This window comes from Mytilus trossulus, chromosome 11, assembly GCF_036588685.1.
Source record: "Mytilus trossulus isolate FHL-02 chromosome 11, PNRI_Mtr1.1.1.hap1, whole genome shotgun sequence".
Taxonomy (NCBI): domain Eukaryota; kingdom Metazoa; phylum Mollusca; class Bivalvia; order Mytilida; family Mytilidae; genus Mytilus; species Mytilus trossulus.
Window position 1 is genome coordinate 45,420,909 of NC_086383.1, and position 54,910 is coordinate 45,475,818.

General features: G+C 31.5%; 2 protein-coding genes across 4 annotated transcripts; both read right to left on the bottom strand.

The window, feature by feature from the left end:
• Window positions 1-16,351: 16,351 nt before the first annotated feature.
• LOC134690417 (cerebellin-1-like) lies at window positions 16,352-20,116 on the bottom strand. The gene is made up of 2 exons (XM_063550388.1): window positions 19,811-20,116; window positions 16,352-16,877 (listed from the first exon to the last, which is right to left on the bottom strand). Exons 1-2 carry the CDS (start codon window positions 19,980-19,982, stop codon window positions 16,453-16,455), a joined length of 597 nt encoding a protein of 198 aa, XP_063406458.1. The 5' UTR covers window positions 19,983-20,116; the 3' UTR covers window positions 16,352-16,452.
• An 8,887-nt stretch (window positions 20,117-29,003) lies between these two features.
• Window positions 29,004-54,488, bottom strand: LOC134691180 (dolichyl-diphosphooligosaccharide--protein glycosyltransferase subunit 2-like). Of its 3 annotated transcripts, none has more exons than XM_063551501.1 (21): window positions 54,406-54,488; window positions 52,403-52,596; window positions 51,703-51,798; window positions 51,239-51,347; window positions 49,940-50,003; window positions 48,312-48,426; window positions 47,713-47,802; window positions 46,840-46,947; window positions 46,430-46,498; window positions 44,064-44,185; window positions 43,272-43,389; window positions 41,768-41,859; window positions 40,712-40,826; window positions 40,312-40,401; window positions 37,385-37,489; window positions 36,503-36,583; window positions 36,061-36,156; window positions 32,865-32,940; window positions 32,231-32,360; window positions 31,556-31,600; window positions 29,004-29,170 (listed from the first exon to the last, which is right to left on the bottom strand). In XM_063551501.1, the coding sequence occupies exons 1-21, from the start codon at window positions 54,413-54,415 to the stop codon at window positions 29,152-29,154; spliced, it is 1,944 nt and encodes a 647-aa protein (XP_063407571.1). In that variant the 5' UTR covers window positions 54,416-54,488; the 3' UTR covers window positions 29,004-29,151. The 3 variants fall into 3 exon arrangements, with proteins under 3 accessions (XP_063407571.1, XP_063407570.1, XP_063407573.1); XM_063551500.1 differs by lacking the exon at window positions 31,556-31,600 and adding an exon at window positions 31,773-31,832; XM_063551503.1 differs by lacking the exon at window positions 31,556-31,600.
• Between the last annotated feature and the right edge of the window lie 422 nt (window positions 54,489-54,910).

The following is a 54,910-nucleotide window of genomic DNA, read 5'->3' on the forward strand; positions in this document are numbered from 1 at the left end:
TTAAACTACTGGGCCAAATTAAAACAAACTTGGCCACAATCATCATTGATGTATCTAGATTAAAAATTGTGTTTTTTGACCCGGCCAACCAACCAACTAAAAATAGAACATAGGGGTTAAATGCAGTTTTTGGCTTATAACTCAAAAACCAAAGCATTTAGAGCAAGGGGTAAAATTGTTTTTCAGGTCAAGATCTATCTGCCCTGAAATTTTCAGATGATTCAGACAATCCATTGTTGGGTTGCTGCCCCTAAACTGTAATTTTAAGGAAATTTTACTGTTTTTGGTTATTATCTTGAATATTATTATAGATAGAGATAAACTGTAAACAGCAATAATGTTCAATAAAGTAAGATTTACAAATAAGTCAACATGACCAAAATGGTCAGTTGACCCCTTTAGGAGTTATTGCCCTTTTTAGTCAATTTTTAACCATTTTAAGTAAATATCCATAATCTTCCTCAAAAATCTTCTCCTCTGAAACTACTGGGCCAAATTAATCCAAACTTGGCCACAATCATCTTTGGGGTATTAAGTTTAAACTAGAGGCTCTAAAGAGCCTGTGTCGCTCACCTTGGTATATGTGAATTAAACAAAGGAAGCAGACAGTACATGACAAAATTGTGTTTAGGTGTTTGTACATCTTACTTTACTGAACATTCATGCTGCTTACAATTATCTCTATCTATATAATGAACTTGTCCGTGTAGTTTCAGTGGAAAATGTTAGTAAAAATTGACCAGACAAGCAATTTCACCCCTTGTCAGATTTGCTCTAAATGCTTTGGTTTTTGAGTTATAAGCCAAAAACTGCATTTTACCCCTATGTTCTATTTTTAGCCGTAGCAGTCATCTTGGTTGGTTTGCCCGGTCACAAAACACAATTTTTAAACTAGATAGCCTAATAATGATTCTGGCTATGCTTGGTAAAATTTGGCCCAGTAGTTTCAGAGAAGAAGATTTTTGTAAAAGTTAACTAAGATTTACGAAAAATGGTAAAAAATTGAATATAAAAGGCAATAACTTCTAAAGGGGTCAACTGACCATTTTGGTTCTGTTGACTTATTTGTAAATCTAACTTTGCTGTAATTTTTGCTTTTTACAGTTTATCTCTATCCATAATAATATTCAAGAATATATCTAAAAACAGCAAAATTTCCTTAAAATTACCAATTCAGGGGCAGCAACCCAACAACGGGTTGTCCCATTCATCTTAAAATTTCAGAGCAGATAGATCTTGACCAGATAAACAATTTTCCCCCTTGTCAGATTTGCTCTAAATGCTTTGGTTTTTGAGTAATAACCAAAAACTGCATTTAACCTCCATGTTCTGTTTTTAGCTGTGGCAGCCATCTTGGTTTGATGCTGGGTCACTGGACACATTTTTATGCCCCACCAACGATAGTAGAGGGGCATTATGTTTTCTGGTCTGTAGCTCCGTTCGTTCGTTCGTTCATTCGTCTGTCTGTGTTTCCGTTCATGTTTAAGTATTTGGTCAAGGTAGTTTTTGATAAAGCTGAAGTCCAATCAATTTGAAACTTAGTACACTTGTTGATTATGATATGATCTTTCTAATTTTAAAGCCAAATTAGACTTTTAACTTCAATTTCACGGTCCACTAAACATAGAAAATGAAAGTGGCAGTTTCAGGTTAAAGTTTTTGGTCGAGGTAGTTTTTGATGAAATTGAAGTCCTGGCAATCAACTTGAAACTTAGTACATATGTTCCCTATAGTATAACATTCTTATTGTAATGCCAATTAGATTATTACCCAATTTCACGGTCCATGGAACATGCAAAAGGATTATGCGAGTGGGGCATCCGTGTACTTTGGACACATTCTTGTTTAAACAAGATACCCCAAAGATGATTGTGGCCCAGTATGGATTAATTTGGCCCGGTGTCATATGGTATTTTGAACCCCCTAAAAATTGAACCCGGGGTCAAAATACCATGCGGTAAAATGACCCCGGGGTCATTATACCGCATGGTATTTTGACCCCGGGGTCATTTTTCACATATGGTATTTTGAACCCCCCTGCGGTATATTGAACCCCCCTGTTTTTTAAGAAATAGTATTGCAGATAATCTAATTTACAATTTATTGGCTATTATTTTTTTTATTGATGGTTATGAGTAGGGGGTTCAATATACCGCAGGGGGGTCAAAATACCATGGCTATATAAAATTTTGCAAAATATCTTTTCCAGTATGCCAAATACATATAAACTACTTATTGGAGTATTATAACTATGTGAAGGAGTTAGAATAGCTTGGATTTTTGAAATTCAAGGTCTATAGTAGGGGGTTCAATATACCGCAGGGGGGTCAAATTACCATGGCTAATTAAAATTTTCAAAATATCTTTTCCAGCATGTTGAATACATACAAATTACAATTTGGAGTGTTATTACTATGTTAAGGAGTTAGAATAGCTTGAATTTTTGAAATTAAGGTCTATGGTAGGGGGTTCAATATACCGCAGGGGGGTCAAAATACCATGGCAAAGTAAAATTTTAAAAATATCTTTTCCAGCATGTTAAATACATACAAACTACTTGTAGGAATATTATAACTTTGTTAAGGAGTTTGAATAGCTAGAATTTTTGAAATTTAAGGTCTATAGTAGGGGGTTCAATATACCGCAGGGGGGTCAATATACCATGGAAATTATTTTTTTTCAAAACATTTTTTCCAGGATGTTAAATGCATACAAACTACTTATTGAAGTATTATTACTAAGTTAAGGAGTTAGAATAGCTAGAATTTTTGAATATTAAGGTGTATGGAAGGGGGTTCAATATACCGCAGGGGGGTCAAAATACCATGGAAATTAATTTTTTTTCTAACATCTTTTCCAGCATTTTAAATACATACAAACTACTTATTGGAGTATTATTACTATGTTAAGGAGTAAGAATTGCAAGAATTTTTGAAATTGAAGGTCTATGGTAGGGGGTTCAATATACCGCAGGGGGGGGGGGGGGTCAAAATACCATGGCAAAGTAAAATTTTCAAAATATCTTTTCCAGTATGTTAAATACATACAAACTACTTGTAGGAGTATTATAACTATGTTAAGGAGTTTGAATAGCTAGAATTTTTGAAATTTAAGGTCTATAGTAGGGGTTCAATATACCGCAGGGGGGTCAAAATACCATGGAAATTATTATTTTTCAAAACATTTTTTCAGGAATGTTAAATGCATACGAACTACTTATTGATGTATTATTACTATGTAAAGGAGTTAGAATAGCTAGAATTTTTTTAAGGTCTATAGAAGGGGGTTCAATATACCGCAGGGGGGGTCAAAATACCATAGCAGAGTAAAATTTTCAAACTTTCTTTTCCAGCATCTTAAATACATACAAAGAACTTATTGGAATATTATAACTATGTTAAGGAGTTATATAAGCTAGAATTTTTGAAATTGAAGGTCTAGGGTAGGGGGTTCAATATACCGCAGGGGGGGTCAAAATACCATGGCTGAGTAAATTTTTCAAAATAACTTTTCCATCATGTTAAATGCATACAAAGAACATATTGCAATATTATAACTATGTTAAGGAGTTATAATAGCTAGAATTTTTGAAATTGAAGGTCTATGGTAGGGGGTTCAATATACCGCAGGGGGGTTAAAATACCTTGGTCAAGTAAAATTTTAAAAATATTTTTTCCAGCATGTTAAATACAAACAAAGTACTTATTGGAATATTATAACTATGTTAAGGAGTTATATAAGCTAGAATTTTTGAAATTGAAAGTCTATGGTAGGGGGTTCAATATACCGCAGGGGGGTCAAAATACCAAGGCTAAATAAAATTTTCAAAATATCTTTTTCAGCATATTTAATACATACAAACAACTAATTGGAATTTTATAACTAGGTTAACGAGTTTAAATAGCTTGAATATTTGAAATTTAAGGTCTATGGTAGGGGGTTCAATATACCGCAGGGGGGTCAAAATACCATGGCAAAGTAAAATTTTAAAAATATCTTTTCCAGCATGTTAAATACATACAAACTACTTGTAGGAATATTATAACTTTGTTAAGGAGTTTGAATAGCTAGAATTTTTGAAATTTAAGGTCTATAGTAGGGGGTTCAATATACCGCAGGGGGGTCAATATACCATGGAAATTATTTTTTTTCAAAACATTTTTTCCAGGATGTTAAATGCATACAAACTACTTATTGAAGTATTATTACTAAGTTAAGGAGTTAGAATAGCTAGAATTTTTGAATATTAAGGTGTATGGAAGGGGGTTCAATATACCGCAGGGGGGTCAAAATACCATGGAAATTAATTTTTTTTCTAACATCTTTTCCAGCATTTTAAATACATACAAACTACTTATTGGAGTATTATTACTATGAATTTTTGAAATTGAAGGTCTATGGTAGGGGGTTCAATATACCGCAAGAGTGGGTCAAAATACCATGGCAAAGTAAAATTTTCAAAATATCTTTTCCAGTATGTCAAATACATACAAACTACTTGTAGGAGTATTATAACTATGTTAAGGAGTTTGAATAGCTAGAATTTTTGAAATTTAAGGTCTATAGTAGGGGTTCAATATACCACAGGGGGGGTCAAAATACCATGGAAATTATTTTTTTTCAAAACATTTTTTCTAGCATTTTAAATACATACAAACTACTTATTGAAGTATTATAACTATGTTAAGGAGTTAGAATTCCAAGAACTTTTGAAATTTAAAGTCTATGGTAGGGGGTTCAATATACAGCAGGGGGGTCAAAATACCATGGCTAAGTAAAATTTTCAAAATATCTTTTCCAGTATGTTAAATACATACAAACTACTTGTAGGAATATTATAACTATGTTAAGGAGTTTGAATAGCTAGAATTTTTGAAATTTAAGGTCTATAGTAGGGGGTTCAATATACCGCAGGGGGGTCAATATACCATGGTAATTATTTTTTTTCAAAACATTTTTTCCAGGATGTTAAATGCATACAAACTACTTATTGGAGTATTATTACTAAGTTAAGGAGTTAGAATAGCTAGAATTTTTGAATATTAAGGTCTATGGTAGGGGGTTCAATATACCGCAAAAGGGGGGGGGGTCAAAATACCATGGAAATTTATTTTTTTTCAAAACATTTTTTCTAGCATTTTAAATACATTCCAAACTACTTATTGAAGTATTATAAATATGTTAAGGAGTTAGAATAGCAAGAATTTTTGAAATTTAAGGTCTATGGTAGGGGGTTCAATATACCGCAGGGGGGTCAAAATACCATAGCAGAGTAAAATTTTCAAAATATCTTTTCCAGCATGTTAAATACATACAAAGTACTTATTGGAATATTATAACTATGTTTAGGAGTTATATAAGGTAGAATTTTTGAAATTTAAGGTATATGGTAGGGGGTTCAATATACCGCAGAGGGGTCAAAATACCATGGTCAAGTAAAATTTTAAAAATATCTTTTCCAGCATGTTAAATACATACAAAGTACTTATTGGAATATTATTACTATGTTAAGGAGTTTGAATAGCAAGAATTTTTGAAATTTAAGGTCTATGGTAGGGGGTTCATAATACTGCAGGGGGGTCAAAATACCAAGGAAAGTATTTTTTTTCCTAATATCTTTTCCAGCATTTTAATACATATAAACTACTTGTTAGAGTATTATTACTATGTTAAGGAGTTTGAATAGCAAGAATTTTTGAAATTTAAGGTATATGGTAGGGGGTTCAGTATACTGCAGGAGGGTCAAAATACCATGGAAATTATTTTTTTTTCCTAATATCTTTTCCAGCATTTTAAATACATATAAACTACTTGTTAGAGTATTATTACAATGTTAAGGAGTTTGAATAGCAAGAATTTTTGAAATTTAAGGTATATGGTAGGGGGTTCAGTATACCGCAGGAGGGTCAAAATACCATGGAAATTATTTTTTTTCAAAATATTTTTTCCAGGATGTTAAATGCATACAAACTACTTATTTGAGTATTATTACTATGTTAAGGAGTTTGAATAGCAAGAATTTTTGAAATTTAAGGTCTATGGTAGGGGGTTCATAATACCGCAGGGGGTCAAAATACCATGGAAAGTTGTTTTTTTCCTAATATCTTTTCCAGCATTTTAAATACATATTAACTACTTGTTGGAGTATTATTACTATGTTAAGGAGTTAGAATAGCTAGAAATTTTGAAATTTAAGGTCTATAGTAGGGGTTCAATATACCACAGGGGGGTCAAAATACCATGGAAATTATTTTTTTTCCTAATATCTTTTTCAGCATTTTATAACTGCAGTATATTGAACCCCCTTCCATAGACCTTAAATTTCAAAAATTCTAGCTATTCTAACACCTTAACATAGTAATAATACTCCAACAAGTAGTTTATATGTATTTAAAATGCTGGAAAAGATATTAGGAAAAATAATAATTTCCATGGTATTTTGACCCCCCTGTGGTATATTGAACCATCTTCTATAGATCTTGATTTTCAAGAATTCAAGCTATTCTAACTCCTTAACATAGTAAAAATACTTCAATAAGTAGTTTGTATGCATTTAACATCCTGGAAAAAATATTTTGAAAAAAATTAATTTCCATGGTATTTTGACCCCCTGCGGTATATTGAACCCCTTACCATAGACCTTAAATTTCAAAAATTCTTGCTATTCTAACACCTTAATATAGTAATAATACTTCAATAAGTAGTTTGTATGCATTTAACATCCTGGAAAAAATATTTTGAAAAAAAATAATTTCCATGGTATTTTGACCCCCCTGCGGTATATTGAACCCCTACTATAGACCTTATATTTAAAAAAAATCTAGCTATTCTAACTCCTTAACATAGTAATAATACTCCAACAAGTAGTTTATATGAATTTAAAATGCTGGAAAAGATATTCGAAAAAAAAAAATTCCATGGTATTTTGACCCCACTGCGGTATATTGAACCCCCTACCATATACCTTAAATTTCAAAAATTCTTGCTATTCTGACTCCTTAACATAGTAATAATACTCCAATAAGTAGTTTATATGTATTTAAAATGCTGGAAAAGATATTAGGAAAAAAAATAATTTCCATGGTATTTTGACCCCCCTGCGGTATATTGAACCCCCTACCATAGACCTTAAATTGCAAAAAATCTAGCTATTCTAACTCCTTAACATAGTAATAATACTTCAATAAGTAGTATGTATGCATTTAACATCCTGGAAAAAATATTTTGAAGAAAAAAATATTTTTATGGTATTTTGACCCCCCTGCAGTATATTGAACCCCCTTCTATAGACCTTGATTTTCAAAAATTCAAGCTATTCTAACTCCTTAACATAGTAAAAATACTTCAATAAGTAGTTTGTATGCATTTAACATGCTGGAAGATATTTTATAGAAAAAATATTTTTGTGGTATTTTGACCTCACCCCTCCCCCTTACCATGGTATATTGAACCCCCTACTATAGACCTTGAATTTCAAAAACCCAAGCTATTCTAACTCCTTATTATAGTTTTAATACCCCAATAAGTAGTTTGTATGTATTTAACATGCTGGAAAAGATATTTTGAAAATTTTACTTAGCCATGTTATTGTACCATGGTATATTGAACCCCCTACTATACATCTAAAGGCCTTTCATGTTAAAATATCTTGCTACTGTAACTCCTTTAGATATTTATTATACTCCAATAAGTAGTATGTATTTATTTTATCAGCTTGAAAAGATGTTTTGAAAATTTTACTTTTTAGATTAACTGAGCCATGGTAATTTGACCCCCTCCCCCTTTTTTACCATGGAGAATTAAAATTTAAAAGTCTACCATTCTATATAAATATTTTTAATTTCAAAGAATTAAAGTGTCCAAGCTACATTGTTTGGTTTTAATGCTTTAAGAAGTTTTTTGAATGAAATTTTGTTGGTTAAGACTTCAGAGCGATTATACCAAGCAAATATTTTTCTTTTAACCAATCATTGAAAATTGACCTCCCCTTTTTGTATTAATGATTTTTAATATTTGATTAGCTTTTATATAATGTTAAATGTTTTATTAATCATCTAGAATGAAAAAAACAGGGGGGTTCAATTTACCATGGGGGTTCAATTTTCCATACAGGGGGGGTTCAATTTACCATGGGGGGGTTCAATTTACCATAGCGGTATTTTGACCCCGGGGTCATTTTACCATGGGGTTCAAAATACCATATGACACCGGTAGTTTAAGAGGAGAAGATTTTTGTAAAAGATCATGGAGATTTACGAAAAATGGTTAAAAATGGACTATAAAGGGCAATAACTCCTAAAGGGGTCAACTGACCAACTTATTTGTAAATCTTACTTTGCTGAATATTATTGATGTTCACAATTATCTCCATCTATAATAATATTCAAGATAATAACCAAAAACAGTAAAATTTCCTCAAAATTACCAATTAAGGGGCAGCAACCCAACAATGGGTTGTCTGATTCATCTGAAAATTTCAGTAGAGATGGGGGCATTAAGTTTAACCTTTGTCTGTTTATAATTGTGTCCATCCATCAGTACATCCCAAGTTTGGTTTCCTTTCTCTAATTTTAGTTAGCCTTAACCAAATTTTATGAAACTTATTCACAATACTTATAACCACAAAACCCAGATCAAGTATGAATATTGGTAGGGTCACTTTTACCATTCTAGAGGTATGCTCCTTTACAAATTGAAAAATTGCTGAATTTTTCATTTACATTCCTGGGACTCTTATATATATAAAAAAGAAGATATGGTACGATTGCCAATGAGACAACTATCCTCAACAGACCGAAATGACACAAACATTAACAACTATAGGTCACCGTACGGCCTTCAACAATGAACAAAGCCCATACCGCATAGTCAGCTATAATAGGCCCCGATAAGACAATGATAAACAATTCAAACGAGAAAAAACTAACAGCCTCATTTATGTAAAAAATGAACTTTTATTTTAGTTTTAGTTTAGTTTGCCATAACCAAATGTTATGAAACTTATACACAATTTTAATTATCACATAACACAGATCCAGTTTGAATTTTGGTGGTGTTACTTTTACCGTTCTGCGGTTTTTAGATATAGGAAGGTGTGGTATGAGTGCCAATGAGACAATTCTCCATCCAAATAACTATTTATAAAAGAAAAACATTATAGGTCAAGGTTCAGCCTTTAGTGAAAGAATTGCTGAATTATTCCTTTCCGTTCTCTTAAGTTTACATGGCACAAATGTTATGAAACTTGTACACAATGCTTATTCCCACAAAACTCAAATCAGGTTCAAAGTTGGGTAGCGTCACTTTTTGTGTTCTCGATTTATGTTCCTTTATAATGTTTAATGTAAGTGGGGGCATTGTCTGTGTCAGATTGACACATTCCTCATTTTTTCTTGTATGATATTTGCAGCACCTTCGGATATTGTGGTACATACCATGGAAGATTACCTTGAACTTTGAGCTTGCTGGTTAATTAATTCAAATTTTGCCTATACACCTTAATACTATATATTTTTGCATGCCACTGCAATATAAAAAAGAATATGTTGTATGATTGCCAAGGAGACAACTATCCACAAAAGACCAAAATGACACAATTATAAAAAACTATAGGTCACTGTACAGCCTTCAAAAATGAGCAAAGCCTTTACCGCATAGTCACCTATAAAAGGCCCTGATAAGAAAATGTAAAACAATTCAAACGAGAAAACTAACGGCCTCATTTATGTAAAAAAAATGAACGAAAAACAAACATGTAACACTTAAAACTAACGACAAACACTGAATTACAGGCTCCTGACTTTGGACAGGCACATACATAAATAATGTGGCGGGGTTAAACATGTTAGCGGGATCCCAACCCTCCCCCTAACTAGGACAGTGGTTAAACAGTACAACATAAGAACGAACTATAAAAATCAGTTGAAAAAGGCTTAACTCATCAGATGGACAAAAATACAAGTGGACGTGGCCGGGTACTTATACATCCCCACACAAAAAGACACAATGAACAGATCTGAGAGTACTACCAGTTATATGACAGCTAGTTCAAAGCCACTAACAACTAATAAAAAAATCATGCATCTAAGACTAAACAATCAATCTGTACACATCCAATATCCAATGGATTTAGTGTAAAGACGTCATAAACAGCCAGAGAAAAACATGACCTTGTAAGACCATTTTAATGCATCTATTTTTTTGGCCAATGCAATAGGTAATGATAATAAAGATAATTGGAAGACATTTGCTTTCAGTCCTTTTTTATACGACCACATATAATATATTGGTAGCACATTGTCTTTGTCGTCGTCCAAAGACAGTTGTTTTCATGTTTTCCATGAAATTTAATTTATACCCAAGATTTGTAACCTCAAATTTTGTGGGTTATGGTCCCAACAGTTAAGGAATGAGGGACCCAAACAAGCATTCTAGTAGTTACCAGACAATAACTTGTGTTTAAGTGTATGAAACTCTCTGAAATTAGAAATTATAACACAAATTTCCATTACCACAAAGGGATAGTTAGGATTGACTTGGGGGGGGGGGGGGGGGTATGGCTCTAACATTTTAGGATTTTGGGACAAAAAAGGTGGAAAAGAAGGGTTTCCTGATTAATGGACAACTAATTTTAAAGCAGTCTAAGGAATGTTTCCAATCACATTTAAAGTACAATGTAATTAAATGGTTAATTATGGTTGCAAACTTCATTTCCAATTTGAATTGAGATTATGACACTATATTGAGGCAAGGATTATAGCTAACTATACAAATCCTTGATTGAGGGAAAAAAAATTGGAAAAAGGGAAAGGGGGAGGGAAAAAAATGAATTGAGGGAGGGGGTAAATAAGAATTTGTAAAGGGGACATTTTTTTCTCATTTCAGATTTCAGAAATTAAAAAGAATCAATTCCCAACAGCATAGTGTATAGTACAAAAGCAAAAATTTAAATATAAATTTAAATCACATAACCAATTTTAAGTTTTTTTGCTACAGTTATTCTGTGTCAGAAAACTATTATGTTTCAAATATGTTTTATACAGACAGTGAAGAAACACTTGTTCCCTATGATCATTGGAGTTTTAATCCCACTTGCACGATCCACTGCACATAGAAGATCAAAGAAAAGTTATAATGCGACGGGGGCATCTGTGTTCTATGGACACATTCTTGTTTGAAATGTTAATTTCTCTCTTATTATGAGTAATATGATAACTATATGCCTCATGCCTGTCACACATTTTCACTTGACCTTGACCTCATTTCATGGATCAGTGAACAAGGTTGAGTTTTAGTGGTCAAGTCCATATCTCAGATACTACAAGCAATAGGTCCAGTATATTTGGTGTATAGAAGGATTGTACGGTGTACATGTCCAACTTCCTGGTTCAGTGATTAAAGTTATTTTTTTGTGTTTTGGTCTGCTTTTCTTATACTGTATACAATAGGTATAATATTTACGGTGTGCACTCTTGTAATTTCATATTTAAAAAACTACCATATGAATTCTTTTCGTTAGATCAAATCACCTTCAAAACTTCAAAAATCAAATATGATGATCAGTTAGACATGATCTGTGTATACGACATATCGCGGAAAGTGATTTTAATGTACATGAAAGTTAATTTGCAGGGATTAAACTGTACATTATGTTTTACTTGTATTTTCAATTAAGAATTAACCAACCTTTACATACTAGTAGTAAAGTTGATGTATAGAAGATAAAGAAATTAAACAAGAAGGGGTCTTATAGAAGTTAAATTACGATTTGTTTGCCTTTTACTTTAAGAATTGTAATAGATATATAGTAACTTTAAAAAAAGAAACATCACCAGCAGGAAAAGATCGACAGAAATGGCAGCTAACATGAAGATGATTTTTTCAGTTGTCATCTCATATGAGTATACTATTGCTTTTACACGATAATTTCAACACTTGTTTTGTGGGCAAAAACTAAAGACGGTTGATAGAAATTGTTAGCTAAAACAAACTGATTAGTAGTACAGCGTAAAACAAAACGAGATTTGTCATAGATAGTATTCAAGTCAAACATTTTGTACATTGAATGATGAAGATTCACATTCATAGACATAACTGCGCGGCTCTGTCTCTTTAGAGCATCTTTTAGTTTTAATAAAATTGAGAATGAAAATGGGGAATGTGTCAAAGCGACAACTATCCCACAATAGAGCAGACAACAGCCGAAAGCCACCAATGGGTCTTCAATGTATACTAGTTCACTGATAGTGGACTTGATACTAAACTCCAAATTATACACAAGAAACTATAATTAAAAATCATACAAGACTAACTAAGGCCAGAGGCACCTGACTTGGGACAGGCACAAAATTGCGGTGGGGTTAAACATGTTTTTAAGATCTCAACACTCCTATACTTCTAGCCAATGTAGAAAAACAATACGCATAGTTAAACTCAGTTTAAGAGAAGTTCGAGTCCGTTATCAGAATATGAAACACAAGAAAATAAAGAAAACGACAATAATACATAAATAGCAGACTACTGGCAGTTACTGACATGCCAGCTCCAGACATCAATTAAACTGATTGAAAGATTATGTTTTCGCCATATGAATATCAGGCATAATCCCATATATGAGAAGAACATAAACCGTGTCATGCCAACAACCCGACCATAGAGCAGACAACAGCAGAAGATCACCAACAGGTCTTCAATGAAACGAGAAATTCCCGTACCCGGAGTTTTTAATAACTGTTTTTAGAATAAATGTGTTTAATTGCCATGCAAAGATTCTATAAGTGAATCAAAATTAAAGCCAAAATATGCAATCTTTAATGACCTGACAACAGAATCGTAAATATATCCCTTCTTAATAAATCTGGTTAACAGTTTTGATAGCTTTTGAGGTGAATACTGACATTTTTTACCATTAAAGATCTACTGCTTAATATCAGAACACAATCTCGCAATTTTGCAGCAACATTAAGACCTTTATTTTTTCTACGCTTTTTACTACTATTCCTCATGCTCAATTGAAAGATCGACCTCACCATGTCAACAAACAGCTTTTTCTAACAAAAAAATTTAAGGAAAATGAGAATTAAAGATAAAAATTTCTTGCCTTGGGTTATGATAATTCTTATTTTGTGATGAACCACACTGGTTCTATCAGAAAATACAGTGAATATGATATGATAAAAATGCTGGACTTTTTAATTGACAATATATGTGTTGAGTTTGGAGGATTGATATTTCATCAGATGGTTGTCGGTATTCCAATGAGTACTAATTGTGCACCCCTTCTGGCCGACTTGTTTTTGTACTCTTTCATTCAGATCCGTCTAAAAGATAACAAGACAAAGCTCGTGGCAAATATTTTTAGTTTTACTTTCAGATATATTGATGATGTCCTTTTATATGACCAATATTTCAGTCAGTACTTGTATCTCTTAAAACTTGAAATTAAGAATAAGAATACTGCCGATACAAGAAAACTGCTTCATACCTTGAACGTTTCATAGACATTGATTCAGATGGACATCTGCACACTAAAATCTATGGCAAACAGAATGATTTCCCAATTATCAAATTTCCATTTCTCAGCAGTAAAATAACCATCTAGATGATCCGTCCTATGGTCAATAAATATCTCAATTGATATGTAATGCTCGTGCATGTTAACACTATACCGACTTCATATTCACAAAATGATTCAGTAGTATGCTCCTTACGCAGAAACTGCCCCAACAGAGGTATAAGGAGAGAGGATTAAAAGTGACGCTCCGTAAATTTTATGGACTTCATCACGAATTGGTTGATTTATACGACATGTGTCTAAGCTAACCAATTAAATTTAAACCACGTCTTAGATTGTGATTTAAGGGCATACGATACAGTTTTGATCCTGTATTTACAAGTTCATGAAAATTTGCATATGGGCTATTTTTTACCTGATTAAATTAGATATGTAATAAAAAATATACCTTCATGTGCTACTTTTTGAGTAAAATGAGGTCGAAATTTTGTTTATTTGCTCAAAATTCAGATTTGTGGCCGTAATTTCTTTTTCGAAAGAAAGACATAACTTTTTTGTTATAAAAGATAAACACAAACTGTTTTTTGTTAAATAATCGGTAATTTCTGTATTTTATAAATATCCAAAAAAAATATGCAATTTTTTATTCAGAAATAACTCGTATTTATCAAATGTTCATGAATTGAGGAAAAAACGTCATTTTTTACTGCATGTTTATCAAAATTAAAAAAAATCTTCTATTTACAGTTTTATAAAATTTGGGCCACATAATCTCCCTGCAAAATGAAACAAAATGCCGTTTTGAAAAATAGGGGTCCATGAACTCGTTTTCAAATTAAATCAGTTTGAATGATAAAAAACAGTCGAAAATGCATCTTTTCCCGATATGTCACAGTTTGACGTCGCGAAAATAACAAATTACGTTAGCAACGCCATTACCTTCCCTGTAACTGTATCGTATGCCCTTAACATCTATGTCGTATGTCTGCTAAGTACCGTACATGGCATATTCCCGAGTGGATTTACATTGCTATACAACGTGTCTCGGTATTTTGTACATCAAACAACTGTGTATTCATGTTTGATGTTTCTGTCATGGTTTCTGTTAAATAATGTATCATGTCGTATCGTTTGTTGTCCAAACAATTAGCAAATCGCCTTCAAGTACCATCATTGTCATGTTATATATATCCCGAATATGTCTGTTATACTGAGTGTTAATTTTCAGTGGTGTGTCCTGGTGTTTTGTACATCCATAATTCAAGTGTTTATTTTTGCTGTTTTTTTATGGTTTCAGTTGTATAATATTTTATGACTTATCATTTCGATCTAATTAACATATATTTCTCTGATTCCGTTATACTACACTACTACATATGAGTAGCGTACTTGGACGTTTCGTTCCCGATGGTATCACCAGCCCAGTAGTCAACACTTCGTTGTTGACATGAATATCAATAATGTGGTCATTTTTCGAAATTTCCTTTTTACAAAACTTTGAATTTGTCGAAACACTAAGGATTTTTTTTTATCCCAGGCATAGATTACCTTAGCCGTATTTGGCACAACTTTTCGGAATTTTGGATCCTCATTGCTCTTCAACGTTTTACTTGTTTGGCTTTATAAATATTTTGATATGAGCGTCACTGATGAGTCTAATGTAGACGAAACGCGCGTCTGGCGTACTTAATTATAATCCTGGTACCTTTGATAACTTTTACATTACTGGTTCGATGCCACTGCTGGTGGACGATTCGTCCCAGAGTGTATCACCAGCCCAGTAGTCATTACTCCGACATGAATATCAATATTATGGTCGTTTTTCTAAATTTCCTGTTTACAAAACTTTGAATTAACCGAAAAACTAAGGATGTTCTTATTCCAGGCATATATTACATAAGCCGTATTTGGAATTTTATTGGAATTTTGGATCCTCATTGCTCTTCAACTTTTTACTTGCTTGGTTTTATAGATATTTTGATATGAGAGTCACTGATGAGTCTTAAGTATATGAAACGCGCGTACTTAATTATAATCCTGGTACTTTTGATAATTATTTACACCACTGGGTCGATGCCACTGCCTGTGGACGTTTCGTCCCAGAGGGTATCACCCGCCCAGTAGTCAAAACTTTGGTGTTGACATGAATACCAATAATTTGGTCATTTTGTTTTAGAAATTTCCTGTTTACAAAACTTTGAATTTACCGAAAAACTATTCTTATCCCAGGCATAGATTACCTTAGCCGTATTTGGCAAAACAAATTTGGAATTTTGGATCCTAAATGCTCTTCAACTTTGTTTTTGTTTGACTTTATAAATATTTTGATATTAGCGTCACTAGGTTTATAACATCAAACTAAACTGATTACGAACCAGGGAGTTTGACAGCGATTTTTTATCAGCTACAATTACCCTCACTAAAAGACCGTCGTACACAAAACAGATTAATTCTTTTCTGCAAGAATATACACGGTCAAGCAAACTTACCATCTGACCAACTGAAAAAAAAACATCCCGTACAACCAAGACCACGCACAGTCAACATTTCCTCCGACTTCAAACAAAAACAGACACGTTAAAATACAGCTTTATTCCAAATACCATTAAAGACTGGAACCTACTACCACCAGATATCTTCACCAAAATTCAGACAGCAGAAAAACCAGCTAAAACCTTTAGTGAAATTGTAAGGGGGCCCAACTTAAGTAAATAACTCGAGACGCACGCGCAGTGTATTAATATCCTTAGATGTATCACCGTAAACCTATCAAGATCACTGGTGAGTCTCATGAAAACGAAACGCGCGTCTGGCGTACTAAGTTATAAACCTGGTCTCTTTGATAACTATATACAGATATATAAGAATCATCTTTGTTTTTAAAAACATATCTAAGAAATATACATATATCAATACGAAAAAATATCTTTTTCAAAGTATCATTTTTCTTCGTAGACGAGCATTCCTAGAAACGATGAATGTGGAAATCTACCAGTACTATAAAATGCGTGAGTACTACCATAGGTAGTCGTTCTGATAAAAGCATGTTCACCCTTGATCAGCCTACTTAATGTTGTCATTGACGCAGAATGGATTCCGCCGTTGGTATCGTCACTTCCAGTGTGAGATATACTTTGACCCTCCACGACTAGTTCCGTTACTGCATAACTTCCCGAATTGATTGATACGGTCCAGGAAAATAAATAGATACCTTTCCTTGGAGCAACAAACACACCGTCGTATTTATCATAGTGATCTCCTATATTAAGAATGACTGTATCGAACACCAGGGTTGATAACGTTTGTAGTGTAAACTTTGAGCGATGTATCCTGGCGTAAAACATTACTGGCTCCTTCCGGTGATCTGGAATGACAAAAGGTGTACAAACAGATAGATTTATACCATAATGTTACATAAAATATTGCAAATCAATAAATTGTCATCTGGATATCATTTTTGGCAGATTAAATTACGTTGATTATTATGATAATTAGTATGGTTGATAACTCTTCGTAACATAGCATTTGGTAACTTGCTAAAAATATCCGTCTAGCTGAGTGTGGTGTATAAATACAATGTAAATTCCAGTCAGATTAAAGTGGTTACCCTTGTCCGTCTGTCCGTCTGTACGTCCTTACGTACCAAAGTTGGTCTCCGTTCTCTAACTTAAGTTTACCTCAGCTATATGCTATGAAATTATACACAATGGCATTATGCTTATAATCACAAAATACTGTTCAAGGTTGAGTTTTGGTTGTGTCGCTTTTATTGTTCTAGAGTTATTTCCCTTTACAAATGGAAAAATACTGATTTTTTTTTGTTTGCGTTCTAACAAGGTTCCATATCACAAAGGAAAGGCTAGGATTTAGTTTGGGGGAAAGTAACTGAGTTCCGGAATTAGGGCAAAACAAAAGGCAAAAAACAAGTTTGATTTCTAGTTTCCTGACAATAACTTGTGGTTATGTTTATAGAACTCTCTGAAACTGTACATTTTTCCTGTAAATAATTGTTTTCATACTTTTTTTTTCTTTTTTTTTTTGCCCCAAAATTTTACATTTTTATCTTGATTATTTCGGATTTACATACAAAAGCAACAAATACTTCTATGACAGAAGATACACACCAAACAGGATGAGAAAATGACTATATATAACAGATTAATTAAATCAGTATTGCTCAATATAAAAAATCTTCAATCAAAAATAAATTCAAATTTGTTAACCAATTTCAATGGGATTAATTAAAAGTCTTTAGGAGTTCTAACCTTGTATTACTAGTTTGGATATTGGGCCCAATTTTTAAATTGGTTTACATTGAGGTCCAAAAAAGGGTCCAAAATTAAACTTTGTTTCATTTCATCAAAATCTGAATTGTTAGGACACTATCTATGATATGTTGATTCTCCTTGTGCATTGATTTATTTTATTTTGGGTCCTGTTTTCAAATTAGTCCTGTTTTCAAATTAGTCCTGTTTTCAAATTAGTCCTGTTTTCAAATTAGTCCTTATTCAGGAAGACATAATCTTTCAATCAGTTAAATTGAGGTCTGGAGCTGGCATGTCAGTTAACTGCTAGTAGTCTGTTGTTATTTATGTATTATTGTCATTTTATTTATTTTCTTTTGTTACATCTTTTGACATCGGACTCGGACTTCTCTTGAACTGAATTTTAATGTGCGTATGTTTATGCTTTTACTTTTCTACATTGGCTAGAGGTATAGGGGGAGGGTTGAGATCTCATAAACATGTTTAACCCCGCCGCAATTTTGCGCCTGTCCCAAGTCAGGAGCCTCTGGCCTTTGTTAGTCTTGTATGATTTTAAATTTTAGTTTCTTGTGTATTATTCGGAGTTTAGTATGACGTTCATTATCACTGTACTATTATGCATATTTTAGGGGCCAGCTGAAGGACACCTACGAGTGCGGGAATTCTCGCTACATTGAAGACCCATTGGTTGCCTTCGGCTGTTGTCTGCTCTATGGTCGGGTGGTTGTCGCTTTGACATATTCACCATTTCTTTTCTCAGTTTTATTGAAGGGCCAAAATAAAACATTGTTTGATTTTATGGTGTTTTTATTTTATGCTGAATCTAACCATATCGTTGAATATGTTGAATATTAGACGATGCTAGGCAGATTAAATGGCTCGTTTTCAAATCATAAAACCCATTTAGTTTGTGCCAAAAACCTTTATTATGTTAAACAACCAAGAATGTGTCCCAAGTACACGGATGGACCACTTGCACTATCATTTTCTATGTTCAGTTTACCGTGAAAGTGGGAGTAAAAACTCTAATTTGGCATTAAAATTAGACAGATCATACCATAGGGAACATGTGTACTAAGTGTCAAGTTGATTGAACACTACCTTGACCAAAAACTTTAAACTGAAGCGGGACAGACGGACGAATGGACGAACAGACGAACGGACGCGCAGACCAGAAAATATAATGCCCCTCTACTATCTTAGGTGGGGCATAAAAATAAATGATCACAATCCAAATTTATACAGTATCAAACTTGAATAGTATGTCCGAAATTGCCTCAACTGTTCAGGGCTAACGCCGTCGTATCAGGATGCGCTCGGCGAAGAATTTCCTTTTCTTTGGCCCTGTTTTATATTCAAAATGATAATTTATATTAATGTTACATGTTAAAATAATGCATTAAAGCATACATAACGTACATGCTCATATTCTGTAAAAGTTTTAAAAAACTTGTTAACCAGAATGTGTCCATCGTACACGGATGCCCCATTCGCACTTTCATTTTCTATGTACAATGAACCGTTGAATGAGAGTAAAAACTATAATTTGGCATTTGAATTACACATATCATACCATAGTTAACATTTGTACTAAGTTTCAAGTTAATAAAACTTCCATTTCATCAGAAACTACCTTGATAAAAAAAATAACCTGAAGCTGAACAGACTGACGGACAGATGCACAGACCGAAAAAAACATAATGCTACTAAGTAGGGCATAAAAATTAAACTGCTCTGAAATAGATCATTTGAAAATGACCGTATCTCTTATCATTCTCACTTTAGTCAATATTTGGCATGGTGCTATTGTAGAAAGTACATTGCACCTATGAAGTCTGATGATGGGTCGGGTTGTTATCTCTTTGGCATATTCCCATCTACATTTAATTCTCAATTTTAATATGGCGACGTCTATTGAGGTGTTGCAATTCAACTATTTATATTCCCCGGTAATCTAACGTTTTAATTGTATAGTGTTAATAGTTTCTTTTCATAATAAAAACAAATATATCATATGTATAAACGACATTACCTTCAACTTTAATTTGACTTTCCAATCTTTTTATGGTATTCTCAAGCGCTAGGATTCGGTCATCCTGGAGTTCATCAGCAGTATCATTAAGTTTTCCAATAGACATAGAACAACCACCATCAATTAAAAGTAAAATCACTCCAAATGCTGGAATGGAAAGTCTTACATCCATGCCACAAACCAGTTGTACAGGGGAGTAATAATAATTAAGAGTGTATTCGTGTTGTATACTAAGCTGACGCTGAAATGCAAAATAATGTTCTTAAACTGATACGCATTTCACAAAGGTTCGTAATGGTCTCATTATAGAGGTTCTTAATGTTCTCATTATAGACCAAAGAACTAGTTTAAAGTGTTTGTTTTTAATAACTTGTGTCATGTACAAGAAGGTAAGTTCACGAGCCACTTGTTCATCTTTTAAATGTATAACTATCCTTCTTTTGATCTTCTAGTGGACTTAAGCATGCTCGTATTTTTTCTTATTTACTCATACATGATCATACATATATGATTAGACAAGCCTTAAAGTTATCTTTTAAAGATTCGTTATAGTGGTGTGTTTAAAGTAGAAAAAGGGAATATAAATGGAAAATACAGTTGTAAAAGAGCTTGATGACCTCTAGTTTTATTTTTGCCGTCATTGCATAGGTTTCAACCACAACCACGTAAGATTAATCAACATTTTTAATTATTGTTTAATCTAAGCACTGAACCTCTGTATACGTTCTTCATATAACTTGGCCATTATCTTTAAATTTGTTGAATATAGTGGAAATTAAGAATGTTTGCTCATAATAAAGCTTGTTTAAATATGCGTTTATGAGTGTTAATATCAAGTTTTATAAAGTTCCATAATGGATAAAATCTATCTCAAACCGGATAATCCGTACATTTTCTTATAATATCTTTTCTTTAAAGAAAATCAAGAAACCAACAGAACCATTTGTAATATAATACAAGTCTAGATACACATCATTGTTGATAGTTCTTGTTTTTGTGTTAGTATTTTTGACAGTGGTTTCATCGCAGTTATGAATTGTCTGTCCCCATCTGATTTTTGGAAAATATATGGCTGTGTGAAAAAAAGTACAAGCTCGCATACCACAGCATGGCTTCTATTAAATCAATGTATAGACATGATAATATATTCATTCGGGTAGTAAGACTGCCTCAATAAGTGCTTTACCATGAAAAAAACTGGAGAAAGATGTAAGGTAAACATATCCTGCTTAATAACGGTATCAGTACAAATTCGAGTATTGGTCTTGTGGCTACAATTGGAAAACATTGCTTGTTTGATTGATTTCCATAAGTGTAAGTCAAATGATGAAAGCATCTCTATAAAATGTTTTTACTATTGGCACGGGCATCTTATACTTCTTAAGAATAATGTGTCTGTTTCAAAAAAGAGGTTGGCTGTGAAACTGATATCTTGAAAAATATTTGCGATATAACCATTAGATTGTTTTATGTATGTTTTTCCAACATAATGACACTATCGCTAAAGGGACAAACTCTCAGACCCTTATTCTTTTTTTCATACGAGGCATTTCATAATTCATTTAGTTAGAATCAAACCATGGTTTCTTGAAAAAATAATGTATCCATAGGACACGGATGACCCACATGCACTATCATTTTCTTCGTTCAATGGGCCAAGAAATTTGGGCCAAAACTCCAATTTGGCAATAAATTTAGAAAGATCACATAATAAGGAACATGGGTTCCACCGTGTAGAACGCCACATGCGGGGTGTCTGCTATGCTTGACATGGGGTGGCAATTTTGAAGCGACAAAAAAGTAACAAGGTAAGTTCAAGCATCAACATTTCTTATTTTAAGAACTCTCAGTACCATGTAATGTATTGCACGGACGGAACCGCAACGTAATGTGTTTTCTGAAAGCAGAAGCAGTCGTTTTCAGTGCTCAGTTTTCTCAAACACCTCGCCCTAGTTTTCCGTGTTGCAGATTTTGAGGCTTAATATGCAAATTATTAATATAGAATTGTATTCCTCTCATGGACTTCTACCAACTACCAGTTTCTTAGTTAAAATTAATTGGTTTTAAAACTATTATTCATCAAAATATAAAGTGTCGCTCGGGGTGTCAGATTTTGCATGTCAAGGGGTAGAGGCTTGTCATAAAAAAGAATACATTTTCATATAAATCGGTCTCTGTCTGATACTTTTTAATTCAAACACACCTACACTGTTATGATGACAAATTACAAACTTAAGGTATGTCATTTGGTCCATATTTTAGTCTTTTGAGTAATGTGCCTTTTTATTGATAAACATAGAAAATAGAGCCTCAAATAAGACAAATAATTGTATATGAATAGAAGTAAAATGTTATTAGTTTAATATTATACCTTTAAATAACAAAAATATTGACAAAAGAATATGATAATTACACGTAAGAATGAAGAAGGGTGTACTCGATTTATTATCAAATCATTAATAATTTAAATTAAGTTGCATAGGAATACAATTAGGAATACAATTGGTTAAATGCTTTGAACAAACCAATCTGATTTTTTATATTTAACATGAATCTGACTGTTTCCAGGAAAAAATAAGCGAAATATTGTCTACTAAAGGAAATATATTTTCTTTTACCATTTGGATAAATGCAAGAAATTCAGCAGCCAAATAAACTTTTTTTTTAAATTTAAATCGCTGTTTTGAAATCATTTACAATTGTAATAGATTCAAGATTCAATAGTTTATTAAAGTCTCACCACTTGAATAACATTATACATTCCAATATACATATAAAACATTGCGTCTAACATGAAATATTGGATAACATATATAAAACATATTGTATATTGAAACTAACAGTAAAACATCATTAGCTTCTAAATACTAAAACATATACAAGTGCCATTCTATTAAGAAATATGAGAGACTAATATTAAAGGATTAATTATATACAATATTTTACACAATTTAAAACTATATATATCTAAGATTTAAAATAAATCATTAGCTATATACAAATAAAAAATGTGTTCTTCTACATAAAATATTAAAGCAGGTTTTAGCAACTACCTGACATAGTTCTTCATTACTGAATAAATATATAAATTTTTCGTCAAAAGACAAGTTATAAAATGGATCGTTATATTTCACTGCTTCATTATACAATATATTTCGAAGGTCTGCATATAAAGGACATAACGTAAATACATGTTTCTCGTCTTCAATTTCGTTATTACACATAAAACAACATCTTTCATTTATTGGCTTTTTTTTCATAGGGGGTCTCATTGGGGGGTTCCGATCCAGGATCCCGCTTACTGTTTTGTCAGATTCCCGTATCCCGCTTACACTATATACGTAAGCAAGTCTCATTTTTTTGTCATTTCTCGGGTCCCGCAAGACCTCATTTCCCGTTTTCACGACACAATAATTTGACTTTCACGTGTCACGCTTACAAAAAATCGGCAATCCCGCGTCACGCTTAGACCCCAATGAGACCCACCTCATATCGTCCTGTTTCTATTCTAAGTGGCGCAACGCCACATCTAAATTTTGAATAAGCACTTCTAAATTTGATAGACATTTTTTTTGTTTTAAATATAACTCTGTACAATATTGTGACTTATATAGCTTCTAATTACGAAGCTTGTTACCATTACTCTGTGAAAAAAAAATCGTTTGCCATTCTACAATATATAGTAGTATCATTGTCGTCAGGATTACCTAAATTTTTGTTGCCGTTTGATGAAAAAGTTGCCGGTGAGTGTTTCTTTGGCGAGAGTATTCTAATTCTTTTTGGAGTGATGAATTTTTGAGGCGTGCACGATTGCTTTTTAGATGATCCAGGTAATAAGTATGATGCAGTTTGGCTGGTGGAGATTTGGGGCAGATCTTATATTGAGAACTATTTTGTGATTTTCCACCAGGTTTGGGTTTATTGAGTCATAGCCTTGACTTTTGTCTGACCATGGTAGACTGAAAAGGAAAAGAAATCATTTAACAGCTTTAAAACTAAATATTTTGAGCCATTTTGTACTATGAATGAAATCAAAAGCATATTTTGTATAAGACTAAAATAGGCAAAATGAAACAACCTTATTTTGTTTATTTAAGTTGTGTTTGAATTAAATTGTATTAAATGAAGACTAATTTACATGCAAATAATTTTTTTTTAATGACAAGCCTCTACCCCTTGACATGCAAAATCTGACACCCCGAGCGACACTTCATATTTCGGTGAATAATAGTTTTAAAACCAATCAACTTTTACTAATAAACTAGTAGTTGGTAGAAGTCCATGAGAGGAATACAATTCGATATAAATTATACGGAGGGTAGTTGTGTAAAGAAGTTTTTATACCGAAATTTGCATATAAAGCCTCAAAATCGGCAACACGGAAAACTAGGGCGAGGTGTTTGAGAAAACTGAGCACTGAAAACGACTGCTTCTGCTTTCAGGAAATATATTGTGTTTCAGTTCCTTCCGTGCAGTACATTATATGGTAATGAGAGTTCTTAAGATAAGAAAAAATTATGCTTGAGCTTACCTTGTTACTTTTTTGTCGCTTCAAAATTGCCACCCCATGTCAAACATAGCAGACACCCCAGATGTGGCGTTCTACACGGTGGGTTCTAAGTTTGAAGTTGATTGGATTCCATCTTTAGAAAAAACCTACATTGACAAAAAAATCAAACCTGGAGTGGATGAAACAGATGGAGGTCGAAAAACATAATGCCCCTTAAGTTATTATTTCTAGACATAGTTAAGATAATACTTGAATATCACAAATTCAGTGCAAATACATTTTACAGGTTTAATGTCGGTTATTATGTTTATGAGCCGTCTCATGGTAGTGTGTTTGCCTCAAGTGCGGGAGCTCGTGAGTTCGAACCCTGCCTCATTTGCCAGGTTCGTTGGTTAATGTTAACATATGGTGGTTTGGTCTATTATTCATACTGTATACAATAGGTCAGTTATATATGATGTATTGAGCACTTGTTGGAGATAAGGTTTATCTTACTTAAACAACATTTGCATTGTTTATTGGCAAATGTTACATTTTCATGTTTAGGTTCCTCAGATATTTAAGTAAAAGGGTGACTAAATTTCGTAGAATGAGTGATTTAAGGGTATGAAATATGTCTTGCAAGGTCACTTTTGGATGTAGAAATGATTGCAATGAGTACATATTGGTCTGGCAGTGTCATTTTATGGACCAATAACATCAAACCACGAAAATAATTGATTAAAATGCAGCATCTTCACAATGATTTGAAGTTTGAAAATAAGTCAATTTTTGGGTCTCTAACCAATAACCAATAACATCTTTTGCACAGCTAAAGTAAAAGTACTCCAAATGCTGAAACTAAAGTCTAACATCCATGCTACAAACCATCTATATAGGGGAGTAATAAGAGTGTATTCGTGCTGTATACTAAGCTGATGTTGACATGCAAAATGACGTTCTTAGACTGATACTCATTTCACAAAGGTTCTTAATGTTCTCATTATAGAGCTTTTAAGTGTTTGTTATTAATTACTTGTGTCGTGTACAAGAAGATACAATCTCGGGCCACTTGTTCAGTTTTAAGATTTTTAACTATCCTTCTTTTGATCTTCTAGTAGACTTATTAGGATGTACACCTCTGAGGAGCCAAACATTTCTGGAATTAAACTTTTTCTTAACCTGATTTTTGGGGTTTATAAGACTGTAACAAAATAATTGGTGAAGAGAAAATCATATGGTGGTGCACTTCTTTTTTTGCTACAGCCCTTTGAAAATAGCCAATTTTGATGATTTTCCAATTTCATCGATTTTTACCTTTTTTTGGGCTATTATCGTGAAAAAAAATCACAGTTCCACAATTAAACTTTTTTTCATACTTTCTATAAAGATGAAGTGGACCAATCTGAATAATTATTACTTACAAAACTATAGGTAGGTGTTAATATAAGAATAAGAAAGTTTTATCATATTTTGACGCCTTTTTGTGTAAAATTTACCAAGCTGTCAATTTTGTATTTTGATGATTTTTCTCAGTTTTAAGAACAAAATACATATTATTTCAACTTTTTATAAAAAATGATTGAAAAAATACATGATATGGGATGTACATGATTCTTGTAAAATCATTTTTAGTATCCCTCACCTATTTTCTCAAAATTTTAGCTAAAATACTGACTTGATTGGTCGTAAAATTTGAAAACTGGATTACTCAAAAACCATTCATTGTACATGCACATTTTTTCACAGATTAATTTTTGATTAAAATATTTTTTTAAATTCATTGATATTTTCAACTTCTATCATATGTTTTGGAAATAATTCAAGAACGAGATTTCAACGAGACTGAACGAGACTGAAAAGTCAGAAGAATACATCCTTAAGCATGTTTGTCTGTTTTTTACTTTACTAAAACATATATGCTTATACAATGCTTATACAAGCCAAAGTGTTATCTTTTAAAGATAATTGATAGTGGTGGATTTAAAGCAGAAAAAGGGGGGCATTAGCTACGAGATATGAAAAAAAATTAGAATATGACTATTTTTTGGTTTAACCAGAGACATATAATACATATTATATGTCTCTGGTTCAACTATTAATCAAAATGAAATCACCAATATTGGTTAAATATTGTCAAAATAAGCAAACATCGCTGATGAATTATTCGCTTGAAAGTGAATAATTCAACCTCATTAAATTCGTTTACATGTGACCTTCAATTAAACCCATATACTAGAAATTGGTAATGCATGAATTCGAATTAGTCATATTCAGCCAAAATGGCAACATTAAAAGTAAAACAAAGATGAACCATTTTATTGATGGATTGGATCCACTAAAAAGAAAACATTCTTTTACAGGTAAAAACGATAATCAACTGAATTTTTTTTAACTAATAAAAAAAACTCAATCAGATATAAAATAAATCCAATTGCACGAGGTAGCTTTCTATTTCTATTAAGGTTCAATCATCAGAATCTTTGTCTCAGAGACTAAAACTGCATAATGGGAGACATAGCGGAGGAAATCAAGCAGCATTGGCATCAATTTGAATAAATACTTATATTTCAGTAGGTAGATGACCTAGACACGTCATACCTTGTTTTTAGATTCCCTATATTCCAAGTTTCTGTCCGTCATATATTGATTGCCGCAGTTACCTCATTTTCATAGTTCCACAACTGCTTTTCTTCTACAGGAGTTATATTTAGATGGGATGTTTGCAATGTATTTCTCGTACGGTTCATCTCATTTTTCCTGTATTTGGTGTGTGGGATGATTATAACTTGACATGCGTGCCTTGAATTTTCAGGTTTATTCTCGTCTTGAACTCATTTGCCTGGTGTGTTTCTCTGATACATTATGGAATGAGTCATCTAATAATAATGTATCCAGTACTTGTAAGAATTACACCGTTGTCTGTTAGGGTTTATCGGACTATAACCAAATTCTCCTAGTTCATTGGCCAATGGTACCTTTTCATGGTTTGTTTCCTTAAGAAATACAATGAAAATGAAAGATGAAGTTTGGTCTGTTTAGTAGCATTCGATTAATAGTGCAATTTGCAAACAGTCCCAGACTTTCCCTTGATTTTTTTTTGATGTCGGGTATTGAAATAGGTTAATAGATGTATTAGTGTCCATTTGCATACGGTCGATTTCTATACCCGACACAGTTCAGATGTTGACTAAATTTGGTATAACAAATGGTTGAAGGGTATTTTTTCTGACTTTATTTGGAGTTGTGTACTTGTGCGTCTTGCAATTTTCAGGTTTTAATCTGGTCTTGAACTCATTTGCCTGGTTCATTTGTCAAGGTTGAACAATGGTGGTTTGGTCTGTTTCTAAAATACTTAATGAAAAGAGTCATCTATAAAAGATGTATCTAGTACAAGTTAAAACCTTTGTCTGATAGGGTTTATCTGACTGTCACCACATTTTTGTAGTTCATTGGCCAATGTAAGTTTTTTATAGTTTGGTTCCTTTCCAGGTTATTGAAGTAATAGGGTAACGTAATTTGATAGAACAAGTGATTGTAGAGTATCTGACATGCTTCATTGCTCAATGTGCAGATTTCCTTTTTTAAGTCCAATTTTGTGACCAACTTTTTTGCTGCATAACATGTTTGCAAGTTGTTTCTGTCTGTCTGGTAGTGTCACTTAATGGATCAATGATCAAACCCCTAAATAATCTAATCAAAAGGCAACAATTTCACAATAATTTAAGCATTGCAATGAGATGTTAATTTTGTTCCATTTTTGGGGTTCTTAATCAATAACCAATAACATCTTTTGCAAAGGTTTTTTTACTTTGCTTTCTTGTATTATAGAACAATTCCACATGAGCTGAATTCACAGATTGGAGAAATAATCAACACATCCTCGTTTAATAAAATAGCTTTCAAAGAAATTTAGTGTTCCTTTTTTTCTTTGGACATGTTGGATCTATTGTGTTTTTGTTCACTTTTAAAAACAAAAAAATTTGTAAGGGTTCCGCGGAACCCAGTGTCTCGCCTACTTTTGCTGTATATCGCAGGCTCAACAAAAATGAGGAAAAAATATATAAAAATATTTCTCTTGATACTATTTTATGATTGTAAGAAGCTGCTGTTTCAAGTTTGGTAAAAATCTAGGATAGTTAATGAATCTAATAAATGGTTTGAAAACTTTAACTGCAGACTAACTGGAAGAAAATCTAAGTCCCTTTAAAAGTAAAATAAAGAAAAAATGGAGTTATCTTTTTACAAAACTTACTTCTGGATACTATCTTATGATCATAAATAAGCTTCTGTCCAAGTTTGGTACAAACCCAGGATAGTTTAAGAAAGTTATTAAAATTTTAATAACTTTAACCACAGAGTGAATGTAATGTTCCCCCGCAGAAAAAACTAAGTCCATTTATAAGTAAAATACTGAAAAAATTGAATTTTATTTTTACAAAATTTACTTCTGGATACTATCTTATGATCATAAACAAGCTTCTGTCCAAGTTTTGTAGAAATCCAGTATAGTTTAAGAAAGTTATTAAAATTTCAAAAACTTTAACCACAGAGTGAATATTTGTGGACGCCGACGACGGAATGTAGGATCGCTTAGTCTCGCTTTTTCAACTAAAGTCGAAGGCTCAACAAAAATCATCAAAATTTAACAAAAACAATCATGACAATGGTACTTATAAAAAGGATAATTCACTAAAAACAACAAACATTAGAGATTTTTTAATAGAAATACATCTTCTTTGATAAGATAAGTCTTACAAAACATAAATAGAGACAACATTATAAAATAACAATGACAAAAATGGAAAGTCTCTAATGAAAATTTAAAATAAGTCTCTAACTTTCTTCTCTGCTACTGCTTTTCTCCTTTCCTGAAAAACAAAAACAAATGTGTCATTACTAACAAATCATTAGGTATTGTCAATATCAATAAGTTTTTGTAAATTATAATTTATAACAACAAAAATTAGATCAGAAGTCAACGTAGATCATCAAAATGTTACAACAAATCAAAGGGAAAAATTTTTGTTGTACATTTTTTGGGGGGCATCAAAAAGTCTAAAAAAAAATTTACATCCCTCTCCTCAAAACAAAAGGAATAGCTTCTCTCCTCCCTAAAAATGTCTTAATTATTGACCTTTATTTGAAAGTAAATTATATTCATGTTTCTAAACTTTACAGAAAATGCTGTTTCTACCAGCAACTGTAAAATTCAGATATTTAATGTACAACATCATGGAAGGAAAACCAGTCATTGTTGTTATACTGGTCTCCATGGAAGTGTTGATAAGGACTAGAAACCAGTCACTTTAGTTATAGTAAGAGTTTTATTTCTTGATTTTGAAAGCCTTATAATTAAAAACCATCAGAGGAGAAACCATCAAATAGCTAAAATTAACTGAACAATATTTTTTTCTCAATTTTTTGCAAGGTCGATATCAAACAAATGCATTTATTTATATATATTTTATCTCATAAAAATAAAATACAAGAAATCCGTCAAATTTTATTGTAAATTCTCAATGTTTCTAAACTTTACAGAAGATGCTGTTTCTACCAGCGACTGTAAAATCCAGATAGTTAATGTACAACATCATGGAAGGAAAATCAGTCATTGGATTGTAACTGGTCTCCATGGAAGTGTTGATAAGACTAGAAACCAGTCACTGTTGTTATAGTAGGAGTTTTTTTCTTGGTTTTGAAAGCCTTATAACTGAATACCATCAGAGGAGAAACCATTAAATAAGTAAAATTAACTGAGCAATCTTTTCTCAATTTTTTGAAAGGTAGATGTCCAACAAATGAATTTGTTATATAATAAATTATAAAATTGGAAACTTAAGTTAAACACAGATTTCTGAGCTTATGTTATGGACTTTTTATCTCTGATATAAAAATAAAGTAAAATAGATAATGGTTGGTAACATTTTTGGGGAATCAAATTGTACAAATAGAAAAATATTTAAATTTGTCAATTTTTTCTCTAATAGTAACAACAAGAAATCCATCAAATCCTTTTGTAAACTCTCAATGCACAAGTACGCATTTTATCCCTTTTTTATAATTAAAGTGTATTAACATTTATTCCTGTGTGAGTGTTTGTTTTTGTTTCTCAACTTTACAGAAAATGCTGTTTCTATCAGCAACTGTAAAATCCAGATATTTAATGTACAACATCATGGAAGGAAAACCAGTCATTGTTGTTATACTGGTCTCCATGGAAGTGTTGATAAGAAGATAAACTATCACTAAAAATATAAGATTCGTTCAATTTAAAAACCATAAGCCATAAACTTGAATAATCAATACTTCAATCATGATTTTAAAGTATAAAATGATCAACTGAAAATGATAATAACCTTGATTTGAAATTTGAATTATTATCATTTATCCTTAATAAACTGAAATTAGTAAAATATGCATGGTGGATGTCTAACAATTGATTTTATTATCAATGATTATATTATTATTTATGAGAAGTTAAAACAGAATTCTCAGATTATTTCAAAAGCTTTTTGTCATTAAATTAAAAAGAAATAATGAAAGTTCACATTTTATTAGCATCAAGTTGTACAAAAAAATAAACATGATTAAATTTGTCATGATGCTCTCTGACTGAAACAAGAATTCATCAAATTGTATATCACTTATTAAGTGTGTCCCCATCTCCTACAAAAGGAAGATCTTCCCACCTTCACTCTATTACTTATGAATGAACCCTCATTAGTGAATTTCTTTTCAAAAATAAAACACTCTTGGATTGGGTGCAACTTTATTACAAATGTGAATTTCATCCTTTCTATATTCAATGTGTATCAAAATTTATTCGTGTGTAAGTGTTTGTTTTTGTTTCTAAACTTTACAGAAATGCTGTTTCTATCAGCGACTGTAGAATCCAGATATTTTATTTACAACATCATGGAAGGAAAACCAGTCACAGAAGTTATACTGGTCTCCATGGAAGTGTTGAAATGACCGGAAACCAGTCACAGTAGTTATACTAGTCTCCAGGTAAGTATTGATAATGACAAGAGCCCTCAATTTAAAATTGAAAATTCTCATTTGTTTAAAAAGTCTGCTTATAACTATCAATAAATTGAAGCAGAATTATAAAAGTATTAAATATACTTTATCAAAACATGCAAAACAACAGAGAAAAAACACAAGCAACTATCTTGAATAATGATATTATGAAAAAACATAAAGTTATACTTTAATAAAACAAAATCAAAATTGAACTGAAAAATGACCCAAACCTTGATTTAATTGTTGTATGAATTACTTGATTTATTATTGATAAGCTGAAATTAGTAAAATAAAAGTAAGCAATAATTTTTAAAGGTTTTTTGTAAGATACTTTCAACAAAATTCTGTAGGTTTCAAAAGGAAAATTACAAAGCAAGAACGTGATATAACAGGCAGTCAGTAATGTTGTGATTAGCAAACAGTTTAAAGTCCATTTATTTACAAGACCTTATATTATGTTGATCTTTCTGTACTCTCACTTGAGCAGATTTCATCATCTCTTGTTTCCTAGGAAAATCACATTGAATTTACAGAAAAAACGAAAAAAAACCTTTGCCATTCCCAAAAAAGAAGGACATTTCTTTAATAAAAATTAAGACATTATAAAGATTAATTAGACAAAGAAACAAACAGGATAAGATCTGATATTTCATCAGAATGTATGATCTGTAATTTGTAGCTTGTGACATCAACAAAGCATATAAATTTTAAACAACACATAATTATTTCTATTGTTTTGTGTACAAAGGGATGTGATTTTAGAGTTTTTAGTTTAAATTTATGTAGTGGGAAGAAATTAATTTAATACCATGTCCTATGATTTATATGTTAGAAATACATAAAGATAATGTTATGTCCTATGATTTATATGTTAGAAATACATAAAGATAATGTTAAGTACCTACCGTTTTGCTGCTATAGAACTGAGTAATCGATTTCCAAATAAAAATGTGGGTATTGCTAGTAGTCCTAAGTATCGTACTGTATCAAACATGTTAAGACAAGTGAAGTATAAGTAGTAGAGGCCAAAGATTCCTGAAAATATACAAAACAATAACACATTTAGGGATCATGTGATCCTGTGGCGTACTAAATTATAATCCTGTTACCTTTGATAACTATAATAAAAGTGGTATTCATTTAAGCAAAAATTCTAAAATAGAATATTTATTGATAGAAAAGATTATGGATGATTTTGAATGGCTTAAATATTTTTTTTCATATAAAACACCAAGTAAATACATCGACTCTAATAAGATAAAAATACTATTCTAAGGTATATAACCCATTACATAAAATTCACTTGTAAATGTTGAAATAAGACCAGCAGCATCTTGAAGCCTACCAAAATTTTGGTCCCACTTTTTTCTTGTTTGTAATAATAATTAGCCTCATAGTGAGAATTTGGAACAATTTTGGGCTGCTCATAACCTGTTATCATCTAATTCCATGTTCTATGATCTTTGGTCTATTAATAGTTGTCTCATTGTCAATCATACCACACCTCCTTATCTTTATAGTTTATACTAATCCACTTACCTGCTAGACAAACATGGAATCCTACTGCACTGAGTGACATGGGGAAATTGGAAATGTTGGCTCCAATCTTCATCCACTGTAATATACAATAAAGCAGGTTAACAAATAATTAAACATGTTATTCATTTATAAAGTAAAAGTTTTACAAAAAATATAGCCAAACTTAACTTAAAGGTAAATAATAAAGCTACATGGTTGGCTATGCATATGCATATGAAGCAGAAAATGTTTTAGAAATTTTAACCTAGGAATTTGCACATTCAGAAACCATCCTTACTTTTCATCTATTACTGCTATATGATACATTCATTCATATTGAGATATTTCAGCGCAAGTTCACATTAGCTTTTTCATAGCAACATCCTAACTGCTTCAAGGATAGATTTAAATGATAGAAACAAACTGTTTGTCAGAACCTAGCTAGTATACATTGATGAGACTAGACAATTGAGGAGCTGACATTTTACTATACCAGTACAGTGAATGAAACTCAATGAAAGAACACTGAACTCGACAGGAGTACTGGATAAAATACAGATTAAACATCCTTTTTATTTAAATGAATACATTAGACTATTGGTTTTCCCGTTTGAATGGTTTTACACTAGTAATTTTTGGGCCCTTTATAGCTTGTTGTTCGGTGTGAGCCAAGGCTCCGTGTTGAAGGCCGTACATTGACCTATAATGGTTTACTTTTATAAATTGTTATTTGGATGGAGAGTTGTTTCATTGACAAACTAATTTTGATGTTCAGTTATTTTTGAGACATCAATGAATATGTTAAGTCAAATCTTTAGAAAATTTAATCTCAGGAATTTGGAAATCCAGAAACAATTACAACCTTTCATCTACATATAAATATCATGACTGTAATATAATTTGAATCCAATATATTCTATTAAGTAAAGATATTTTAGCACAGTAAGCATAGGTTTATTCATAACTTTCTAACAACTTCAAGGAAAGATCTAAATACAAAGTAACAAACTGTTTGTCAGCCCCTCGCTAGTAAACATTGATGAGACTAGACAATTAAGGAGCTGACATTTTACTATACCAGTACAGTGAATGAAATTCAATGATGGAACACTGAACTCGACAGGAGTACTGGAGAAAATACAGATTAAACATCTGGGTTATTTTATCAAATGAATACATGATATCTAATTCATACAAATGTTACATGTTTCCATGTGGCACATTCTAGCTTATGAGTCTGAAAAGTGTTTAGCATAACACATTTTGAGGATTTAAAATCTGACAAAACAAACAGAAGATAATGTGATTTCTATTTCGTCTTCAGGTACTATATTTATTTGTTTTTGATATTTAAAGCCCGCATGTTGACAATTTAACATTTAACTATCTTCAGCTGAAATGTTGTACCCAATTCACAACAAAAGGAGATATCATAATATCCTCATACATGTCATATCAAAATTTAAACGCATGATGTTCATTTATTTAAGTAAAAGTTTTACAAGAAAAAGTCAAACTGTACTTTGGTTGTAAAGGTGTATAATAATGCTTCATGTGGATGGTGGAAAAAAATAGGAAGGTGGGGTGGGGTTATAAGCATCTGCAACAAATTTTGGTGTTCAGGTTTTTTTTAGTTTTTTAAATGTTTTGAAACAGTCAAATCTTTTGAAAATATTAAATCTTAGAAATTTGGAAGTCCAGAAACAATTACAATCTTTTATCTCTATATAAATATTATATACTGCAATATGATTTGAACCTAATACATTCATTTAAGTCAAGATATTTTAAGCAGAATGAGCACAAGTATATGCATAACAACATCCTAACTACTTAAATGAATGATCTAAATGAATATAAACATACTGTGTGTCAGCACCTAGCTAGTATACACTGATGACACTAGACAATTAAGGAGCTGACATTTTGTTATGCCAGTACAGTGAATGAAACTCAATGATGGAACAATGAACTCGACAGGAGTACTGGAGAAAATACAGATAAAACATCTTTGTTTTTTTATCAAATGAATACATAAAATCTAGTAAATTCAAATGCTATGATTCTGGAAAGCCTATAGAATAAAACATTTTGAGGATTTAAATCAGACATCTCGAAAACAAACAGCAGAAAATGGGTACTTCTGTTTTGACTTGATGTACCATATTAATCTGTTTGATAGTTAAACTTAAGATTTAAACATGTTAGCTTAAGCCTGCATATTGATAATCTAATATCTAACTATTTCCACCTGACATGTGCTTTATAAATTGTTATTTGGATTGAGAGTTGTCTCATTGACACTCATACCACATCTTCCTATATCTATTATGACCATTTCACAACAAAAGGAGATATCATAAAATCCTCATAACAAAATTTAAATGCATGATGTTCTTTTATTAAGTAAAAGTTTTACAAGAAATAGTCAAACTGTAGTCTGGTTGTAAAGGGGGAAAAAAGGCTTCTAGTTCATGTGGTTGGTGGAAAAAAATAGGAAGGTGGGGATGAGGGATTAAAAAGCCTCTGAAACACATTTTGGTGTTTAGGTATTTTTGAGTCATAATAAAAATGCTTATGAGACGGTCAAATTTTTAGAAATTTTAAACTCAAGAAAGTGTACATCCAGCACCAATCACAACCTTTAGTCTTTAAATAAATATTTTAACTACAATATAATTTGAACCCAAAATCTTTAAGTAATGATTTTTTCAGCTTAGTTAGCATAAGTCTATTCAAAACCGGTGTTCAAAACAACATCCTAACTACTTCAATGAATGATCTACATGAATAGAAACAAACTGTTTGTCAGCCCCTTGCTAGTATACATAGATATAACTAGACAATTAAGGAGCTGACATTTTACTATACCAGTACAGTGAATGAAATTCAATGATGGAACACTGAACTCTACAGGAGTACTGGAGAATATACACATAAAACATCTTTTTTGTTATCATATACGATACCTAATTCATACAAATGACAAACTCAAGCCCAAGAGTCTGGAAAGCCTATAGCATAAAATATTTTGAGGATATAAATGCATGCAACAATTTTTGAATCTACAGTCAATATTCTTTTTTATTACTAGAGAAATGGAGGAACTCTACAGGGCTAACTTTCATTTTTTCTTTTGATAATAGAGAAAAAAGTCATGAGAGGTTACATAAAATTCCTATACAAAAGTATCATCTAGATTGTTGTATTCACTTACACAGATGAAGAGGATTGCCAAAGGTAACAAAACTAAAGCAGTAAACACAGTGGAAACAACTGCTGGTGGTCTCTTCTCTGGTTCACGAAACATGTGCTGTAAAGAAGGTTAAAAATTAGGTTATATTTGAAACGTACACAATTTCTCCATGAAGCCTGATGTAATTAAACAAAATGTCAGCTAATGTAGTTTTTTAAACTGTCTTTAGGTATATTTATGAGAAATATTTGTAATCCTCTATCACAGATTTTTGGTTGCCTCTATAGAAAGATGCCATAATGAAAATATATATCAGGATCATAAGATATCTCAGCACAGTTTGCATAAGTTTATACATAACAACATCTGAAAAAGAATTAATATTGCAAAAATAATTTTTCAGTATAAAACAAATAATTTTACAAGAACATTAGACTATTCAAACAGTTGAAATATAGAATACCTTAATTTCTGGTTTCTTTGCATATTGGCTTTCTTTTGTCTTTGGTGTTGGTGCATCAGCGAAATTAAGTTCTACATCAGCCTAAAATCATTAATATAATGTCAATCAAATAAATTTCTTATTTTAACAAATTATACCAATGTATCATTTCCCTAAATGAAGCATTGAGCTACTGTTAGAAATATGTTGTTGAATCACTGTCTTCACTTCGAAAAAAATGGAATCTAGTTTTCCTATATAGTTTCCTTAGTATGATCTCAGATTTCATCTATTTTACAAAACAATTTGAGTTAACATTGAACTTTTATCATTAGGAAATATTTTTTTAGGCTACCATTGGATAGTTGTATATATTACAATATTGATAATGATAGATATCACAAGTCTTCTTTGTACAGTTATGTAGATGACAGATCTTAATTGTCTCTGTTTAATTCATTTACAACTTTTTTTTTTAACAAATTTAGGATAATTTAGAGTTTGACATCTTACACAGGAACCTGTTTATATTTGAAAACTTGATGATACTCTTCAGGCCTTGCAGACATAAATTGATGTACACTTATCTTCATCAAATTCAAAATCTAACCAACCAAAAAACTGAATATTGAGTTTTTAGCACAATATTTGTTTAATGAACAAGAGACCCACTGGCATGTGGTCATACTTGTTTGCTGTGTCATTGACAAATACCAGCACATTTCCTGTTATTCGTCATAAATGTGAAGTTGTGATTTTTAAAATGATTCCTAACTTTGTATTGTCTATTTTATTTTACAGAGATTTCTTCTGGAAGTAATCTCAATTTTAAGTGAATGTCCCGTCAAAACATAATGAAATTTAATGTGAAATGGTTAACATTACTGCTCTACAGGTACTTACCAATGACCAGGAGAATGGATTTTCAATGACAGCATCTCCAACAATTAATTCCATACCATATTTACCAGACAACTGACCAAACTCCTTAGCATTAGCTCCAACATCCTACAAAAAAGGTAAATATAATTCTATGGTGTCTAACTGATTAAACATATGTGTATAGCAAGCCATAATTTCTTATAGTTAATTTACATGTGAGCGTTTCATAAAAATCCATACATTTGCTTCTTTTTGTATTCAATTGGACTGTAATTGGATATCCAGAAACAAAGAGAATAAGAGCTGCTTAATAACCCTGTTGTGCTTAAAATTTTAATAAGATCATATTCTAAAATCTTTCTTAAATTATCACCACACAAAATTTTTTCATAAAAGTACATTCTATAGTAACATCAAACTCTTAAATCTATACCATAAAATTAAGCCCTCTGCCACAGACTACACAATGTAGCATCACAATTTCCTGTACATTTTAAAACTTTCTCTGTACAATTTTGTAATATTCATCAACATAAGTTTACTTGGATAATATCAAAGATATTGTTTCACTAAAATAAGAAACTACAATTAATCATTCTTCAGGGGAAATTATAATAAACACAGCTAGTATTTATTATGAAATACAACTAGTAATTATGAAATATAAAACAAGAGGCTCTCAAGAGCCTGAATCGCTCACCTTAATTTTTTTGGTTAAATCTCATCAATGATTATTTTGGCTTTTCAATTTATTTAAATGTTCTTTGAATCGTCCTATTTTCTTCAAAAGCAAACAAAAAAATCATTTTCTCCTGTGTTCTATTTTTGCCATAGGAGCTATGTTTCTTGACATACAAGGAAATAAAATATAAAATTTATACAAGATACTCTGAAACTCAATTAGCCTAAGTTTGGCTGAAATTGATACAGCAGTTTCAAAGGAAAAGATTTTTTAAAGTAAGTTAACATGATTAACAAATTGTGAAAAAAGTCTTTAAAGGGCAATAACTCCTTAAGGGGTCAATTGACAATTTTGGTCAAATTGACTTACTTGTAGATCTTACTTTGCCTTACATTTTTGCTATTAACAGTTTTTCTGTATCTATAATAATATTCAAGATAATAACCAAAAACTGCAAAATTTCTTTAAAATCATCAATTCAGGGCATTATACCTGAAAAAACAGTTACCCAATTCGGCTGAAAATTTCAGGACAGGTAGACCATGACCTAATTCAACGAATTCAATTGGGAGGTCGCTTGATGGCAAACACGTACACTGGTTTATAACATCTCGCGAGTGCTATCGTGGTGATCTATCAGTGTACTACGTCTGTTGAAATCTAATGTACGATCAACAATGAACAATGACAGGTTATCATCGCTAGCATTACTACATGTTCAACGAGATTTCAGTGTGAAAATTGACAAATAAATAGAGAAGCTCGTTTCTGCCTAGACCCGAAGAGCAGATTTTGGACAATTTTGAGTAAATTCTGTATGAGAAAAATGTGTAGTTTATGTTTTCAATTAATCATGATTAACTTTATTCAGAAGCGTTATGAATAGTTTTACATTCATAAATTGTTTATAAGTCCTATCTACATGTAGCTCCTCTTTCAATTGTCCTATGACCGAAAACCGAAAAAAAACCTTTTTCCTGCATAAAAGGGTCCCAAATTTTTTTGGCGGTATGTGCTTGCACATCGTTTCTTTCTAGCTACGCCCCTGGGAGAAGATTTTTTAAAGTTAGCAAATATTATGAACAAATTGTGAAAAATTGTCATTAAAGGACAATAACCCCTTAAGAGGTCAATTGACAATTTTAATCATATTAACTTATTTGTAGATCTTACTTTGCTGATAATTTTTGTTGTTTACAGTTTATCTTTATCTATAATAATATTCAAGATAATGACCAAAAACTGCAAAATTTCCTTAAAATTACCAATTAAGTGGCAGCAACCCAACAATGGGTTGTTTGATTCATCTGAAAATTTCAGGGCTGATAGATCTTGACTTAATGAACATTTTTACCCCTTGTCAGATTTGCTCTAAATGCTTTCGTTTTTGAGATATAGGCCAAAAACTGCATTTGACCCCTATGTTCTATTTTCAGCAATGGCAACCATGTTTGTTGATAGATCAAAACTTCGGATACAATTTATGAACAAGATACCCTCAGGAACATTCATTTAAAGTTTGGAAGTATTTAGCCTAGTAGTTTTAGAGGAGAAGATTCTTGAAATAGTTTACGACGATAGACAACGAAAGACGACGGACGCCAAGTGATGGCATAAGCTCACTTGGCCCTTCGGGACAGGTGAGCTAAAAAGGACCTTCAAAAACATGCAAGAAACATCAAAATGTTATATTCCTGTTCTAGCACTTTATTTAGTCAGAACCTACACGAAGGTACCAACCCTGGTAATACTAGAATGAATATACCCATCAATGTAGCTGAATGTACAATAAGACAGTGTACAGCAGTGAAAGGTATGGGTTTTTTTGTCATCTCATTGAAACAATTAGGAACAAAAACAACACCAATAAACTGTTTTATCGCTATTTTGTGCATTTTTCCTTTTATATTTTTTTCTGATAATTTATCATATCATGCTACTCGCGAGATGGAATATTATCGCTAACTAAGGAGACCTGTGGCGTTGTTAAAGAAATTGACATGAAATTGAAAACGTCGTAGGTAAAATAGCGATAAACAGATTACCATTGGTCATCTCAAATTAATTGCCTTTCTTGCTTTGCCATCCAGGCTCAAGTGAGAAAATAAATCTCGTTGAGATGATCAATGATAATCTTTAAATGTACTACTGATATTTAAATATGTTAATATCTTCATAAGCTCTAGATGTGCCTAACAATCTTTTGTCATCTTTAGAAAATTAAAAAAGGCAACACAATATATATTTGCTAAAAATCTATACATACCAGATCAAATTTGTATCCTCCTGATGATTCTGTTTGGGCAACAAATATAATTTCTTGGTTTGTATTCTGATTGGTGAGCTTCACAAATGTCTGCAAGTAAAACCATACCGCATTTATAATCATTGTCTTAGATCTGTGTTGTTAAATATAATAGGTTATGAAGAACATTCACACAACAAATTCTAAACATTTCCTTTCATAAATGCTAAACTTCTGAGAAGATAAAATTTGACTAAGTGATATCAGTTTGAGTAAATGAAACTGCAGTCTGTTGGTGCAGAAGTATATTCCATAAAGAATTTTGAAATTGAAATGGAATTCTTATTAACTTTTCACCAATTACAAGTTGAATTTGTTGCGTACATATATTTTGAATGATAATTTTCTTTTTTTTCTGTACCTGGTGAGCTGAAACTGATTTACTGCTGCTTTTATCCTTCAGCTGAAATTTCATGATGATTTTCTGATGACTGTCTGCTTCAAAGGTGTTTGCTGCCTTCTTTGGATATTGCAACCTAGGAATAAATGAACCAATCTTTAAAATTTATGGAATCTTGGCAATTGTTTCCTATTTAAGCAATTCCTTGAAATTCAAACTCATTGAGTCATGCTGACATAAGGTTTACATTTGATGAGAAAAAAAACCTTCAGGTTTTGTATTGCAATCTTTTTAAAGCACCAAAGAGTTATTTCCCCCTTAATTCCAGAATTTTACATTTTTGGCCAAAAAAGTTACATCACAAATCAAAATCCAACAAAAAAAATATTAATAAATTATCAAATCATTTATTGAACATTCCCTGGCATAAAAATACAATAAATATATAAACACCTTTTTTTAATTGCAGGTAAAAGAAATTTAGGATACCTTCTAAAATTTAATTTACCTAGAGTTTATATAAAAACAATTTTCCTACCCAATTTATCATGATCACATCATCAAAAGATGTGATTATCATCAATATTTGGAAGATAGTTTGTTTAGATGTTAAACAAACCTAACAAAACATCAATAATACTATACAGGGTAGAATGGTCAGACATTGACACTTACACATTTTCCAATGCATAACAATCACATTCACTTTACTAAGCCAGCTCTATATGCACAGGGCCAATACATTATACAACTTTTTAGTAAACTGAATGCAGTAGAATGATATCAGATTTGTTTACAATGTTTGGCATCAAAAAATATTTTATTTTTCTATTTTTACGATACATATAATGTTAAGGCAAATTATTTCCAACACTCTTACTTTTAAAGTGACAAAAGAAAACCTCAAGTCTTATAATTTCTATAAAGCCAAATGAATGTCAGATCCAATGAATATTGCAATTCTAGTTAAAATAAGAATTTTTAACTAACCTACCACTAAACTAATTGATAAAAAAATTATCACCAATCTGGTCTTTAAAACAGTATGAAAACAATCTATTTGAACAGTATACATACTTAGTGGTCCTTGAAGCTGTAGTTTGGTCTTTATCAGCGATACCAATCTCTACATTCTCAATCGACACCTGTGTTGTCACTTTCACCTCAACCTGTAAATAAGGTTGTACATATCAATCTCTGAATGTAATTTGTCAGAAATCTTACAAAAAAATAAAGCTCAAAACCATTTGAATTTGTAGGTTAAAGATTTAAAACTTTACAGAAAGGGTGATGATTTGTGCTTGAATTCACAATAGTTTGCGATTCTCTCATTGCATTCATTTTTTAGTTAAATTGCTCGATGAGTGCATCTTTGTGCAAAGATGATTTCAGTTCTCCTGATATTGAAGTTTCCATAAATGAAAATGTACATCTTCAAAGTTCTAATGAAATTATTTTTTTTGTTTCTGTGTCACTTAAAACCTTTTTTATACTGCACTTTTTATATATAACGTATTGTTTTCATATATTTTTTCAGTAGTCATGTAATACTTATATTATTTACTCAACAAAAGATATAAGGGACCTTTGTTATGGACTGTACAAGAAAAGATGCATGTTATACAATATAAGTTTCCGGAGCTGGTTGTGTTTTGGAGAAAGTTCTACGATTGATAGGGGGTAAAAATAAGATTCTTCAGAAACATGCAAGTAACTTCAAAATGTTATCTTCTTGTTCTAGCACTTTATTTAGTCAGTACCTAGATGAAGGTACCAACCCTGGTAATACTAGAATTAATATACCCATTCTTGTAGCTGAATGTACAAAAATAAAGTGTACACCAGTGAAAGGAATGGATTTGCGATTCTCTCATTGCATTCATTTTTTAGTTAAATTGCTCGATGAGTGCATCTTTGTGCAAAGATGATTTCAGTTCTCCTGATATTGAAGTTTCCATAAATGAAAATGTACATCTTCAAAGTTCTAATGAAATTATTTTTTTTGTTTCTGTGTCACTTAAAACCTTTTTTATACTGCACTTTTTATATATAACGTATTGTTTTCATATATTTTTTCAGTAGTCATGTAATACTTATATTATTTACTCAACAAAAGATATAAGGGACCTTTGTTATGGACTGTACAAGAAAAGATGCATGTTATACAATATAAGTTTCCGGAGCTGGTTGTGTTTTGGAGAAAGTTCTACGATTGATAGGGGGTAAAAATAAGATTCTTCAGAAACATGCAAGTAACTTCAAAATGTTATCTTCTTGTTCTAGCACTTTATTTAGTCAGTACCTAGATGAAGGTACCAACCCTGGTAATACTAGAATTAATATACCCATTCTTGTAGCTGAATGTACAAAAATAAAGTGTACACCAGTGAAAGGAATGGATTTGTCTCATCTCAATAAAACTTAGGAGCAAAAACAACATTCGTAAACTGTTTATATGACTGCCATGTACTACAAACCAGGCAATCTTTTTTATATTTGAAAAGTTTAACAATATCTTCATGTTTATATATAAAAAATATATGAAAGATATGGACAAGCAAAATATACTGTTATTACTTACAAAAGCTCCAGATGTGCCTAAGAATCTTTTGTCTGCCTTCTTTGGTGTAGCACTGATTGTCAACCTATAGAAGCCTGGAGCTGGCTTGGATTCCATAAAATTAATCTCATATAAAGACCTACAATAAGACACAAATAAATGTTCAACTACTTTTCTTAAAATGAAATCCAAAGTTTGCATCAGCATTTCTGAAATCTTACATTGCTTCAACAAAAAAAAATATGATTGATTTTTTATGCAATTCTACTATACATGACAATCAATATTGGATGTCTAATATTATTCAGTAAAGTTTATTTTTATGTTCTAGCACTTTATTTAGTCAGTACCTACATGAAGATACCAACCCTGGTAATACTAAAATTAATATACCCATTCTTGTAGCTGAATGTACAATAACAAACTGTACAGCAGTGAAAGGTATGGGTTTGTGTCATCTCAAAAGGGAAAAAACAGATTATATTTATGATTCAACATCTCTGATTAGATCTACATGATATTCTATAGTGGAAATTGAATATTTAGTAGAAGTTATATGAAGTAACAGCCTAATCAGCATGTCAAGTTTTGCTTGCAAAGGCAGGTTATTCTTCACAAACCTTTTCAAATAAAGCTAAACAAACACAAAAATATTCAGATTCTATCCTTTTCATTTGAAGAAATATAAGAATTTGGGCAATCATTTGTTTATGGCCATGGTCAATAGACTGTTGGTTATAAACCTATTTTTCATTATTTTCCTCCTTTCAACAAAATCTTTTTTTACGTAGACCACCTGATGCAGCAACTTACTCATCTTTGGCACTGAATGGTTTCTTGCTGAGTACTATGGCATCATCTCGCAAGTGCTTGGCACTGTCTGCTACTACAGTCAAAGGTCCTAGAGGGGCTCCCATCAAGTTGGATACACGTACCTGTCAACAATAAAATATCATCATGATAAAAAAAGAAACTTTAACAGAATTAGTAACTTCCAAAAAAAATTTTCAAACACTTGTAAAGTTTTGTATGTAACACTTGAACAACATAAGAGAATTAAATAAAGATAGGCTTTAAAATTTCAGAATGTCAGATTTATGCATACATGTCATATATTCAAGTGTATTATTTATTCAGTACAATACATGACAATTTAACATTGAATTGTTAATTCATTCAGTAAGTTTATATTTTCATGTTCTAGCATTTTATTTAGTCAGTACCTACATGAAGATACAAACCCTGGTAATACTAGAATTTATATACCCATTCTTGTAGCTCAATGTACAACAATAAACTGTACACAAGTGAAAGGAATGGGTTAAAAAAAAAAAAAAAAAAAAACTTTTTTCCAAACTATGTCAACTTCAGAATGCAACACCTCCAAAGAAATTTCCATTTTGTTGTGCTGAATGCATGATCATAAATTCTAATTGGACTCATGGCTCTTGGTAAAATATTATGCATAAACTTAAGGGCCACTGTGGTAAAATCAGTAAACATTCCAAGCCCACAGGATTTTTTCTGAAGTCACCACTGATTTGAACCTGAAAATTTAACATTCAGTGGAGAAAGTCTGATACTGTAGATTTATGAATACGTTTGAAAAATATACCGCTGACTATATGCGGTATGGGCTTTGCTCATTGTGGAAGGCCTTACGGTGACCTATAATTGTTAATGTTTGTGTCATTTTGGTCTTTTGTGGAGTTGTTTCATTGGCAATCATACCACATCTTCTTTTTATATTGAGTGTTGACAGGTGAGCCTGTGGGTCTCCTAATATCATTTAAAAAATTCATTCATTCTATACCTTTGAATAAGGCAATCTACCCATACATTTTTCCTTGCAAGTACAGTACATTCCGGTTATTTGCATAGCCTATTTGTCAGACGAAATTATGCAATAAAGCGGAGTATGCTTATATCCGAAATGACAAATTACGGAGTCAAATAACATCGATAGTGCAGATCAGCAAAGAAGAAAGATGTACGTCCATAGTCCACTTACAACATAATGAATGCTTATTTATTCTAATAAAAGTTATTTGTCTACTGTCATACATTTTATTTCATTGTGTATTCTTTCAATAAAGTTTATAAACACATTTTGTTTTAGTTTATTTATGTACCGACTTTTCCTTTACCTGAGATACGAAAATAAAATTTTCTAAAAATAGATTTGTTTCTATGACCCGGATGTACAAATTAAATTGTTACGCTTTGTTTAAAATAAACTGTTTAACAATACTACACAGTTTATAATCATTGTAAACAATAATTGTGCAATGAACTGCCTTTGATATGCAGTATTTACCAATTACACAGTGATGTTACACTGTTACTTTAACACCGATAGTTTCGTTTATGCAAAGCAGTTAACAGGTGATGGGGCCATGCACGGGTTATTTGCTGGACACGAGTGTTGAAAGTGAGAAAATATAATAATCAGAAGTTAATTTTCTTTTAGAAAAATATTAAAAAGGAAAGATTGATGTATAAAATTCTTCAACCATATATAAATGCCCTGTAATATTTAACATAAATGTAGATCACCCAAGCTGAATTACGAAATTACACATTGGATAATGATCGATAATTAGCAGGCGTTAATGTTTTAAAAATTCACCCAAAATATAATCTATGAACAATGTTTGAAATCCAATCAATAATTAACACCTTTTGAAATAGAAGATCATAGAATGGTTGTGTTTTTACAACAATCAGCTGATTGACATTTTTATGACCTCGAGGCTTAAAATAGAATATGGGAAACTTTACCTGTGTACACATCAAGGCCTTTTCTATAATCATATTAACACGAAAGATACTGTTTTAAAACTTTATTTGAATAACACACAAGTAAATGTGAAATAATAATGAAAATTATGATGCATTCAAGAAAAATATACTTACCAAATTGCCGTTTCCGGTCAAAAATCTCGTCAGTTTTAACTGAGCATATCTAGCTGGCGATTATTTTCTATGCAATAAACCGAAATGCCACTTGTAAGGCTATGCATATAACCGGACAATTTAACATTAGGTGAATGGGAAATGGTTTTGTGCAGGAGAAAAGTATGCAATTAACCGAATTATGCTATTAAGCGGTATGCAATTAAGTGGAATCGACTGTACCTCCTAATATGTATGATTTAAACCCTTATATTTGAGTTTACCTGTACAGTTGACATGGACTGACTGACTGCTACTGAACTGGCTAATGTCACAGCAACTGGAATATGGTACTGAAAATATCAAACAAACAAATAAAAATTGGCTAATGCCAGACAATGCTACTGAAAATCTTTGGAAACTTTTTTCATGAAAATATAATACAGTATCAATAATTTAATAAATAAACACTTATTTCAAATTTTCTATAAAGTACTAGAATTTTAATTGCATTTCACAGGATTTATAAACAATAGATTTTTAATGTTCTAGCACTTTATTTAGTCAGTACCTACATGAAAGTACCGACCCTGGTAATACTAGAATTGAATGTGGGTTTTTTCTGACCATTAAATTATCTTGGTTTTTTATAAGGGTTATTGTTATAGAAATTTTTTTTTAGTGTAAAACTTACCTTGTTTTCAGTAAGAGTTTTGACAACAGATAGAAGATGGTATGCTGATCTTGTCTGGTGAACATGTTTACGACTAAGGAAATAATTGGCAAATTTCAATACTTTTTCCTGAAATATAAATGAATTCAAATGATTGGATGAACAGAAACAATATACATATTGAAGTGATAGAATTATTACATTTACACTTTAATGTAGTCCTTTTAAATTGTTAACTAAGGATAGATGTGTAATGTTAGCAAATTAAATGCATAATCAACTATCAAGACAAAATCATATTAATGTGACTGATACTAGTAGAAACCTGATGTTCTGGTTTGTAAAATAAAAATCTACATAAAAACATGTCAAAACATCAGAATATATTATTTATTTCAGATAGACAGTCTTTGCTCTGATTTCCAACATGTGGCAAGTTGATAGAAGCAGTAAATACTGATTTTCACGTTTTCACTTGACCAGGCCAGGGTTCTAACCCACAATCTCCCTCATTCAATGTGACCACATTTCCATGAAACAGTGAGGCATTTCCATCAGAGCATGACAGTGCAATAATATAATTAAAATCTTTGGACAGTGAAAAACCAGTGGATATTTCCAAAAAATATTTAATTGTTGAACTTGCCATGAACAGTCAATAGATCTACTGTGGATTCATTAATATGCATTGGATACCAATTTTCGTGGGTTTCTTTGGTACAGGTGAACCATGAGTTATAATCTTCCACAAATAACATATTTTCAATAGGTTTTGTATGCAGAGATTGGCAAAACCATTAAATCAAATATCCATGAAGATGCAACTTTTTAGCAATCCACGAAATTTGATACCCACGATAATAAATGATTCCACAGTAATATTATTTTACTTACCTCAGGTATTGTGGGTGCCTTTTTAGCTGTTTCAGACAATTTATAAGCAGCATCTATCACAAGGGCAGTAGCATACAGTCCTCCTTCAAACTGAATAATAAACATATTATTTACATTAACAAATCAATTAGAACTATTACATGTATTGATAAACTTAATTTTTCCTCGATATTTCGTAATTTGTTAGGATCAAATTCAAATTATTACATCTAAAATTGCCAAAAAACAATGATTAACATTGAAAATATGTTGTTTGTTGCTGAATAAAATTTTCATTAATTGTTTTATTCATAAATCAAGCTTTTAGTTTTTCATTTAATATTTTGGGTCCTGTTATAGCTTACTATGGATTTTTCTCATTGTTGAAGCTAGTACAGTGATCTATAGTTGTTACTTTCCATGTTATTTGATCTTTAGTGGGGAGTTGTTGAACCACATCTTGTTATTCTAATGTTTTTTGCTGAATCTATACTTTAATTATTTTCACATTTTTTTTTTATTAATCAGTCACAGAAATTCCGTCCCTGATTGACCAATATTCTGTTTAGATTTTGTGATTTTGTGTTTTGATCATTCAACTTTTCCCCAGCAGCTCTTACCTGTAAATATTTTTCATCTACTTCATCTGCTTGAGCAACTATATCTTCTATGCTGTCAAACATTTTCTTGACGTCTCCACCAACTTCTGCTGACACCAGGAAAGCATATCCATAACTGAAACAAGAATTAGCATGTTATTACTCTGACAAGTTCTTTACAAATTATCACTGAAAGAATTCAGTTTCATATAGGAAGATACAAACACATCATAAGTTAATTCATGTCCCCTTTTTCCATATAAAAATTACCTCTCAAAAGTTATTAAATTTAGGAAAAATTATAATTTATTTCTATTTTTCTTTCATATTTACTGAGCAGTCATAGTGAAGTGAAGATAATACTTGTTAGTTTTGACTTAACTTTAAAAACCTTTAATGAAATATGTTACTCAAATAATTCAAACATATATACATGTAATTTGTTATCTCTAAATCAGTTTTTTGTTTTGAAATATTTATTTACAACAGTGAAACAGCCAATATTAAAACCTTGGACTTAAGATAAAGGTTTTTGTGTTATTCAGTTCCCTTTAAAAAAAAAAGTCATTTTTGTGTGTGTGATTGGACGATTAGTGACATTTAATTTACAATAAATTTCATAATTTTATTATTTGCCTTGTTTGCCTTTCTTAGGCCACGGTTTTTTAATTTGTTGGTTTACGGATTTTCTCCATAAAAAAGTCGGGTCGGTCGGTTGGAAAAAAAAAAAGAAAAAAAAAGATCTTTCAAGACAGAAAACTGATATGCAAAATAAAAATATATTTCACCTTTCTAATTTGTTTGTCATACTATTTTTTCATCGTTCTTAAATTTTAGTTTGATGAAATATAATTGCTCAGCTGTAAACATCGCATGACATCGTCTAATAATTTCCCGTAAAAAAGGGGGTACACTGACAAAGACGAAATTAAATCGTCATTTCACAAACAAGAAAAACTGATTCACGTCAGTTATTTGACTTAGCTTTTAATCAAAACTTGGTGAAAACTGATAAAGAAAAAAAAAGTTAAAACGTCGTACGAAAAAATAAGTTTCAACACACGTGTCAAAAACGTAATAGACTCGTCCACTGGAAAAACGAGAATATCAGGTTAAATAATCTGTTGTCATGCATTCCCGTTTTTTTATCCAAATGGACGATATTTTTTTTATTATCTTTAAAATATCAAATGATTTGTTAAAATTCAGTATTTTAACTTGATGTCTTGAATTACCACCTGTCCACATTTGGACAAGTCTATTTATATGAGAACATGCATCTTACAGACTGATGACAAATAAGGGAAACAAACTTATTGTTTAATTGGTTTTAAACACAGGTTTCGTTCCGCAAAATTATTTGCGCAAACGACATTTCAAGGTCATTAATAATTGATTTGTCTATTTTTAGAAACGTAAACTGAAAGTTTCATTTTTCACAAAAGAAAGTGTCATCACTTCTGTTAGTGATTAATGCATTTCATTTTATAAAAAAGGATATTTTAATTATTTTTCAGGGATAATGCATTTGTTAGGGTCGGCGAGAATAAAAAAAAAGCCTGAAAATTCGATTTTATTTTTATTTTGGAAATCGGCAAAATCGGGTCGGCGGATCCGTAAACCAACAAATTAAAAAATCCTGGCCTTACCTCAGTGGAGAGTCATCTTTCTTCAAAGCTTCTGCTAATGCTTTAGAAACTTTGGTATTGTCAACTGTGAAAAAATAAAGTGTAACATTACAAAACATTATAATGGATTTCTAAGTAAGAACCATACAAGTTATAATGATGATGAAACCACTAGAATTCTTAGTTTTCAAAAAGCACTGTTTGCATGTTAATATTTAAGAATCATTGCTTATCTTTTTATAATTTTCATATACTGTGAAAGTACTTTTGTTCGTGGGGTACCAATTTTCGTGGTTTTCGTGGATGACCTTATCCACGAATTTAAGTGTCCAACGAAATAAAACAACCATTTTCCAAATCAAGACACGGACAGATCCCCATCGGAAGGTTTGAATACTGATATGATCTAGAGAATATATTGAATGACGTCAAATCTGAGAATACTTTAATGGCAGTAACAGAACTACAACTGCATGCAAGATTATACCCATTTAATCTTTAATAACCTAAAATGTACAACTTTTGATCTTTAAATTCTCAAAAAAAATATTTTGATCAGATTTCCGGTATTGTATTGCTAGTTTGATAAAGTGTTCATTTTATATCATCACTGTTCTCGTACATATGGGAAATAATAATTTCATGCTGGGCTTGATTTTGATAAGAATTATTTGACAATTCAATTTACGTTTATGGCATTTGTTTATGTTACTGTTTTCTTAAGGTGACATGTTTATGGCCTCATTTACACCTTTGATGGTCTTTAGTCCGTTGATCACTTTATCATGGGTTGATTAGTGTTATCACTACGATTTACACAGTCAATGTTTACTTTGCAATTTCCTTCAATCCAGACTATTTGTAACCTTCTTTTCTAAATTTTTCATTTTTTTTTTCTCAAGAAAACTAAAATCCACGAATTTAAAAACCCACGAACATGTAAATTTTGCTAAAACCACGAAAATTGATACCCACGAATTAAAGTACTTTCACAGTAAAGCTTAACAAATGCATAGAAGAAGATGAAATGATCTTCTTACATAAGATTCCAAACATAAAATTGAAATTATAAAATCGGGAAATGCATTATGCTTTCATTCAATTCTAACAACTTTAATTTCCAAATGTTTAAAAGTACTATTGATAAAAAAATGTTTTCTATACTTTAAATATACAGTACATTGATTTCACAAAGTAACATGTTTTACTACTAACTGGAAATCAATTGAATGCATATTTTATGTAAATTATAATTAACACATGGCATTTATTAAAAAAAAAATATGTCTCACTGAAATATAATAATTATTAATATCTTACCAGACAATCCCAGATTTTTTAAAGCAAAGAAAGCAGAGAATATGTCTGCTACACTAGCTGTGTCTTTGATTGACTCTGATAAAAAGGCCTGAGCATTAGCAGCATTGACCTGGAAATAGACAAAATCAAACGTAATTTTCACTTTAGTTATATCATCAAATTCATTTACCAAACTGTAGGATATTTCAAGTAAAAAATAAAATTATTCTAAACATGAATAATGACTCTTTGAGTTCTTCTTACACTGGCATTATTATCTACGTATTTACATGCAATTTGTCCTAAATTAATTGATTATATTTCATTTAATTATTTTTACAATTTGAAGAAGTACAACATCATTTTCATTTTTCTGCATACTTTATCCTTTGAATCTTCTGATCCATGAAAACAGAAAAAGTGGTATTATAAATTGAAAAACTTGTATAGTTAGAAGTTGCCATGATCTTTTATAAGATACCAACCTTACAGCTGCCTAATGCTTTGGCTGCCCCGGAGGCATGATATAAAGAGGACACACTCTTGGCATCCACTAAAGATGTCACTTTCTTACAGGCTTCCTGGAAAATAAAAATCAATTTCTAAGAAACAAATTTTCTGTGCACTGTTTATATCAAAGAGAAATAAATGTTTATCAATTCCTCTAACCATTTGCATCAGGAATCACTCTTTAAACAACAGAAAAAAAAACTAATTGTTTCCCATTCATGTATTCACAATTAGATAGTAGACTATCGGCCCTTGTCAGTTTATTGATTGATTCAGAGCCATGGTGTTTTACTATTTGCCTTTTGGTTTTTGATTGCTTCCTTAATATCTTCGCCCCTTTGTTCAAACTATCATTTAAAATTTATAATTTCATAAATATAAGTCTTGTTCTGCTTACTGCTTAAAAAAGCATTATTACTGCATTACTTAATTATAATCATTAATAGAACCTTACAATTGAGTCTGTTTTCTTATTTACATTTACCTTGAGGAACAATAGCTTACTATTTAGTTATCAAAGGTACCGGGCTTATAATTTTTATATGCCAGACAAGTGTTTCGTCTACACATGCTACAATAAGACTCATCAGTGACGCTCAGGTCAAAATAGTTTAAATGCATGTATGCCTTGAAAAAACCCACATTTGTAGTATTATCTTTTTCCCTTCCATTTACCTGTGAATTTGGAACTGGAATATTCATCATCTTTAAGCCCAAAATTGAATAATGTGCATTAATAACATCATTCACTGGGAAAGCTGCCTCAAACACTGATTTCAATCTGGCCTTGTCTATTGTAGTCAGGAATGTTGATGGTGTTAGAGCCTGACCAACAACCACAGCAGCGAACAGCCATACCACAGAAGTTACTTGAAAAGAAATTCATTTTATAGGTAAAAAATCTACTGATAATCTACTTACTTAGTAGAGAAAACAAAGTTTAGAAGTCTGAAAAAACAAACAATTTCTTGTGTATGCATACACCTTCATTTTTCAAGTGATAAATGATTCATATATATTGAGGTTGTATTACTTATAAATATCTAATACAAGTATTAAAAATCTACTGGTAATATAGTGGACGACAGGTTCATGTAAAGGCATTAATGACCTTGGCCTAATCTGGAGTTTAGTCTTTCCTTTTAGGATTACACTTTTTATAGAACTTAATAGATGTTTTGACTTTGAAGTTACTGTTAAGACAATAACAATCAAAACCAAGGAGTAAACAAAGACTCACAAAACTAAAGGACATTTACATCAACAGTTATAAATATAAATAATTAAGAAACAACACGAACTCAACTAAAAACCTGGAGTAAATCAGATGCTACAGAAGGGTAAGCATTTCCTGCACCTGACACTCTTTTGTCATAATGGCCAATCAGCTGATGATGGCGACCGTAAAATTTCTTGACTTTAATTTGATTGGTTCAAAGCCCTGTCTTAGCAACTTTTTTTTTAGAAAGCTACAATGTTAATGTCTTTCATCATGTTCACAACTTTGCAATCAAGGTTCTTGATTAGGAGGGTGCCTGATCCAAAAATCTTGAGGTTAAAAACATGAAATCCAGCTGAGGTCCAGAATTGAAGAAATTCAAATCCATACATTCCGAAATTAAAAAAAAAAAAATCCCTGGATCCCAAAATCACAATATTTGTCTCATCAATAATTAATAATTGAGGTGAATTTGTCTACATATCTAATTCTAAATGCATCACTACAGTTCTACATGTATAGACCCTGTTTCCTGTCCAGAATAGTTTTACAGTGGAGTCCCCAGTGTCCGCGCGGCCGGTGATACCGCGCATTAGGTGATTTCGTCATATCAACACAGTAACACAAGTAAAATGGTTCTTGTTATTGTTTTAGCATTCCGAAGGGATAAAAAAGAATAAAATCGTGAGTTCAAGAGTTAAATAATAACTGCAATCCCGTGATTTACAATATTTGGCCAATTTCCTTTAAAAAAATTACATCATCAGATAAAATTTGTTTTATTTAAGTCAAATTTATATCAGATTGAAATAATTTTTGCTCTGCATCCTTTGCAGTGTTCTTGATTCAAATTTAGCTATATTTCGTTTCCAAAAATCTTTTCTTTATTCAAAATAATCTATTTTTGGAAGGCATGCGCGAAATCACCGGGGTTTCCCTAATTTTGGTCACACATTACACAAAATCTTTGGGGTGAAACCATACAAACAGATGCTTCTATTAAATAAAAGTATATTATGAATGTGTTTACACAATATTATCCAATTATTGGTTTTATCAGTTGAATGAAGTGAAGTCATAAGTCTTAGGTGCGCGGATACACCGGACTGCACCGTACACATTTTGTAACACTAACAGTGAATTTACAAATGCAACACACTTATTTGAGGTCATGCATAAAAGAGAAATCGTCGAATAGTGTTGGCATGTGTAGAATTAAATATTCATCAAATAAAAAGACGTGTAAAATAAAGATAAGGCGATTTCCAATCCAAACAATACACGTGGCAAAGCATTTCTAAAGGCGATAAAACAACATATATTTTCATCTTATGACAGCATCTGAAATTTGTTCTGTTGATGCATATGAAGAGCCTCAACATTAAACTTTGCAATACGTATCATGTGAAAGGCATTAATGTCATTGATCGTGATAAAATTTCAAAACCGGCTTACTAACCCTTTGCCATCGTCAATGGCGTTATCTTTCGGAAATACAAGGACTTTACATTGGAAAAGTGGAAAAGTCTAAAGACATAAAGTGAAAAATCATGTGCTCATAAACGCTTTAAATAAGGTATAATAATATTTGTATTTCAAGTTTTTCCTTTCAATAAAGGGGCGTTTCACAAGAAGTGGAGGAGAGCGAGCGAGACCAATTAATAAAAATAAATGATATAAAAAATGGTGCATAAGCGATTGACCAAAGCATGTGATTATAAACCATTCAAATATTTAATTTGATTATACAAAAATGAAAATGTTACTATTTCTCTTGTATTTTGTCATTTTGTGAAGATCGTCATAAAAGTGTAATTGATTAATTTGTAACGTCATAAAGGGTTTATTAAGGATGTTCGCTTGTCATGTTTTTGTTTTTTTGGTCAGATTTTCAAAAATCGTCTAGTTTCATCAATTTGAAATCCTTAAAAAAAAATGCCCACTGACCCTTATTTTTTTTTATA

Excerpts from the sequence above, each read along its gene's own strand:
- LOC134690417 (XM_063550388.1), bottom strand. The coding sequence starts at position 19,982 with ATGGATGTAAGACTTTCCATTCCAGCATTTGGAGTGATTTTACTTTTA. Across the intron at positions 16,878-19,810 it reads AAGTCAAATTAAAGTTGAAG|ATCACCGGAAGGAGCCAGTA; the intron begins GTAATGTCGTTT and ends TTGTCATTCCAG.
- LOC134691180 (XM_063551500.1), bottom strand. Across the intron at positions 51,348-51,702 it reads AAGCATTAGGCAGCTGTAAG|GTCAATGCTGCTAATGCTCA; the intron begins GTTGGTATCTTA and ends GTCTATTTCCAG. Across the intron at positions 47,803-48,311 it reads TAGATGAAAAATATTTACAG|TTTGAAGGAGGACTGTATGC; the intron begins GTAAGAGCTGCT and ends TTTATTATTCAG.